Raw genomic sequence first — 72,089 nt, 5'->3', positions numbered from 1 at the left:
CCCTGAAGAATCTCTTAAAACATAGTGATAGAAAGGATATCTACAGTCAAATTCCTTCTCTAAATTGGCTGCAAAAGTCCAGCTGTCCTGTATTCCAGCTGAGTTATTCAAACCAACGGGACATACTGTTTGAGCAGGTGAGTAACAGCCAAGGCTATTTCCACTCTATGTGCCAGAAACCTGCATTGGAGAACTCATCAATAATATTTTCTTTAATCTTTCTCATAAATAGGTCTAAAATTGAGTGGATCAATCTAAGGTTACTATGACCAAGCTCAGTGACAAAAATGTATCACCTATAAAACTCTACCAACAGACATTGGGTATCTAAAAGAAGGGTACCTTTTGGACCAGCACACATGTATTTTGGCATGAGCCTAAATGTGGACTTTTGGTGATGATTTTGGGAATACTAAGCTGAGTGAAATTTTACTTTCTATATCATACACAGGATACTTATTTTAAACTTTCCACAAACAGTGAAAAAGACAAGTCCTCACTGCCCCGGAGTTCTGTATCCAAAATGGAGGGTCTTTTTTTCTTCCTTTTATCAGATGATTTTAAAATATGCCCATTTAAAAAATCAAATCACTTTAACAAAGATCAATTAAGTAATTACCAACTCTATTACTTACTAAAATTATGCCCATTTTTATAAATTCGAAGGACTGAAGAAGATATTTTAAACAAACTTTCCAAAGAGGATTCGCAAAGAAGGAGTTTCTATCATAGCAAAGAACTCCAGAAGTATGGCTTCTCTCTTGAATGATCAGCTTAATGATAAAATCTCTTAATCTCAAATTCCTGAAAATTTATAAAGTTACAGATTTGGTGGAATATTTTTCCTTATGTTGATATTTATAGTTATTTATAATATACCTTTAATATATGCATATATAAACAATTATGAAAACTGACATTGTATAAATAAGAAATCATATTTATCTATAGATATATATAAATTTATATTTCAATGAAATATGTTTCCTATTCTTTTAATAAGAAAATCTTTCACTGGGAAAATGTAAACATTTTTAGAACGTTTGATCCATGTATTGTTATCTGTTGCACTAAGCTGAAATATTTGTTTCATATTACTTGAAGGAAGCTATCCACTTATGGTGGATATGATAGGTGTAGTAAAAGTTAGTACCATTAAGTGAAATTAATTCTCATATTTATTAAGATTTCCAAGGAAGGCCCCACAGGTAAGCCAGCATTTGAAAAGACTAAACAGTACCGTGGTTAAAAATAAAATAGATGTAGCACAGAAGAGGGAGGCAGAGTGGTCAAATCTGTACATCATTACAGTATTGGTTTTTCACCTGCTAGAATTTGGTTGCCTTTAAATGTCCCAATATTGGACTGAGAGACGGCAACCTCTTAGGTTATAGACCTCCTGTGACCTCCAGATGTTCCTGTGTCAGCTAAAGATGAGGATATTGTCCTTCCCATCAACTCTGGCTAGATATTTTTACTACATTAATTGTTTCCATGGCATATGAGAACTTACAAAGAGCTACCACTTAAGATAACTTGAAATTTCTGTTGATACAATATAGCATAATCTTTATATTACTTGTTGTTTGAGGATAAACTATCAGCACTCTCACTTGGTTTTACAGAGGAGGCCTTCTCAGTCCTTCTCTGACTGTGAATCCAGGCAGAAGAGAGAAAGCTGCAGCATGCAAAGAAACATAACTAATTTCCACATCTGTTGGCCAAAACCAGGTACAAGTGGGAACAACAATGAACAGTATACTCTCTTTGCAGTTATCTTCAGGGAGTAACAATTAAAACTAGGTCTTTGCATAACTTTGCAGAGCTGGCAAGTAAAACATTGTAGTGAAATATTTCTATAAAGTAAAATCCAGTGCTTATTTTATCCATGAACTTAGCATGTGGCTTCCACTTAAAAGTCCCATTTCGCAAATATAAACGGCAGTTGCTGTTGCTGCACTACAGTTTGAACAGTGCAAAAGATGTCTCCTGTAACATTAGTCCTTCTATCATATCACATTAGGGACCTTTCCATTAGACTGTGCCAACACACAGCTCCAGAAGATACAACATCAGATGACTGGACAGTTAAACATCAAAGCCAACTACACTGACTAGTTGTGTGCTGCCAGTCTAGTGTTTGAGCTGGCTAGTCTGCAGCTGAAGCCCTGCTAGAGCCAGAGAGAAGACAGCTGGAAGTCTCTTGGCACTTCACTGCCCAGCAATTTCAATATGTCCCCCAGATATTGCAGGAAGCCAGCTAGTGCAGTAACGTTTAGAGAGTATTTATTTAATAAAGGGGACATTTTTTAATATCTGTATCCACAAAACAGAATAAGCTTTTACTTTTTCTTTAAATTGTTGTTTGTGGAGTTTGTGTTTCTTAAAAGGAGACAAATGTCAATCACAGAAATCAAAGGTCTCTAACTCTTCAACAGGCATAGCACAAGAGCAATGTGAGCTTCCTACCTTTAATCCACAATTATACTCCATCGTGATCTAGATAAAATGTTTCTAGAAATGTAAGGGACATAGAGTTTCCTGATAATTGGTTCCAATGCTTTATGTGCAAAGTCTTGGCAGCTCAACAGTTAGTACCCTCCAAACATGCTTTGGTCTCACTTTTGTTGAAATACAGGATAGAAAAGAGCATTTTAGGTCATCATGTTCATTGCCCTGCTGTCACAGGCACCACATCATATAACCGTCACCTTAAATTTGCAACTCTCAGAAGGCAGGTTGGTTTATTTGTCCCTACTGGTCTTATTGGATGTCTGCCCCAAATCCACACATTACTGAAGCTCAGGAGTATTCTCATTCTCAGCCCATTGCTGCCCAGTGTATATCCATTTGTTCCTATGCCATTCTGGCCTATCTGTTGTTTATCTTCTGTGAACTTTACATGAGGCAGTCACATCCCCATACATCCTTTGCTAGACTAACCAAATCAAGATTATCAGTTCTCTCTAGTAAAATAAGTTTTTTTCTGATCATCTTATACTTTATTCTGTTCAAGGCTTGAATAATCTTTCATGTGGCTTCTGAGAAATTGTTAGCAATGGCAACTCATCAGGTACTTTTGTTATTGTTATGTCAATATCTATCTAAAAATCTATTCAAAGGGAAAAGCAGAACCCTGTCCTATTTTAAGAGCATGAAGAAGGCCATAACTCCTATGAGAATCTGCCAGGCCTGAAGACATTGGCATATGCTCTACACATTATTATTGGAAGGACAATGAATTTGGATCAAGATTCCTGAATAGATCGGTTGGATGATTTGTTGTCTGTGTTTGAAGAAGTCTGTGTTTGCACTTCTTTCATAATGACTTGGAATAGATCTTCCCTAACAGCATCTAAAGTTTAATAAGTTTCATAAATACTGTGGAGAAAAACAACCAAACAACAAAAAAGGTAACCAAAAATAAAAAAGAGTTATTGAGCCTTTCTGACTCTATTTTTTTTTTAATCAAACTATCCTGAGCATTTTGATTTTGCCTTTTCCCAAAGAGTCACTTGACAGAAAGAAAATGTTTTACAGCAAGGATTGTCTACTAAACAACCTAATCAAAATATTATTAAACAATTACACTGCAGTAGGCTGTTTAATGAAGTGTTCTCAGTGCAGTTTGAATGTTAATAGCAACAGTGTTAAGCTGCTTTGTGCTCTGTGTATCAAACAGCCTGGAGTAATGTGAGCTGACTAACAGCCAAATAAAATCTTGAAGTGCCTTTGACAGACAATATACTTGTGCCAGTCTAAATCTTGTCATGCATTATTATTGAGCATGGAAATGACAAAAAGGAATGTCAAGAGCTTCTATGTAGTGTATATCATAGTTAGCTCCATGATAACGGGGGGCCTCCTGCATTCTTCTTTGTGGCTGTCCCATGCTCTAACAGGGATTTGAATCTGAGCAGGAATTTGAAGCTGTATATTCTGTAGCTGTGTGGAAAGAAAGTTTAGATTTCTATTCAGATTCAGAAACTCTCCTGGGCTGCAGCTAAGGGTGCTGCGTCAGCATGTAATTTACAGATAGTCACCGGATCCCAAAGGTTCAATTGGCTTTAAAAGAAGAGAGGAATACTCAAGAGAATGAGGAAATGGCCTGTCTGAATCTTTGCTGACTAAAACTTTTCCAAAGCTTAGTATCTCTGAGATTTTTTACTTGTTTTAGCAAGATGCTGACAATAGGATATCCAGCCAATCATGAATGGAGAAATAGGCAGAGTATTTCAAGAGTTTGTCCCCAAAGCAATAATCTAAATTTCATTAAGAAGATCCGTTGTTACTGAATATCAACAATGAAGGAAATTGATAGAGTGTGAAAACACAGAGCCAAATCTGGATTTAAATCTGGACTTCCTAGGGATGGGTTGCATTACCATTAACATAGAGGGGGGGAAAAAAAAAGGTGATAACATGAAAATTTGTAACATTCCAATAATCTTTCACAGAGCTATGGTGAATCATCTTTAAAGGTGATTTTAAGTTACTGTCAGCTCTAACTCTTTGCCACCCTAAAGCAGAGTTCTCCTGAAAAAAACAATGTGTGTACTTCAGCTTACCTCTGTCAAAAATGCTCATCTTATCAAACTGCCAGTAGAGGTGGCTTTAGTCCAGGATGCTGGACTTTGTGCTGAAGCATCTGAGCTGAGGGCATACTTTCTCATCCAGTAACAATGCTGCCTATGGTAGGTGAAGAAACATAACTTTTCACTGGTTGACAGAATAAATAGCTAGGGACTACCACTACCACCATGAAGTGGCTGGGACATTGCCTTCAAATTGTGCCTGTGTCTATATGCGTGCCTTGGTGAAGTCTGCACGCTGGATATTTTACAGTGGCATAGCCCAGAAGCCTTGCAGTAGTGAGCAACTCTCACCATCTGCCTCTCCTCATGTTTAAGGGGAGGCTGACCTCCAATGTTCATTTCTTTTAGTCCCAACCTGTTCTGCCCCTGCCTACATGCCCTTCGACAGAAATGAGTGTAGGCTTTCATAATTTTATCACACTGCCACAGCATGACTGTAACTGTTGATGTTAAGATGTGGGTAACAAGCACCGTTACTATGGTAAAGTATAATGTCATCTTACGGCAGTAAATGTTGCATAGTACAGAACCTACTGTACTGTGGAGAGAGGAGCAAGTTGCATCACAGTTGTAGCAGGGTGAGAGTGCAGGAAAAGTTGGTGAGCTCTAAATCAGTTACACAGCTTACTTTGTGAACTTAGCCTACAGCAGCTTGTTCAGTTTCTTACAACACCTAATAATTTTTAGTCTTCTACAAGAAAATTAATCTGAATTCTCCTGAAATGTTGGAGAAATTGCTAGGCTGAAGCATTTTTTTTTTTTTAACAGTTAACGAAGCCAACAAAGTTGGAACAATGTTTTGTCTCTCTTTTCCAGCTTAGCAACACAATGCACTGATTACAGTAATTCTGTCTTCTAAACAACTTCTTCCTCCACTTCCAAAAATATCTTTTTCTACCCATCATCAAAGTGTTTCCTAGTAGAGAGAGAGCCCTAGAGGGGTGGTTGCCATGAGATAATTGGATAACATACTCCTGAGATCTGAAGTGTCGGAGGCATGGCTTAGCTGTGCTTTGCCTCACAACACCCCAGGGATGTGATATAGGCAATTGAAGTTTCTGTTTCCACTAATGCCTCATTGACTCAGCATGCCAGATCACTCTCGTGCAAACCTTGATGGTACTTCTGTGTCTAATATAGTCTACGTTTATGGGTTCTGCAACACAACAATTTCAACAGCAGTAGCTATAGCATGACACAACAATATTAGATCTGGCCAAAAGAAATCCAGAAACATGGGTTTTCATTAGCAGATATGGATTTCTGAAAAACAAAGCATTTTATGGGCACATAGTATCCATGAAGGAAATTACCAAGCTATTTATTTGCTCTTCTGATCATGCCTGTTGGAGGTATTCCACTGTCATATAAATATTTAAATTCTGATTAGGGCTGGGAAAAAGTGTGACTGGATTTGGGAATTCCAGGTTCAAACTCTTGCTTCACAGTCTTTCTCTTTCTGAGTGTCTCTTCCTCTGTAACCAAGGAACTGTGAAAGAGGTAGCCCGAATCCACTGCAAGGTCAGATTGGGACTTTAGGCCTGACCACAGTTTTGGGCTTTTATGAACTAAAGGGAAAATCATCACTACTGTAGGCACTTGCCAGCTCTGCCAGCAATTCTTCTTGACAGGAAATGCCCAAAGCCTCAGCACAAATCACAGGATATTGTTGTGAAAATATTTTCTTATCATAAATCGTGTAAGAGAAGTATCATGAAGGCAGCATTTGAGTCACATTTGCGAAAAACAATTAAGACTGATACAGAGAATTTAACTAAAAAAGATGAAAATAAAGTTTTGCATGAGGACCAAAAAGCCATAATACCTGGATCCACACAGCTTAACATTTGGTGAAGAAGATACTGAAGAGGAAGAAATGGGAGATCCAGATTTTCCTTTCTTTTCGGTTATAAGACACTTAGTTGAGTTAAAAAAAAATAGGAAGAAAACAGCTCCCTGTCTCTATTACTGCAGTTTTTCAACCTTTAGGGCATGAGCAGTCAAATATTTACTTCCACTAAGGTGATTGAATTAAAATTAAATTAAATTAAATTAAACTAAAAAAAAAAGAAAAAAAGAAAAAGAAAAAAAAAGATACTATTTTACAGAAGAACCTGAAAAGACCTTGTAAAAATATTCAGTGTTGATATTTCCCTACAAACTTCATGTAATGACCTGTAATAGGAAAGTTCCCAGCTGATAATGTTTTTCATAGTCTTTTATTTTTCTCCCTTTTTTTTTTTCCTTTACGGCTGATCTGCTCAGTGTTTTTTTGTTTTCCTCACTGAAATTGTGATAATAGACTAAGCACTGCCTTCCAGAGTGCCATTGGCAATGTCTTTAAATTACTAGGCATGGAAGCACAGAGCTCTTTAAAAAGCCTGAAATCTGAGACCACTCAAACTAATTGATTTTTCATCCTCAAGTACTGGTATTACTGAAATTGGATGGTCCCCACTATGGCACAGTTTATCCTAGCACCTGCACTTTGGTGGCATTTCACTATGTAAGAAGGGTTTTTCTTCTTTTGTTAATTGTGTTGATTTCTTAGTGTACACTCTTAGGAGAAAAAACAAGGGTGGCTCCATGAATTGATGTAGTTAGAAAGTTTCTTAAACAATGCCTGCCTTGCTGTTGCTAGCTAATTAAAATATAAAAGCAGATACATCCCAAAACATTCTTGGCACTGTTAAAAAAAAAAAAAAAACACAATGTGAAGTAAAATTGTGACTAGATAATACGTTACATAATGTCAGGATCATATCACATCTTTTCCTTAAGACCAGTGTCTTAGGTTTTTGCTGTTTTGTTTTGTTTTTTTCAGACAGAAACAAAACTCAGCATAGCTTTGTGTCTAGTTAAAAGAATTAAGTCCCTCTAGTAATGAGAGGTGTGAATTATAGCACTTATGCAACTATTTATTTTTACATTTTAAAAATATTTATTTGTGGAAATATTTACATATCAGAGTTGTTCGGGTGTGTAGGATGTACTCACATTTATCTATCTACTCAATACCTACATACCTACCCACCTATCCAACACAGCTATGGCACAGGCTCTACCATTTAAAGACTTGTGGTAACAGCCCTCTAACTACAGATGAAGCTTTACTCCTCTATCAATTACAGCCTCAATCTGGGTAATCTGTGCATTTCTTCACCTGACATTTCTATTCGTTTGGGTGGTTGTCAGGTAACAAAAGCTGTATTGAGGTTTGTGTGTTACATATTGGCTGCTGTCACACTTCATTATTTACTAACGTGTTGTAAATGAGTAAAGGGTGAGGACCTAAAATAGGATATTTTCTTTCAGACAGGGTACATTTTGAAGACCACATCATACATCAGCAAGAAATCAGGTTGGCACTAATATTACTGATACAAGTATCATACAACCTAATTCTTAACACATTTAAAGTGCCTGTGATGCTATCTTCATGTTCTAGAAGTGGAGTCTTCACTTGAATGGTTTATGTTGCCTTTTCTTATGGTAAATAAATATTCAAGATTAGGTGCTTGGCCTCTTTTTTCACACACGCCTAGAAATTATGCTGCTGTGACATGATTCAATGATTGGTCAAGAACAGAAGTTTTTCTGTGGATGTGAAATAACAAATCTCTGAGTAACTGTTCTAATCCCTGTTTGTATGACACCCAACAGTCAAGTTCTAGGATGAATCATTAAAAAGAAATATTTCCAGCCTCAGAAGAGGGATTGTTCCACTGATGCGAATGACTTAACTGGCAGTGTCAGAACTAGAAGGTCAGCAAATGACTTGGTTTCTGCTCTGTTTTAGTTAGGGGTATTAAAATACTGTTAGGACCCCAAGAAAATTCAAACGTAAATATCTGGTAGAGCTAAGTCCTCCTCTAAGTCCAACCTCAGAGCAGAGAGTTATAACCAGAGCATTCTGAAATACTCACACAGACTTTCATAACTCTGCATTTTCTTACATTTGCCTCTTCTGCTAGGTTCTGACTCAGAAATGCACCTGTATACTACAGCATGTTTAAGCAGGTATTTGAATTACACTCCATCACAGGGCTTAAAGCTTATCTTGACTGCTTGAATTAAAGCTAGATTCATTATACTATTAGTGCTTTAATACTTGGCAGAATCTAAAATCTACGTCATAAGCCAACATCAAGTTTGCCTGCACTGGAGTTGCACACATCGTGCATTCAGTTTATGAAAGGGTGAAGTAGGTGTGGTACTGAAGACCCTTCCATTCTTCCTGAAGAATGAACAAGTCACCAGCCTTGTGTATCTTCCATCTTTTTTTATTCACATATTACTTTTGTAACCTTCACAATGAATTTATAGACTTCCAAGAGCGAACACAAGTTCCTTAATGAATTTATGGATTTTCCTTCTTAGTTGGCTCTGGAATCCCTGAGACTATTAATCTTATATGATTTCAATGTCCATGCTGACAATGTAGAAGATATGTTTTCTTTCACTCTCATCCTCCGCTTTATAGGCAAAATCATGTATTTCTTAGGTTTGTCTATTATCCCTCTGATATCTCATGACTGCAAGATTTACTTGTCTTCTCGCCATTCTCATCATTGGAATGAATGGCAGTTCTCTCTCACCAGTTATATGGTAGCATTTGCAATAATTCTGTCTAGTTTAATATTGCCAGTTACGAAACCATTCTAGCTTTTTCTAATTAATTTCTGCCATCCTCCATTTTTTATATCTGTTTTTGCTCCGTAAATGCAACAAATAGTCTTGACAGTGTCTTTCATGTCAAAGCATACAATATTTCTTGCCTTTAAAATAATTTTTCAGATGTTTTTATTAGCTTTCCATTTTCTATTTTTCTATTTTTTTTAGGATTTCTGTAATATTTATCAGCTAATTCTATTCCATTAACCTTCTTTTTCTTCATATCTTATGTCATTAATATTGTCTGTACTTGGATTGCTTTTAGTCTCTGTTCTCCAGTATGTTTTAATTTATGAGATTATTTTCTTCGTATCTTAATATTCACATTTTCAATTCATTTATCCACACAGTTATTTATTTTAAATTTCCTGGTTTTAATTTCCTTAACATGCACATTCTTTTTTATGTCTCTTCTGATCTCCAGAAATGACCAATTTCTAATAATGCTGTGCCTGTGTTATCATGAACTTCCTTTGCCCCTACTAGCCCTAAGCAATATTACTTGGATTTACCACAGCCTTGGAGGAGGGAGGAATTACATTCAGTTACCAGCAAAATGAACAGGACACAAAGTGGAAGCTGCAAAATCTGGTGTGAAATTAAAATGCAGGTTCAGACTCGTTTTTTAAAATCTAAACAATTTGGCTAACATTCATTCCTCAAGTTCATCTTCAGAAACTAAGGTAAAAAGTATCTTATAAATGCTCCTTAGAAAAAATCCCAGACACATCTCTAGATCTAAGCACACGATTTGGGAGCTAGTCACATTTCACAAAAAACACTGAAATAAGAAACTTTCCTAGCAACCTTCCCCTGCATGCACATTTTATGCAGCTGGAAAAGAATACCCCTGGATCTGGAGTTTCATTTTCCTTTGGTGCTACACAGCAGTAACCAAGGGAGGAAGGACACCTACTGAGGAAGCTTTTCAAGCTCCTGCTTCTTGAAATTCTTTGGCAAGATCCTTGTCAGTGTGACAAGATGATCTCCTTTTACCCACTCTCTGAACTCCTATTTGTTTGAAAGGAATATTTTCTCTCCATTTCTTACAAGCTGGCAAGTTTTCTATTGTTGTTCTCCTCTCTCAATAAGGGTTTAATTTTCTTCTGATGATGTCCCTGCATTGGCACATGCATTTTGTTTTTTCTAAAGCAGGGCTTTTTCCCTTCCTTAGGAACTGAGAAGATATCATTAAAAGATCTTGTTGAAAAATCATTGCAAATAATATTATTGTTGTTGTTGTTTATTTATGTAATGATAAAAATAAAACTGTTACAGAAATAAAGGATTTCTGGGGCTGGTTGTTGGCATCTCACAAATGTTTAACTTTTGTATCCCTGTTGGCATCTTTGAGAGTTTTATCATTCAGTGTTGTGAGAGTTGCATAGGGCCTAAAACTAAAGAGCAGAAGTAATAACTGAATTTTACAGGTGGGGAAACTGAAGTATGGAGTCATGAAGTGGCTTCTTCAAAGTTGATGACAAAACTGAGAAATGAACAAAGAATTTCTGATTCCTAACCTGAGAATCTTAGCCTCTTCCTCTGAAGTGCTTCATTTCACAAGTTGACCTTGATGACCATTGTTAACAACATTAATTCACACACAAAACACTTATCCTCTATTCTTTCTTTCTGACTGACATAAGTAAACAATTTTCAGAAACAACTAAAAAAAAAAATTCATTTGACTGTATCTATGTAAATAAACTAATGCTAAACAGAACCCTCAAAATCAGTTTTAGGACAGGCCTTTTTTTCTTTCTTTTTTTTTCCTTTCTCCTAGAACTGTAGGTGGTGATTTTAGGGATGTTGGGCTAAGTAGCATTCCCAAAGAGTTTTCAAGTTCTGTTTAGGCACAGCCCAGACAGATCACAGAGCAGGAATCTTTCACAACATGCCATCTATTTGGGGCCACCCTGTGTTAAATATTGAGAAAGTTTAACATTACAGAGGTAGTCAGACTGCTATTGGTTCCAGGGCTAGGGAATAGATCTCATTTAGTATATTAGTATAGATTTAGTTCTTGTGCACTAATCATTTTATTTATGTTTCAAGGTAAAGAACCATATTATTTTTCACTGGCTAGAGCTACCATACAATAAAAATAAAAATATGAAAATAAACCATTTTGAAACACACAGGGAATTTACTTAATGTTTGGCTTTATGAAAAACAATAAAACAAAACAACAAAAAGCCAATGGAGGAAAACTCTTTTCAGAAGTGGCAAATAACATAGCAAGGAGCAACAGACACAAATAACAGCTTGAAAGGTTCAGACTGAACATTAGAGGAGTCTTGGGGCAGATGGGGGGAGAGAAGATGCAGCACTGGAAAAGGTTGTCCAAATAAGTTGAAGAATATCCATTCTTGGAGTTTTTCAAGACTCAGGTAAACGAGGTCATGGCTGACCTGATCTACTGTTATTGTTAGTCCCCCTTTTGTTGTACTAGATGACCATCCATCTATTTGATGGTAAATCAGGAAAAAACTTATCCCAAAATATGGAGGACAACACGAGGTACTTTGGGAAAGACTGCATTCATTAAGTCCATGCACTTCTATTTATGTGTATCCTGTCATGGATTTTAAGGTTGTCTTTCATGGTGGAAACATGCAGGGATATAATTTGGATTCATTATAGCCACAACAGCCGCTATGATAATTATAGCGGTGTGCGGTGTGACCAGGTGGATGATCTGCTCGGCCTGGTGGCAGAGCTGAAGGAGGAAGTGGAAAGGTTAAGGAGTATCAGGGAGTGTGAGAGGGAGATAGATTGGTGGAGCCGCACCCTACCGTCCCTGAGGCAAAGGCAGCAGATGGAGGCTCCGCAAGAAGCAGAGGATCCCCTGCCCTCTTGCCACCAGGCAGAAGGAGTGGACCTAAGTGATGGGGGGGAATGGAAACAGGTCCCTGCTTGGCGTGCGAGGCGAACCCCCGCCCGGCCTCCCTCACCTTCCCAGTTGTCCTTACACAACAGATAAGCGATCAAAAGGGACTTCAGGGCACTGGGGCGACTGGTTGAAGGATCGGGAGCACAGGTAGTGTTTTCCCCAATCCCTACAGTGGCGGGGAAGAATACTGAAAGGAACAGGAAAACACACCTGATCAACACGTGGCTCAGGGGCTGGTGCCATCAGAGGAATTTTGGCTTTTTTGATCACAGGGAGGTTTACACAGCACCGGGCCTGCTGGTGACAGACGGAGTTCAGCTGTCTCACAGGGGGAAAAGGATCATTGCTTATGAATTAGCGGGGCTCATCGAGAGGGCTTTAGACTAGGTTCGAAGGGGGAAGGGGATAAAACCAGGCTCACTAGAGATGAGCCTAGGGGTGGTGTGCCGATGCCGGGGGCGAAATCGATAGCCCAGCTCAAGTGCATCTACACCAATGCACGCAGCATGGGCGGCAAGCAGGAGGAGCTGGAAGCCATTGTGCAGCGGCATAGATATGACTTAATCGCTATCACAGAAACATGGTGGGGTGACTCTCACGATTGGATTACTGCAATGGATGGCTATAAACTCTTCGGAAGGGACAGGCAAGGAAGGAGAGGCGGTGGGGTGGCTCTGTATGTTAGGGAGTGTTTCGATTGTCTAGAGCTCAACGATTGTGATGATGGTACGGTTGAGTGTTTATGGGTAAGGATGAGGGGGAAGGCCAACGAGGCAGATATCCTGCTGGGAGTCGGTTATAGACCACCCAACCAGGATGAAGAGGCAGATGAAGCATTCTACAAGCAGCTGGCAGAAGTCTCTCAATCGCTAGCCCTTGTTCTCGTGGGGGACTTCAACTTCCCGGACATCTGCTGGAAATACAACACAGTAGAGACGAAGCAGTCTAGGAGGTTCCTGGAGTGTGTGGAAGACAACTTCCTGACACAGCTGGTAAGTGAGCCTACCAGGGGAGGTGCCTTGCTCGACCTGCTGTTTATTAACAGAGAAGGACTGGTGGGAGATGTGGTGGTCGGAGGCCGTCTTGGGCTTAGCGACCATGAAATGATAGAATTCTCCATTCTTGGTGAAGTAAGGAGGGGGGGCAGCAAAACCGCAACCATGGACTTCCGGAGGGCGGACTTTGGCCTGTTCAGGACGCTGGTTGAGAGAGTCCCTTGGGAGACAGTCCTGGAGGGCAAAGGGGTCCAGGAAGGCTGGATGTTCTCCAAGAAGGAAGTCTTAAAGGCGCAGGAGCAGGCTGCCCCTGTATGCTGTAAGAAGAACGGGCGGGGAAGGCGAACGGACTGGCTGAACGGGGAACTCTTGCTGGAACTCAGGAAAAAAAGGAGAGTTTACCGCTTGTGGAAGAAGGGGCAGGCGACTCCAGAAGAGTACAGGGATCTCGTTAGGTCGTGCAGAGAGGAAATGAGAAAGGCAAAAGCCCAGCTAGAATGCAATCTGGCCGCTGTCGTTAGAGACAACAAAAAAAGTTTTTACAAATATATGAATGACAAGAAGAGAACCAAGGAGAATCTCTATCTTTTATTGGATGCGGGGGGGGGAACATTGTCACCGAGGATGAGGAAAAGGCTGAGGTACTTAATGCCTTCTTTGCCTCAGTCTTTAACAGGCAGACCAGTTCTCCTCAGGGTACTCAGCCCCCCAAGCTGGAAGACAGGGATGGCGAGCAGGATGAACCCCCCATAATCCAAGAGGAAGCAGTTAACAACCTGCTACGCCACCTGGATGCTCACAAGTCTATGGGGCCGGATGGGATCCACCCGAGAGTGCTGAGGGAGCTGGCGGAGGAACTCGCCAAGCCACTCTCCATCATCTATCAGCAGTCCTGGCTAACCGGGGAGGTCCCGGATGACTGGAGGCTTGCCAATGTGACGCCCATCTACAAGAAGGGCTGGAAGGAGGATCCGGAGAACTACAGGCTTGTCAGCCTGACCTCGGTGCTGGGGAAGATTATGGAGCGGTTCATCTTGAGGGTGCTCACAAGGCAAGTGCGGGACAACCAGGGCATCAGGCCCAGCCAGCACGGGTTCATGAGAGGCAGGTCCTGCTTGACCAACCTGATCTCCTTCTATGACCAGGTGACCCGCCTACTGGATGAGGGAAAGGCTGTGGCTGTGGTCTACCTGGACTTCAGCAAGGCCTTTGACACCGTCTCCCACAGCATTCTCCTAGAGAAGCTGGCGCCTCACGGCTTAGACAGGTGGACTCTGTGCTGGGTCAAAAACTGGCTGGATGGCCGGGCCCAGAGAGCTGTGGTGAATGGAGTTACATCCAGTTGGCAGCCAGTCACGAGCGGTGTTCCCCAGGGCTCAGTTTTGGGGCCGGTCTTGTTCAATATCTTTATCAATGATCTGGATGAGGGGATCGAGTGCACCCTCAGTAAGTTTGCAGACGACACCAAGTTGGGTGGGAGTGTTGATCTGCTCAAGGGTAGGAAGGCTCTGCAGAGGGACCTGGACAGGCTGGATCGATGGGCCAAGGCCAACTGTATGAGGTTCAACAAGGCCAAGTGCCGGGTCCTGCACTTCGGCCACAACAACCCCATGCAGCGCTACAGGCTTGGGGAAGAGTGGCTGGAAAGCTGCCTGTTGGAAAAGGACCTGGGGGTTCTGGTTGACAGCCGGCTGAACATGAGCCGGCAGTGTGCCCAGGTGGCCAAGAAGGCCAATGGCATCCTGGCCTGTATCAGCAATAGTGTGGCCAGCAGGAGGAGGGAAGTGATCGTGCCCCTGTCCTCGGCCCTGGTGAGGCCGCACCTCGAATACTGTGTTCAGTTTTGGGCCCCTCACTACGAGAAGGACAGTGAGGTGCTGGAGCGTGTCCAGAGAAGGGCAACGAAGCTGCTGAGGGGTCTGGAGCGGCTGAGGGAACTGGGACTGTTCAGCCTGGAGAAAAGGAGGCTGAGGGGAGACCTCATCGCTCTCTACAACTACCTGAAAGGAGGTGGTAGCGAGGTGGGTGTCGGTCTCTTCTCCCAAGTAACTAGCAATAGGACAAGAGGAAATGGCCTCAAGTTGCGCCAGGGGAGGTTTAGATTGGATGTGAGGAAAAATTTCTTTACTGAAAGAGTGGTGAAACATTGGAAGAGGCTGCCCAGGGAAGTGGTGGAGTCCCCATCCCTGGAGGTATTTAAAAGACGAGTAGATGAGGCGCTTAAGGACATGGTTTAGTGGACATGGTGGTGTTGGTTTGACGGTTGGACTCGATGATCTTAGAGGTCTCTTCCAACCTTAATGATTCTATGATTCTATGATTCTATTCTGCTACTAATGAAATCCTGGAAGGTTGATCATCTTCACCAGACTGCTTCTATTCCAGCAGTTCATTCTTGTGATTTCCTCTGCCATTTTTTCCATTCTATTAAATTTTTCTCTTAACTATGTACTTTTAATAGGGCTTTAAAAGCTCACATTAAAGAATAAAACTTGTAAATGTCCGGAAACATACAAACTTTTGGGAGCTTGTTACTCTATTTTAAAATGCTGCCAAGAAACTATATAGGTATAGACATACCCGTGCATAGTCTCCTAAAGGTAGGAATAACTGCTTTTCATTCAGCACAGGAAATATCTTCTGTCTGTGATTTTCCTGTGATTGCTGTAAATGAAAGAAGTAATCCATATTCTTTTGCACTAAATTTAACAAAACAGTGATTATCATTGCACTGCTAACATACCTGTGTAATCATCTGAATAACAGCATGATGCACAGTCGTTTCCTCTGAATGCACTTTGTAGGCATCTACCTTTGGATTAAAAAGTCTTATTAATGACTCACTGCAAAATAAGGATCCTTAGAACTTTACTTGCCTCATCCTAGTTATCAATCTCATCCCCACAAAGTTTCAATAGCCCAGAATTTGCCAACATCCATAATACACTTTTCAGTCAACAGCATACAGACTATTGCTGCCACTTTTTCCATAATAAGACAGTCAGTTCTAGAAATACAGCACTAGAAAGAAGCAAGCCTTTAAGTAATGTGAAGTCTGCCCTTACACAGGTCAAGTATTAGTGAGGGCTGGTAGTTTTTTGCACTCTAGCATTTCCACAGTTACTGACATAACTGAAAGTGAAGCAGTACTAATAACAGTGAGAAATTTCATAACATCCATAAAAGCCTTAGAGCACATTCCTAGAAACAGATGAGTCCCTGACCCAAAACAAAGACCTTGTGGGGGACTTACATGAAATATAGATACCTTTGTATAAAAATACAGTTCTCAAATTGTGCCTGTTAGCTGCTACCTATCTTTGGAAGTACCAGAACCCTTTAACTGTCTCAAATGTTAGCTTTTTCACCTAAGAAAATGAAGTTTATAGAGTCATGCAGTCTACTTCTGTCTATCAGTTTTTCTCATAAATCTTTTGTTCCAATGTTCCAGTGTCTGTGACAGCCCTGCACAGGGAACACAAATGCAGCCTCACATATCTAGAGCTGCAGAGTCTCAGAATGCCTGAGCCCATTCAGCTCATCAGCAATGAGGGTACAATGTCCAGTAATGACATATAACACAAGCCAAAACTAAAGTTGTCTCTTTATTCACTGCAAAGATAGATAGTTTATACACATAGAAGCTAGGAATATTGGGAAAATTGACAAAAGGTATTGGAGGAGATGGAAGAATTGCAGTGAGAAGAGGCTGCAGAAAATATGAGTTCACAGTAAAGTTTGTTTCTGTTAAGAAGCCAATCAACCACTAATCTCTGTGGAAATTAGGCTTTCTGATTTGCTGCAGTCAAAGATTCCCATGTGTCTAATCTTCTGCAGTTAATAAGTCTAACTAGCTCTATGACTAGATTATATTTAAACCCTGTCCACAATATACAGTAGAAAGTCTTTCTTGCAGTGACTTTCTTGCAGAAGGACTCAATCTTGAGGATATTTGCCATGTTTGTTTAATAAAGCATGCTTCTGTTACAATTTGAAAACAGTTTCTTTTAAAATTCAGTAAAAAGACAAAACTTGCTTAAAAAGCTCCATGTTTAGAGCTCTCCAAAAGTATGAAAGACTCAGAGCTTTTTTTTTCCTCTGTGAACATACACTTTTCAGTGGAGTGTATTTCTTGATTTGGAAAAGGATGAGAGTGCAACGTTCAACTCATTCTTTTGAAGTAGTTCAAGTTTGGTTTAAAAGATTGGTGATGTTGTTAAGGAGGGAATGGAGGGAGTGTATATTCTATCTTCTTCTTTCAAAATGCTTAAGCTGTTTAACCACTGATGGTTTAATGTAAATATATAAAGAACTGTTATGAAAAACTTGTAAAAGTGATGATCTTTTACAGCATAGGATGAGACAAAATGTTATACATCTACAGAAGTTTAAAGGATTAAAATATGTACTACTTAAAAATATTGGTTATGATCTATACCAACTTTTTTTTTTTTTAAATGCAAGTATTAATATGTCAATCAGATAAAACACTGAGCATTGAAAAGGCTGCTTCTGGAAACTATTATGTGACTAGTCTGAGATTTCTTTCACTCTTCCTGACATCCTTTGCATAGTCATGTTATGTTAGCCATGTGTCCTGGTTTCGGCAGGGATAGAGTTAATTTCCTTTCTAGTAGCTGGTACAGTGTTTTGGATTTAGGATGAGAACAAAGTTGATAACTCACCGATGTTTTAGTCGTTGCTAGGTAATGCTTACACTAGCCAAGGACTTTTCAGCTTCCCATGCTCTACTGACTGAGAAGGCTGGAGGTGCACAAGAAGCTGGGAGGGGGCCCAGCCAAACTGGCCAAAGGGACATTCCATACCATGTGACGTCATGCTCAGTACATAAACTGGGAAAAGCTGGCCGGGAGGGCCGCTGCTCGGGGACTGTCTGGGCATCGGTCGGTGGGTGGTGAGCAATTATACTGTGCATCACTTGTTTTGTGTATTATTATTATTATAATATTATTATTATCATTTTATTTCAATTATTAAACTGTTTTTATCTCAACCCACGAGTTTTTTCTAACTTGTGCTCTTCCGATTCTCTCCCCCATCCCACCGGGTGGGGGTGGAGTGAGCGAGCGGCTGTGTGGTGCTTAGTTGCCGACTGAAATTAAACCACGACAGTCCTTTTTGGTGCCCAACATGGGGCACGAAGGGTTTGAGATAATAACAGGTTAACCGGAGTGTATTAAGGAACTTATATCTGTTAGTAGTTGTGGGTCACAATGTTGGTTTCTCTGTTCTCGATATTGATTTGTATAATCTGCATCGTGCTCTTTTTCCTGCTGTACATGTTAAAGATTGGTGTTGGGTTTTGCAGTTTGCTGTGGTCTGCAGTGAATAGTGATGTCTCGCTTGTGAGGTTTGTTTTTAGAACATTGACCTTGACGTTAGTGTGGTATGTAAACTTCGCAATGAAGCCGTTACTGTACCACGGAGACCATTTCGTGGAGACAACTAGCAATTGCAGTAACTTTTCTGAGAGGTTTTTATAGAGGAAATAAAGAATGGCAATGTCACTACCTTCTTCTATGATGTTTCCTCCTTCATTCAGTATTTTGAACATCCTTGGGCAGTTAAGATACTTCTATTAATACTTCTTGGGAATATTGTTTCGGTTTTGTCTAAAGTTGGTAAGCAATTTAAGAATATCATCCAGAGATCTGCCCCAAGGCTGAATAATTATGAGTGGCAGGGTGTGTGGGACAAGATGGGCAAGTACCTAGGCCAATGGGCACCCCCAGTGTTTTGGAACTTCACCCCTGAGCAAGTGCAGAATCCTGAAAAGTTAGTAGAATATTTGGACAAAGTATGCCGTCACCCTGGCAACTCCAGAGAGATGCAGCTCATTGCAACGTGCTGGGGCCTGGCCCATGCCTACCGAGCCCTGTTCAACACCATTCAGTGCCCTCAAAGGGAAGGGAAGGTCTCTGGCTCTGACAGTAAAACGACACGCACTGCGGCCACTCAGACCCGGGCAACGTGCCCTGTGGCCACTCTGACCCCAGCGACATGCCGTGCAGCCACTCAGACCCCGGCAACATGCACTGCAGCTACTCAGACGCCGGCAACAGGCCCTGCGGCCCCTCAGACCCGGGCAACACGCACTACGGCCACTCCAACCCCGGCGACATGCACTGCAGCCACTCCGACCCCAGTGACAGGCCCTGCGGCCACTCCAACCCCGGCAACAGGCCCTGCGGCCACTCAGACTCCGGTGACATGCACTTGCACTGCGGCCACTCCAACCCCAGTGACACGCCCCGCGGCTGAACCAAAGAACCAGCCTGTGCCGGTATCAGTCGCCCCTGTACACAAGAAGAAATCTTGGAAGCGGAAGTCGGCTCATTTAGTAAGGGAGGAAGAAGCTTCTTCTAAAAGGGAACCGGAGGAAGAACTGTACGAATACCCTGGAGAAGGGCCATCACGAGAAGGGGAGGAGGAAAGCCGGCTGCTGGTTGGGGAGGAGGAAGAAGAAGAACTCAAACGAGGCAGTGACCACCCGATCTCTATCCCTGAGTGAGCTGCGAGATATGCAAAAAGATTTCAGCCGTCGTCCAGGTGAGCATATTGTCACCTGGCTGCTCCGATGCTGGGATAATGGGGCCAGTAGCCTGGAATTAGAGGGTAGGGAAGCCAAGCAGCTGGGATCCCTTTCTAGGGAAGGGGGCATTGATAAAGCAATTGGAAAAGGGACACGAGTCCTCAGCCTTTGGAGGCGACTCTTGTCAAGCGTGAAGGAAAGGTACCCCTTCAAGGAAGATGTCATATGTCGCCCAAGCAAGTGGGCCACCATGGAGAAGGGTATCCAGTTTCTGAGAGAATTAGCTGTGCTGGAGGTGATTTATGATGACCTGAACAATGAACAACTATCCAAAGATCCAGACGAAGTCAAGTGCACACGACCCATGTGGCGGAAGTTTATAAGGAGCTCACCATCGTCATACGCCAATTCATTGGCAGTGATAACCTGGAAAGATGGAGAGGAACAAACAGTGGATGAATTGGCTAGTCAACTCCGGCAATACGAGGAAAGTCTTTCTTCCTCCCTCGTCTCGGCTGTGGAGAAACTGTCCGAAAAACTGTCCCGGGAGATCCAGCAACTCAGAGAGGATAGGTCCTACTCCTCACCTGTACGGACCAGTATCTCGGCTATTAGAAGTAAGCGTTCTTTTGCTCAAGAGAGAGAATATAAAGGGTACACACCACGGGGCACCTTATGGTTTTATCTGCGTGACCATGGAGAGGACATGAGGAAGTGGGATGGGAAACCTACTGCAGCCCTAGGGGCATGGGTACGTGAATTGCAAGGGAAAACAATCACAGAAAGAGGTTCTTCCAGGAAAATTGCTGCTCCAGTTTCCAGCGGGCAGTTCCCCAGAGAGAGTAGAAGGGCTGATCTTACTCTTGATCTTAATGAAGAAACTTCTGACTCGTACGTACAAGAAATGAGAAATGAGTACTGTGATGAGGATTAGAGGGGCCCTGCCTCCAGCCAGGGGGAGGAAAGGGACAACCGGGTTTACTGGACTGTGTGGATTCGGTGGCCTGGCACATCAGACCCACAGAAGTACAAGGCCCTAGTAGACACCGGTGCACAGTGTACCCTAATGCCATCAAGCTATACAGGGGCAGAACCCACCTGTATTTCTGGGGTGACGGGGGGATCCCAACAGCTAACTGTATTGGAAGCTGAAGTAAGTCTAACTGGGAATGAGTGGCAGAAGCACCCCATTGTGGCTGGCCCAGATGCTCCGTGCATCCTTGGCATAGACTACCTCAGGAGAGGGTATTTCAAGGACCCAAAAGGGTACCGGTGGGCTTTTGGTATAGCTGCCTTGGAGATGGAGGAAATTAAACAGCTGTCCACCTTGCCTGGTCTTTCGGAGGACCCCTCTGTTGTGGGGTTGCTGAAGGTTGAAGACCAACAAGTGCCAATTGCTACCACCACAGTGCACCGGCGGCAATATCGCACCAACCGAGACTCCCTGATTCCCATTCATGAGCTGATTCGTCGACTGGAGAGCCAAGGAGTGATCAGCAAGAACTCGCTCACCCTTTAACAGTCCCATATGGCCAGTGTGAAAGTCTAATGGAGAGTGGAGATTAACAGTAGACTATCGTGGCCTAAATGAAGTCACGCCACCGCTGATTGCTGCTGTGCCAGACATGCTAGAACTTCAATACGAACTGGAGTCAAAGGCAGCCAAGTGGTATGCCACAGTTGATATTGCTAATGCGTTTTTCTCAATCCCTTTGGCAGCAGAGTGCAGGCCACAGTTTGCTTTCACTTGGAGGGGCATTCAGTACACCTGGAAGCGACTGCCCCAGGGGTGGAAACACAGCCCCTCCATTTGCCATGGACTGATCCAGACTGCACTGGAACAGGGTGGAGCTCCAGAACACCTGCAATACATTGATGATATCATCGTGTGGGGCAACACAGCAGAAGAAGTTTTTGAAAAAGGGAAGGAAATAGTCCAAATCCTGCTGAAGGCCGGTTTTGCCATAAAACAAAGTAAGGTCAAGGGACCTGCACAGAAGATCCAGTTTTTAGGAATCAAATGGCAAGATGGACGTCGTCAGATCCCAATGGATGTGATCAACAAAATAACAGCCATGTCTCCACCAACTAGCAAAAAGGAAACACAAGCTTTCTTAGGTGTTGTGGGTTTTTGGAGAATGCATATTCCAAATTACAGTCTGATTGTAAACCCTCTCCATCAAGTGACCTGAAAGAAGAACAATTTCAAATGGGGCCCTGAGCAACGACAAGCTTTTGAACAAATTAAATGGGAGATAGTTCATGCTGTAGCCCTGGGGCCAGTCCGGGCAGGACAAGATGTAAAAAATGTGCTCTATACCGCAGCCGGGGAGAATGGCCCAACCTGGAGCCTCTGCCAGAAAGCACCAGGGGAGACTCGAGGTCGACCCCTAGGGTTTTGGAGTCGGGGATACAGAGTATCCGAGGCCCGCTATACTCCAACTGAAAAAGAGATATTAGCAGCATATGAAGGGGTTTGAGCTGCTTTGGAAGTGATCGGCACTGAAGCACAGCTCCTCCTGGCACCCCGACTGCTGGTGCTGGGCTGGATGTTCAGAGGGAGGGTCCCCTGTACACATCATGCAACTGATGCTACGTGGAATAAGTGGGTGGCACTGATCACACAACGGGCTCGAATAGGAAACCCCAGTCGCCCAGGAATCCTGGAAGTGATCATGGATTGGCCAGAGGGCAAAGATTTTGGAATATTGCCAGAGGAGGAGGTAACGCATGCTGAAGAGGCCCCAATGTATAATGAACTACCAGAAAATGAGAAGCAATATGCCCTGTTCACTGATGGGTCCTGTCGTCTTGTGGGAAAACATCGGAGGTGGAAAGCTGCTGTATGGAGTCCTATGCGACAAGTTGTAGAAACTGCTGAAGGAGAAGGTGAATCGAGCCAATTTGCAGAAGTAAAGGCCATCCAGCTGGCTTTAGACATTGCTGACCGAGAAAAGTGGCCAGTGCTCTATCTCTATACTGACTCATGGATGGTGGCAAATGCCCTGTGGGGGTGGCTGCAGCGATGGAAGCAGAGCAACTGGCAGCGCAGAGGCAAACCCATCTGGGCTGCCGCATTGTGGCAAGATATTGCTGCCCGGGTGGAGAACCTGGTTGTAAAAGTCCATCACGTAGATGCTCACGTACCCAAGAGTCGGGCCACTGAAGAACATCAAAATAACCAGCAGGTGGATCAGGCTGCTAAGATTGAAGTGGCTCAGGTGGATAAGGGTGAATTATTTCTAGCTCGGTGGGCCCATGACACCTCAGGCCGTCAAGGAAGAGATGCAACATATAGATGGGCTCGTGATCGAGGGGTGGACTTGACCATGGACACTATAGCACAGGTTATCCATGAATGTGAAACATGCGCTGCAATCAAGCAAGCCAAGCGGTTAAAGCCTCTTTGGTATGGAGGACGATGGTTAAAATATAAATCTGGGGAGGCCTGGCAGATCGATTGTATCACACTCCCACAAACCCGCCAAGGCAAGCGCCACGTGCTTACAATGGTGGAGGCAACCACCGGATGGCTGGAAACATATCCCGTGCCCCATGCCACCGCCCGGAACACTGTCCTGGGCCTTGAGAAGCAAGTCCTATGGCGACATGGCACCCCAGAAAGAATTGAGTCAGACAATGGGACTCATTTCCGAAACAACCTCATAGACACCTGGGCCAAAGAGCACGGCATTGAGTGGGTGTATCACATCCCCTATCATGCACCAGACTCCAGGAACATTGAACAATACAATGGACTGTTAAAGACTACGCTGAGAGCAATGGGTGGCGGGACGTTCAAACATTGGGATACACATTTAGCAAAGGCCACCTGGTTAGTCAACACTCGGGGATCTGCCAATCGAGCAGGCCCTGCCCAGTCAGAAATTTTCCGTACTGTAGAAGGGGATAAAGTCCCTGTAGTGCACATAAATTTATGCTGGGGAAGACAGTCTGGGTTATTCCTGCCTCGGGCAGAGGCAAACCCATCCGTGGGATTGCTTTTGCTCAAGGACCTGGGTGCACTTGGTGGATAATGCGGGAGGATGGGGAAGTCCGATGTGTACCTCAAGGGGATTTGATTTTGGGTGAGAATAGCCAATGATCTGAATTATGTGATGTTAAGTACTAATTATAGTTATAATAGTTATACTAATAATACACAGATATACTAATCATACTAATAATATTATATGCCATACTAATGTTATTACAATAAGAATCACCCAGACTAATGAAGAATAACTTCAGTGAAACCAAGCAAAGCACAGTGATGATGGTACCAGAACTGACTTCAACATGAAACAATGCAACACCACATACCATCTCCATTTTTCCTGCCCTGAAAGATTATTATGACAGATGGAGCCCGAAGTCATGGACTAAATGAACTCACCGAACATTTTAGAGGGATGGCCCACAGACGAAGGGAATGATATCTCTGTGTGTGTGTGTGTATATATATATATATATATATATATAAAAGGAGATGGTGATTAATGAAAATGTACTGGAAAATACGAGACTTGAGCATGACGCAGATGGTATAGAATAAGGGGTGGATATTGTCCTGGTTTCAGCAGGGATAGAGTTAATTTCCTTTCTAGTAGCTGGTACAGTGTTTTGGATTTAGGATGAGAACAAAGTTGATAACGCACCGATGTTTTAGTTGTTGCTAGGTAATGCTTACACTAGCCAAGGACTTTTCAGCTTCCCATGCTCTACTGACTGAGAAGGCTGGAGGTGCACAAGAAGCTGGGAAGGGGGCACAGCCAAACTGGCCAAAGGGACATTCCATACCATGGGACGTCATGCTCAGTACATAAACTGGGGAAAGCTGGCCGGGGGGGCCGCTGCTCGGGGACTGTCTGGGCATCGGTCGGCGGGTGGTGAGCAATTATACTGTGCATCACTTGTTTTGTGTATTATTATTATTATAATATTATTATTATCATTTTATTTCAATTATTAAACTGTTTTTATCTCAACCCACGAGTTTTTTCTCCCTTGTGCTCTTCCAATTCTCTCCCCCATCCCACCGGGTGGGGGGGAGTGAGCGAGCGGCTGTGTGGTGCTTAGTTGCCGACTGAAATTAAACCACGACACCATGTCACAACCAGTCCATACAGGCCCAAAGGTTTATTACCTTATATTTCTTTGCATGGGCAAACACCTTGAAAAAGCAAATGTGTAAAAGTACAATTTATCTGAGAATAGGTGGATTTGATGATTTTGACTTACAGGTCTTGAAAAAGGCTCAGATTAAATTGTTTCCCGTAGTTTGGCTTGTCAAACAGAAATAACTGAGATTATTCTCTCACATAAATGGGGCAATGCCATGTTATGAATTGTTAGTTGATATTTATTTAGCATTACTTGACTATGGTATATAATAGCAAAAACCCTATGAAAATGCCCTATACATTTTTATTGACAAAAATTAGCTGTTTATAATTTTAAAAAGTTACAATTAAAAGTCTGAAGGGAGGTTTAAAAATTCTCACACAAAAAGAATATCATAATAAATTTTGTAGACTGTAAGAGTCATTTATCTATGTAAAAACCTCTTCATTTTATCCCTATTCAATTCTGTAGGACATTCCACTAACTCTAGATGTACTTTGCATTGTACAATGAATTGTTAAAGAATACCTTTTAAATGTCTAATCTGTATTCATTTACTATGCAACTGGCTCACTAAAGTTAATTAATTAACTGCATTGAATCTGAAGCATTGAGAAGTGTGGTCTCATAAGGTCAAAACCAGGATATAATTTTTATAAAAGGTTCTAATAGTCCATTAGATATGTTCACAGTAAGTAAAATAGTTTTCTGAGTTCTGCAGCATTTGCTTCTTTTCTTCTGCCCCTAGTACATTGGTGGTGGTTACTGGTAGAGCCACAACTTGATTTGATTTTGATTAAGAAAAATTGATGCTCGTCTGCCATCACACTGTCCTGCTGAGATGTTTTCTTTCACTGGTCCAACTATTTCTCATACTCTTGATTGTATAGCTTCCATCGCTTTTTAAATTGTTTTGCTTAGTGCAGTTGTAAGATCATTAATAATTAAAAGAGAAAGATTAATGAATAAATAGCATGGGATACAATTTAGCTGAGTTGGACATTCCATCAGCTGTGAGTCAATATTTACTGCTATCAAAAAATATTCATGACTTTGATGGAAAAAGACCAGCAACTGAATTTGGTCCCAGAGGATAGGTATCTTAGTAGGGAAAGAAAGGGAAAGAAAAAGAAATTTAGGGCTTCCTGAGCACATGCAGTTTTGGCTAAAAACAAACAAAAACCCCTCATGTTCCTACGTTTTAAAACAAAAGGGTAGTGTGCCCCACATACTCGTACCTCAAGGTTACAGCCAGACCTGTAGACCTTCAGTCTTCTCAACTGTGAATCAAATAATGTAAAAATGACATTTTTTCACTCATAAACGTAATATGTTTCAGCTGCAGTTATCTTGTGGGTTAAAAATCTTTCTGTTAACAAAACATGTTGCATGCATTGCACAGGCTTATCCCAGCAAGTAAAAATAAATGGGATATAACCCATCTTAATCCTTAAATGAAGACTTTTCCTTTTTTGCTCAGCAAACAATATATTCTTCAGTCTTCAGCGGGTGATAAATCAACTTCAATTTCCACAAAGGACATTTATCAGTATGAACCACATGAATGACACTTATAAAGCCTTTGGTTTGTAACTATTTAGATTATCACAAAACATATCATAAAAAATTGTCTCTGAGGGACCAATGATTAAAGGCATGCAAACACTGTTTTGTTTTGCCCTGGTGGATAGATAAGCATTTCCTTACATTTCATTTATTAAGTTGGCTGTGAGTTGAATAAATTGCAACTCATTCAAAAGTCTGAACCTCACAGACACTCAGTTTTCTAGGACAGAGAATGTGTCTGTCATTATTTTTCACATCATATCTAACATAACCATTTCTGGTGTGGGTCCCGAATACTATTAGCAATCATGATCATTCCATACAATGCCATACACAGCAAGGAGGATACATTACCCTGATCTACCATAACAGAAAAAGAAAAATCATAACACTGAAGATCTTTCAACTAAATATGAATCAAATCCTCCTGATCTGTAAGAACATTACTGCCTTGTTAATTTGAAGTGAGTTTAGATTTCAGGTTTTAAGGCCAGGAGACCTACTTTTATCAAAACTGACTTCCTGCGTAGTACCGGGCACAGAGTTTCACCAAGCAATGTTAGTATCAAGTTCAGTAACTTGTCACTGGAATAGAACAAGCTTGAATTGAAGTCCCCAGGTGATAGAGTATGTGTCATATTCCTTTCAAAGCTGTTACAATCCTGAATGGCAAAAATATGTCAATTTTTTGACATTTGCACTCATTTCCTTTTTTATTTGTCTAGCTTCTCTTTTAGCCATTGAATTCTCTTATGCCTTTTCTGGATTAAAGAGTGCTCTATCTTCTCACTGTCTATGTATCATGTAAAAATCACTAATCTAGGTCAGCCATCTCATAATCTTTGCTGATGCAAGTAGGTGGAGCTTCTCAGTTTCTCACAACAAGATGTGTCGTCCAAGGACAATGATCACTCTTGGAGCTGTCATATATATTATCTCCAGAGATAAAGACAGTTTCCCTGTGACGGTCTCACTTATGCTAAATGACGACACCACCTTCCAAGCAAAGGTAATAAAAAATATTTTGAATTCTGTTGTGGTTTAACCTGGCAGGCAGCTAAACACCTGGAAATTCACTGGAAATTCACTGGGAAAAAAAGAGTTTGATTGTCTCAGAACGATTTACCTACAAGATTTGAACATGCCAAAGATTTTAAATAAAAAAAAAAATCATCCTTATTAGGGGTTAGGCTAACAGTACAGGATGTGACATTCTATTTTTAGCTATGTGTTAGGAACAAAAATTCTCAGCTAACCACAGTGTCACTTCTGCCTGAGGAAACATGAAACTACAACTCCCACTTATGAGAAGTTATGAGGTACACAGTCTGCACATGTAAGAGACGTTCTATGTCTTCTCTGTAGACACTGTTCTACAGTTTATGAATATTTAAACATTCATTGCAGTAGTGTGGAAATGCAGATAAACTCTCTCTCAGTTCAGTGTCCGACAGCCTTAGAGGCTTTGGTCATTTGTGCTCTGTCTCAGAAATAATTTAATTCCAATAACAAAGATTCAAGGAGACTTGTTTTAGAATAACATGTGGTTAGAAAACTCATTTAAGATGTGGGAGACCCATTTTCTAATCTGCTTTCTGGCTGATTTAGAGTTAGCTCTTTCATGTAATGCAGCCTAGGAATGGCATTTACTGTTTTCACTGCCACATTAAACTGAGAGATTTGCCGTGAGCTTTTCATCTTCCAGTATCCCTAACTCCATTTTAAACTTACCTCTTTCCAAACTATATTATCATTCACACTGGAAGACTGACCTTACAGCATTCATTGCTCCTAGAGATATACCTTGACTTGATTTTGATTAACAAAATACTGTACAGTCCCCAGGTTAAGCAGTAAAATTGCAAACATCCCCTTTAAACAGTGCTGTAATAATTCATCATAGAAATCTACTTTGAGCTGTTTAAAATAATGATTTTTGACAACTCAAAGTTTTTTATGTATTAATTATACTATTGTAATAAAAGTTTTGTCAGAAGTTGCCAGATCTGGAAGGCCAATAGAGGTGAGCCTGCCACAGATCCACATTTGCAGGTGTAGCAAATATTTAGGTTGGATATAGTGGGTGCCCATAGGCACTTGCAATCTGTACGGTGTCTGGCTGACACCCTCCTCGGACGCCCTGGGAAGAGTCAGGTCAAGGGCCCATTTCTCTAAGTTGTTGGTGTTGCTCTGCCCGCAGCCGTGCCTCTGTGTATCCCTGTGTATATGGATTTTAGCTTTTAATCACATAGACTGACCCAGTGGATCGGGACTGGTTTGTCCACACTGTGGGTGTGATTCATTACAAGTTTCAGTTTGCACAAAGATCAATAACAGCTGCAGTACTTAATAGCTCACAACATGCAACACATCACTTATTTGACTCAGGTATAACACAGAAGAGTAGGGAAGATGTTTTACAATCACCTTAAGTTGTGTGTTTACACTGCTGTGCAAATGGTGGGGGATGCATGCAGTGGGATGTAGTGTGAGAGTATGTCAGTGTGTAGCTGGAGAGAAGGGTCCAGAAGTAAAACAGCCAGCCAGTTGAGGGGGAGATTTTTCCTAACCCCGATGTATTATTTCAACTTGTTAAAAACTTTATTGGGCAACCTTTAGGCTTAAGTTAGTATTCTGAAGAAAACTGAATGTAATCCTAGGCAGTATGTCTTTTAAAATCACAAGTGAAACTAACATCAAGGTTTCCTTAACATGTTCAAGTGAATCCACTTGCTTAACTTCATTTTACTGTTATTAAAAAGGAGTCAACTCTTGTTGAGTGAACTTATTACCTATTCAAGGAGCAAGCAGTTTTCACTGCTATTATGCACATTCTTTTAAATGCATTTTATCAAAGCTTAGGTTTTCCATGTAAAAAGATTGACTTTGTCAGAATATAAAGAAAACCAAGAAGTAACATTTTCTATTGGACCAGCCAGAATTTAAAATTCTGTTTTGATTTGTCAGCATGACACACTGTTGGACTTGATTTATTACCAACTGTTTTATCAACTTCAGAAGCTGCCATGTTGAGTGAGCTAATTTAATCAATGTGGTGTCCGTATCACGAAAAATATAGACTACTCAGAAAATACACACACAGACTCTGTGTGTGTGTGTGTACACACACACATATATTTATATATATACATATAGTTCGCAGACTGCATACACAGGGCAGAGTAAAGTGGAGTTACAGCTGATACCTGAGATGCTACATTGCCAGGCTGCACTCAAATGTGTGTTTTGACTGGAACATTTTAGCTGATTTTAAATTACATATTTTGCCATTTCCCAATTTTTAGTTCAATATGAGATGCAAACATGTTGAAATATCAACATTTAATGCAGTTTTTCAGATCAAAAGTGCACTTCTGAAGCAAATTTCCACTATCCATACTTTGATTCACTTTATGGAGTGCATAAACTGGATTCCTTTTGGAGGAAACTAGACTAAAGGGCCTGGTCTAGTCTATGGGACCAGACTGGACTTAATCTGAAGTAAACATTTTTAAAGTGTATACAGTGTACAGACTAGGTCTTCAGCAAAAACCCTTCCCTCTTCAGATGTTAGGCCATAATTCCTGTTAATTTAGATGCAGACTCCATCACTAAGACAGCTAAGAGCTTGAACCATGGGCTTGAACTACCCACAGAAGGCAGCGATTCAGCAACATTATGCAGAGTATGAACACAGAAGAAAATAAAAATAGTTTACAGGTGTATGTATGATGGATAAAGGTGTCAGGACAACAAACACGTAATCTTTTTCAGGTTTCAAAGGAATAGAAATTTCTGAGTAAATGTTGTGGTTGTGGACATACTGGAATTGTACAGGGGTTCAGCAGTGAATCAGCCTTTCCTCCACACCAAATAAACCAGTTTGGCATGTGCTAGAATAGGACCAAAGCATACAGGAACATGTGAGCAGACTTTACACCTGGCTACAAGTCAAGTATGAAGTCAAAACACACCTAAATAGCTGTGTAGCTGCACTGTTTCTGATCATGTACTTTGGCTTTGGTACCAAGTTCCACCAATGGTGGGATATAGCCTACAATCCAAGCCATTAATTTAAAATTCTTTTACACAATAAGACCTCATTTGGAGAAAATAAGGAACACTAATAAAGAAAAAATTTTCTTCTTTCTTTGGAATTGTGTTCTACAAAGAGATGTCGTAAAGCACAATGAACCATTATAACTTACCTTCACGGAAGCATTTTTGTAGCTGCAGCTATTTCAACATTTCATTGTTAAAGAATGACATTTTGAAGTAGTATCTTGCGTCTCACCATAGATATATGCCCTAATTCCCTAACAATATATTTTATGGTATGTGGTCTACTCGGTTCATTTTATTCTCTCTCTTTTACCACATTAAGGCAATGAAGATTACAGTGCACAACAATCACTTGTTTAATACATTTCAATAAAATGAATATATTTTAATTTTAAATTATAATATTAACTACAGTGGAGGTTAAGCAGAATGAAAATTTGGCTTCTGTGGTGGCACCTTTGCCATTCAAAGTTCTGGACTGCATAAGATATTGCTTATGTTGGAAGTTTTGCTTCAAACTAGGTCTAGCCTGGTCCCATTAACTATATTTCTGTTGGTTTTCATATTGATTAACAAAGAGAGCTGTCATTATTATCATTTAACTCTATGAACTGTTGATATTTTTAATGAAGACCTACTTCCTGTTTTGCATTGCTCTGAAGATGTGTGATATCTCTGTATAAATCAAAGAAAAATTTTGCTAGAGTATGTCTGTGTAAATTATTTTCATATAGTTAATATTTATAATATTATTGAATAAAAAAACCTGTAGGAAATTGGCACATATCTGATTTGAATTATATGCAGATAGTTTGAACTATTTCTTTCTACATGTTTACCTCCATTGTAACTGCACTACTATTTCATGATATTTAAGCTAAATAAAAGTTTAAAATAGATCATGTATTATATCTATTTTGGTGGGAAATATTTAGGCAAGTAGGTAACTCAGGCAAACAGATTTCTAATTTGATATTTCTTCAATGCCTTCTCTTTTTTACTTGATTAAATGTTATATATTATTCCAACTAGATTCTCCTTATTGCTTCCATTTCTACTAATTTAAGGTACCTTTATTAAAGATTAAAAAAAAAAAGTATAACTACCATCAGGAGTACAAAATAATTATACTTTTAGAGGTTGAAAGGTGGAGAAATTTTTGTCACACAGTCATGAAGAAACCAAATTTAATAATCCATAGATAGCTATAGAGAAAAATGTCATGGTATAAATTGAAATTACAGAGATGAATCATTTACAAAAAAAAATGGAGACCAGGGTTTTGTTGTTGATCCTTTTAATCTTCTCGAGTTTTTGGATCCTTGCACTCACTGGGACATACTGAAATAAGATAAATTGTTATGTTGTCTTTGTATTTATTGTCTGTATTAACTTTGACTAATCTATGTCACAGATAAGCATTTTCACACACACAAAAAAAAGTGCCAATGTTGTCAAATGTTGTTAAGTATTTATTTATTTGTTTGCTTGTTTGTTTGTTTGTCTTTCCAGAAGATGAAGGATCAAACATACCTTCTGATATTCTCAAGTTTTACGAATGGAATGTCTTTCATTAACTTAATTTCATTCATTCATTGCACTGGTGACTCTAGTGGTAGGTTGAGGAAAGATGTGATATCTCCCCATAACCTCAGAATTTTTGGACTTACCGACTACCAACACATACTTTTGTTTCCAGGACAATGTGCTTTTGGTTTAATGGACAGACTTGACGTTATGCATGTAATTAGTTCTTTTTCACAATGAAGCTGGGATATATCTCTTGAGAAAGGAAAACTCCCTCTAACTTCTTCAATTGCTGAATGGGCTTAGTTTACCAGGGTATGATTAGTTTTCATTTTTCTAAAGTTTAGCTACTTTGCTTTTAAATCTTTTAATGCACATTTTTAGCATGTAAGAATAATAATGGTCTTTTCTTCAAGACTCAGTGGTGCCCAGGTTACCTATCCGACAATAAGCATAATATAATTTCTATCCTATGGCTCATCTGTTCCAATAATTGTCTTCAATTAAATTTTCCTGAATGGTGTGAACTCTGACAGCACATTACAAAGAAAGAAATTTAGTACTCTACATAGATAATCCACCCATTGGTATTATTCTAAGATTTTAACACATTTTGTGCTGGTGCTTTTGCTGTGCTATTTACATTACCCTTCCACTGGAGAGAGCAAAATGTGTCATGCTCGGAGAGAATGGAGCAGCCTGATGGAGGATTGAGGAAAAGGCTACATTTTAAAATTAATGTATAATCACACTATTTACGTGTCTTTTAGCTAATAAAGGGACCATTAAAGGCTAGATACTAAGCACTTCAATTTGTATTACTTTTAGGTAGTAGCAACTAGAAATAAAGGTTTAGGACATAAAGGGAATGCACCAGAGTATACATATGATAAATGGAATGAAACAGATGTACCTTTGTTTTCATAAAGCCTTACTTGAAGACTTGCCAAACTTTAATGTAAGTTTGTATTAAGTCATAGTGCATATTTCTTGAGGTAGTGGAGGGGTGAAAAACATTCTACTAGCTAAATGTGTGATCTGTTATCATCCAGTTGTTTTGGTTTTACCAGGGTAAAAAAGAGAACTTTTACAACCATGAAGCTAGACAGATTTCAAAACAATGCAAAGTGGTTCTTCATTCTCAATACAGACTTGAGTATGTGTCACCAACACAGAGACGGTGACAGGGAGTCCTGTAGAAAAAGATTAATGATGCTAGAATTTACCAGCTTGGTGCTTACACTGCACTTTCAGTGTGCAGGGATAAACTGTTTGTTTTCCCCTTTAGATTGCTTACCACTGCTTGATTTACTGGCCAGCAGAGTGAAGACAAGTTTTTAAATAACTGTGGCATGACTACCATTCTTCTCAGCAAGCAACTGAATTTCTTTTAGAGACTGAAAAAGATTACTTGTTCTGGGAAAATAATGTAATACTTCTTGCTACCAGGATTTTCTTCATGAAATGTGACCTTAGAGGATACTTCAGTTGCAACTCGCTTCTGATTTTTTATATCTTTGAGATCTTTTGGCCATCAGGAAAAAAATCTGTGAGCAATGAAAGGATCTGTGAGCGGATCCCTGAAAAATTATATAGGTAGTAATGCCTTTCATCTATACAAGAATATACATGCAAAAATCAAAATGGTCAATACTGTTTTTCAGTGATTTTAACAAGTTACAAAGACCTCACAAATTTCTAAGTGGCTATGGTACAAGATGACATTGGATGAAAATCTGCTACTTGGTTATTCCATTGAAACCTCATTGATTTTAATTCAGATACAATTAGGGAAATGTATACAACTTGTGTAAAGGAAAAGCAAACTGCTTTCTTCATATAATATTATTACAGGCGTAACTCCACTGATATTGAAGGAGTCACACCAAAACGAATTTAATTTATTATGTTCCACTTATAGACCATAATTCTTTTCAAAACGCTACAGCTACTGGTTGCATTCCATCTTAGCAACCCCAGTCCCACTTAGTCTCATATTTGTACTTATAATGGATTTTGTGAGGGAACTGTCACTCCATCTGGATAAATTGAGCGCCTTGATAAAACACTGCAAACTTGTCACTGGAGAACAAGTTTAAAAACTGACATGATTTCAGACATTTTAACAGGCAGAGGGTTGTCTGAGACATGCTTCATAATATAAATTAATCTTCCTGATTAGTCAGAAATTGTATTTACTCAATATCAACTCTTCTTTTCGAGTGTGCTTAATGACAATGTCAAGTTTGTATTGCTCTAGGTATAAAACAAACCTTTCAGAAAGACTTTCTCCATATGGACAAAGGTGGGTGGTCCCCTGGGGGAGGAGTAGAGCTCATGGCCTCTTTGTGATTCCGCTAATGAATCACCCAGAGAAGGTGAGACTTGGCACTTAAGCTGAGGTTATCCAAGGTTTGACTTCAACATCATTTGCATAACACTGAAAACAGGAATCTTACTTTTTAAACACTTTTGCTTAGACTTTACAGAGTGGGTGAGCAAAGCTAAAATGAAGCAGCAGCAAGCGCCCCAGGCAAGCAAGAAAAAAGCAAAAGGAGGTGCCGTCAGCCTCTAGAGGACAGGCAAGAAGACAGTAATTTTAAAACGTCCCTACATGTACCAAGCTCAGCTATGCAGAATGATAATCGTAGTGGTTTGCATACTATAAAGAAATATATAAAGGATATAGCATGGCTTTTCTTAAACCTCTGCAATTTATTTACACAGTTGTAGGCTAGTTCCATTAGTCATGAGTGGTGGAGTGAAACAAAAACGTACTGTATAAAGATGAAAGTATCCCAGTCAAATTAGCGTAAACATATCTAATGTTTGAAAAGTCATTAGGGTATTCTGAAATGACACCACATTTCACGATGAGAAAGTGTTGGATTGTCACATGATTTCCATTTTGGCCTTTTGTCTCAGCAAGAGGATATCACACTACTGGCAAAGGCAATTCTTTTATCTTATAGTATCATTTTCATAAAAATAGAGACTCATAGAAATAGTTTGATAAGAGCACTGTTTTCACTGCATCTGTCTACATCAGGCTTTCATTCTATCATTCAACAACATATTAGCTGAGTAATCAGGGCCTGCATATAATTGTGTCACAGCAATGATATGACTGATTCTCCATCTGTTCCTCCTATTGGGGAGGAACAATTTTGTGGACTTTCCACCTAGACAGCTTCTTCCAGCTGGTGGCCCAAACTGAGAAGTCTAGGGCCAAGGTTGGCAAGCTACTCAACTTCCATTAGGATGAATACATATCCCCTCAGAATCAAAATTGGACAAATAGGCCTCAGGTCAACTTCAACTGTATCAGGATTATACAGCTTCCCTGGAAAGTATACTTCTGTGATGCTGGATGTTGTTTACTTGCTCCTAGTCTTGCGCAGACATATAATTTAAGATGATGGTCCAGGTGTAGCCTCAGAAAAATCTTTAATTACAGACTCCTGACAGCTGATGTCCTACGCCAAGAGTAGACTTGCTAAACCTCTGCCTTGAAGAGGACTCTCTGTTCACCACATCATTGGCCTGACTCAAACTGGAACTTCTGTTCTGTTTTCCCTCCCCTGTGTTTACCCCTCTATATTTATAAATAGCAACAATAGCACACCAGGCCTTTCATTTTGCCAAGTTAAGTAGAGTTCTTTAAACTAGATTCTCAAAATTGCTCATTGACCTAGCAATTTTTTTCCCTGTACCTGTGCCTCTGTGTGTTCCTTTTATTTGCATGTGACTATGCAAGTACTTCATTTGCATTCTTTGGCCATGTCTACACCAGCAAGGAACTAATTGCTAGTTTCCACTGCTAAGAAACTGCCTTGTAAAGAAGCTTGTGGGGCTGTTCCCCTAAAATGAAGAGGATAAATATGTCATTCTAGGTGAATCCTCTACACCTCACTATTTAAAAAAAATATGAGAAACACCACAATGTAATAGTCTAGTTTAAACTGTGTGAATCCTTCTCGTGTTCATTAAAAAATGGAGAGTTTGGTGCTTTCCTGCAGGAAAGGATTTCTGATTTTAGATCCTGATTAGCCTAAGGGGCAGGAGTGCTAACATTGAGTATGCTTAGCACTGCATATCAGCTTTTTCTAGGCTGTTAGACAGTGAACATTCAGGATTTCTGCATAACATTCTGAGGGACACACTTTCAAAATAGTTTGTAGTCAACGTGTCACAACATATTATTTAAATGAGCATACAGTAGTAAATTTTAGGGGTGGGATTTAAATGCCTCGAATGTACCTGAACTTTAGGTTTGTAGTATAAAGATCTTCTTAAAAGTTCCCTGTGTTTTCATGAAGAGAATTCAAGTTAAATCTTGTTGAAAGCCTCCAGAAAAAGATTGGTGATTTATTAAGCTTCAGCACCTTAATGATGGAATTCATGTCACAACACAGGATTCAAGAAAACATCTCCAGATAATAATTCTTTATTTCTTGGGTGGATTCAATTGCCTTCTAGAGATACCTATTCCCCTTTATTTTACAATAAAACATTTTTAAACAATTTTTACAATAATACATTTTTAAACAAATGTATGATCTATTGATCCAACAGCCTGTATGCTCCTCCTACATTGACATAAGCCCTCTTACATATACCTTTGATGTAAAGCCATTCAGTCTACACTGCAAATGTTCAAATTGAAATAAACAAGTCTGTACAGTCTTCTGCACTAATTTAACTAAGCAGACATTTAGATAAACTAGTTCAATGTCCTCATTCAGATAAGGTCTTAAGACACATCCTAGTATGTTCATCATCACCCTTGGTTCTGTCAGAACTTAGTGACAAGCAAACAAATGACACTGTTTAGAATTGTTGAAGCTGAACTGGATGTGGGAAGCAGCTATCTCTGTAGTTATACTTTCAGATGGTGCAGATGTCAATCTACAGCAGGCAGCATGTGTGCGGGATGATAATGAGGAGCTATCAGTAGGCTGTGGTCAGCTCTTAACCTAGATCAGCACCAGCTGGAACAACACATCCAACTCTACCCATAATCTTCTATTTTATTTAGGAACTTTTGAAAATTTAGCCCAGAAGCTAAAATGTATTCTACATAAATTAGAAGTTACTGCAATTACATTTCCTCATGTCAGCGATTTCATTTACTATTAATTATGGTTCAAGTATAGCCATGGGCTAAGTTTGACATGGTGTCATAAGTTCAGTGCTGCTGTACATGTGTAAGAAAGATACTTTTCTTCTCTCTTTTTACCATTTTGATTCTCTGAAATAACTTGGTATGTTTCCCTGTATTGCAAAAATCCAAGTGCAAGGTAAATCAATAACAATGAGATATAAAGCGCGTAAAAACAAGATTATAGAATCATAGAATCATAGAATCATTTACGTTGAAAAAGACCTCTAAGATCATCGAGTCCAACCATTAACCTAGCACTCCCAAGTCCACCACTAAACCATGTCCCTAAGCACCACATCTACATATCTTTTAAATACCTCCAGGGATGGTGACTCAACCACTTCCCTGGGCAGCTTCTTCCAATGTTTAACCACTCTTCCAGTAAAGAAGTTTTTCCTAATACCCAATCCAAACCTCCCCTGGCGCAACTTGAGGCCATTTCCTCTCGTCCTATCGCTAGTTACTTGGGAGAAGAGACCAACACCCACCTCGCTACAACCTCCTTTCAGGTAGTTGTAGAGAGCGATGAGGTCTCCCCTCAGCCTCCTTTTCTCCAGGCTGAACAACCCCAGTTCCCTCAGCCGCTACTCAGAAGACTTGTTCTCCAGACCCCTCACCAGCCTCCTTGCCCTTCTCTGGACACGCTCCAGCACCTCAACGTCCTTCTTGTAGTAAGCGGTCCAAAACTGAACACAGTATTCGAGGTGCGGCCTCACCAGGGCCGAGTACAGGGGCACGATCACTTCCCTACTCCTGCTGGCCACACTATTGCTGATACAGGCCAGGATGCCATTGGCCTTCTTGGCCACCTGGGCACACTGCCGGCTCATGTTCAGCCGGCTGTCAACCAGCACCCCCAGGTCCTTTTCTGACAGGCAGCTTTCCAGCCACTCTTCCCCAAGCCTGTAGCGCTTCATGGGGTTGTTGTGGCTGAAGTGCAGGACCCGGCACTTGGCCTTGTTGAACCTCACACAGTTGGCCTCGGCCCATCGGTCCAGCCTGTCCAGGTCCCTCTGCAGAGCCTTCCTACCCTCGAGCAGATCAACACTCCCGCCCAACTTGGTGTCGTCTGCAAACTTACTGAGGGTGCACTCGATCCCCTCATCCAGATCATTGATAAAGATATTAAACAGAACTGGCCCCAAAACTGAGCCCGGGAGAACACCGCTCGTGACCGGCCGCCAACTAGATTTAACTCCATTCACCACCACTCTTTGGGCCCGGCCATCCAGCCAGTTTTTACTCAGCAAATAGTACACCCGTCCAGGCCATGAGCAGCCAGTTTCTCTAGGAGAATGCTGTGGGAAATGGTGTCAAAGGCCTTGCTGAAGTCCAGGTAGACCACATCCACAGCCTTTCCCTCATCCACTAAGTGGTCTCCTTGTCATAGAAGGAGATCAGGTTAGTCAAGCAGGACCTGCCTTTCATGAACCCATGCTGGCTGGGCCTGATCCCCTGGTTGTTCCACACATGCCTTGTGAGCGCCCTCAAGATGAACCGCTCTATAATCTTCCCCGGCACCGAGGTCAGGCTGACAGGCCTGTAGTTCCCCGGAGCCTCCTTCTGGCCCTTCTTGTAGATGGTCATCACATTTGCTAACCTCCAGTCAACTGGGACCTCCCCGCTTAGCCAGGGCTGCTGATAAAGGATTGAAAGTGGCTTGGTGAGCACTTCTGCCAGCTCCCTCAGTACCCTCAGGTGGATCCCATCTGGCCCCATAGACTTGTGTGTGTCTAAGTGGTGTAGCAGGTCACTAACCATTTCCCCCTGGATTATGGGAGCTTCATTCTGCTCCCCATCCCTGTCTTCCAGCTCAGGGGGTTGGGTACCCGGAGAACAACTGGTCTTACTATTGAAGACTGAGGCAAAGAAGGCATTGAGTACCTCAGCCTTTTCCTCATCCTTTGTCACTATGTTTCCCCCCCCGCCCGCATCCAATAAAGGATGGAGATTCTCCTTAGCCCTCCTTTTGTTGCTAATGTATTTATAGAAACATTTGTTATTGTCTTTTATGGCAGTAGCCAGATTAAGTTCTAGCTGGGCTTTGGCCCTTCTAATTTTCTCCCTGCATAACCTCACGATGTCCTTGTAGTCCTCCTGAGTTGCCTGCCCCTTCTTCCAAAGGTCATAAACTCGCCTTTTTTTCCTGAGTTCCAGCCAAAGCTCTCTGTTCAACCAGGCCAGTCTTCTTCCCCACCGGCTTGTCTTTCAGCACATGTGGACGGCCTGCTTCTGTGCCTTCAGGTTTTCCTTCTTGAAGAATGTCCAGCCTTCCTGGACCCCTTTGCCCTTCAGGACTGCCTCCCAAGGGACTCTGTCAACCAGGCTCCTAAACAGGCCAGAGTCTGCCCTCTGGAAGTCCAAGGTAGCAGTTCTGCCGGCCTCCCTCCTTACTTCCCCAAGAATTGAAAACTCTAGCATTTCATGATCGCTATGCCCAAGACAGCCTCCAACCATCACATCACCTACAAGTCCTTCTCTGTTCATAAACAAGAGGTCCAGCAGGGCGCCTTCCCTAGTTGGCTCCCTCACCAGCTGTGTCAGGAAGTTATCTTCCACGCACTCCAGGAACCTGCTAGACTGTTTCTGCTGTATTGTATTTCCAGCAGACATCTGGTAAGTTGAAGTCCCCCATGAGAACAAGGGCTAGTGATTGTGAGACATCTCCCAGCTGCTTCTAGAATATTTCGTCTGCCTCTTCATCCTGGTTGGGTGGTCTGTAACAGATTCCTACCATGATATCTGCCTTGTTGGCCTGCCCCCTGATTCTTACCCATAAACATAAGATGGGAATTCAGTTTTACTGGATAAAAAAAAGGGACAAGATTACATCTACCCTTATGAAATAAGTGTCAAAAAAAAGCTGTATCAAGAGAATACACAGCACTAAAATGGAGCAAGGAGAGAGGGTAAAAGCAGCACCAAAAATGATGTCTAATGATATAACTTATCCGTGTGTTTTTAAAAGCCCACTAAAATCAGTAGAAACTTTCCCACTCTATCACAACCCATTTGTACAATCAGTTTGTTTCAAAAAGCTAAATACCCTGCTTTATTACAGTAACAACATTCCTTAACATTCCTTAGAACAATTTTCATTTATACCTGGATCCAAAAAACTTGACAAATATTTATGGAAGAAAATGTTTTAGAAATAAAGAAGTTTAATCATAGAAGTATAGAGTTTTCAGATTGGGTCAGTATCTGGTCTCCAGGGGAAAACTACATGGGAAATTCTGGAAGTAAACCAACAGTAAAATTTCATGTACTTAATTCTGTATCCCAAAGGACCAATTCTGAAGAAAAATTGAGAGATGTTTCTGCCACCATATTTCTTATGAATGGGTCTCCAGTGAAGGGGGCAATAAATTCATTGCTTCTTGGGGTTTGAGGCAGCGAGTGGATACAATATTTTAAAAACAGTACAATTATATTTTCAAATATATTCTTCCAGAAGTTCTTACCTTAGCTCCAAATAAATTTACCCTGCCATATATGTAGTCATCCACCTGACTCCACTTGTCATGTATTCTAAGACAGCTATTCATTACAAGTTAAAGACAGGAGACCTCTTTTGTTTTACATCTCTAGAATGGCTGTTACCGAAAGGAAAATCTCTAAAATGAACATTTCTTTCCTTACCCTTACTCCCATTTCCATTTTTTACAGTGAATTTATCTGTTAAAACAAAACATTTTGTTTGTTGCTTGTTTCAATTCAATAATATTACACAAAGCATTCTGCTTACAGAAAATATATATATTTTAAATGTGTGCATTTCGAACTCCTTCCTCACATGGTCAGGGTCATCTTCTGGTTAAAGCAGAGATATGAGTCAGGAAACCTATGTTCTAATTATCACTCTGTTACAGATTTACTGTGAGATTTTGGACAAATTCTTTTCTCTTCTGTGCCTCCAGTTCCCGTATACAGAGGATGAGAATATTATTTATTGGCGTTTTAAGATTCTTTTGGAATCTCCCAAAGATGTTCAATATTATGATTAATTATTACTGTCCATATATGTATAGAGTAATAAACACTGACCACATTTAAATAGCAAGGCTGTCTCTGGTAATTGTTAAGTATTCAGATATGAGAAAAAGAGAAAGAACTATTTCAAATGTTAGTCTAATGGTATTTGAAATTTGAGACAAAACAGAGAATTAAAAAAATGATTATGTTTTGGTTTTGGGTTTTTTTTTTTCTGTAGATAACTGCAGCTTTTAAAAAACACAATCCAACCAACCAAAAACTAGTCTGGTTAGTTTTATCTTTTGATTAATATCCCCCTTTGTTTTAAAGTACAGCTGAACTAAACTTACAGATACTTAACTAAATATAGATTACTAGGAAAGTGGATAGTTGCTCTCTGAAGATACATATTACCAAAGATGGTGCGGTTATGGTTTTGGTATATTTATTTTTTTAATAATTCTGATTTCAATATCCATTGCAATGTACTTAAAATAAAAAACTTTATAATTTAAAAATTGTTTATCAGATTTAATGGTAATACAGTATAAATAGCATATTAATTGCTAGCTTAAGTTTTCTTATGTCTTATATACCTTGCCTATTAAAGGGTCTCCAAAATTGGACCTCTTCATACAGAGTACTACTGACAGTTAAAAAACCCACCACCAAGAACAAAACCACCTTCATGGTAGTCCTAGTGTCAGTTTGAATGAGATGTTGGGATGCTATCATAATTTTTTTTCTATCCATGTTTAAAATATGTTTTGCCGTTACAGCATTGATTAACAATGACTAGAAAAAGAAGGATTTTTTCTTATAAACATTTCTATTCTAAGTGCAGAATGAAACGCAAACATAAATGCAATTTATGTAATAAATATGTGACCAGTTCTTTAACACGTTTGTTTTATAATTACAGGAAATTATTCAAGTTGCAAGAAAAGAATTATAATGGCCAGGCTGTGACCTTGTCTTGTTCATTGATACAGGGGAGGTAAGATTCCCACCAGTTCCATTACAGAGCTCACATGAGTTTGACTTGGGCCGGGAACACAACCCTTGTTTTCAACAGACTCCTCACCATGAATGACAACCCAGGACAAGCTCTTGTCCTGGGTTGATCTTAAAGTGTCAGCCTAATGGTGCAGCAAAGTAAAAATGGGCCTCAGTCATTATGCAGATTCATGTTAAACTGGTTTCCCACTCCCAAAAAGTTGGAGTAAGAAAATTGCAAAATAAGCATTGTCTCATAAGATTAACAGAGTCAGGAAAATATCCATTATATAAAACTGATGTTGCATAAGACAAGATAAACATTGGGCCATATGTTTCAGTAGCACTTAATGCTAAAATTGCTTCAAAATCTTGTACATAAGCTAAAATTACCTTTGTTGTTAAAGGAGGACAGTAAGATTGTGCTGAACCTAAAAGAACCACTTGTCGTGGTTTAACCTCAGCCGGCAACTAAGCACCATGCAGCCGCTCGCTCACTCCCCCCCTGGTGGGATGGGGGAGAGAATTGGAAGGGTAAAAGTGAGAAAACTCATGGGTTGAGATAAAGACAGTTTAATAGGTAAAGCAAGAGCCACACACGCAAGCAAAGCAAAACAAGGAATTCATTCACTACTTCCCATGGGCAGGCAGGTGTTCAGCCATCTCCAGGAAAGCAGGGCTCCATCACGCGTAACGGTTACTTGGGAAGACAAACGCCATCACTCCAAACGTCCCCCCCTTCCTTCTTCTTCCCCCAGCTTTATATACTGAGCATGACGTCACATGGTATGGAATATCCCTTTGGCCAGTTTCGGTCAGCTGTCCTGGCTGTGCCCCCTCCCAGCTTCTTGTGCACCTCCAGCCTTCTCAGTTGGTAGAGCATGGGAAGCTGAAAAGTCCTTGACTAGTGTAAACACTACCTAGCAACAACTAAAACATTGGTGTGTTATCAACATTGTTCTCACCCTAAATCCAAAACACAGCACTGTACCAGCTACTAGGAAGGAAATTAACTCTATCCCTGCTGAAACCGGGACACCACTGTAAAGGAAAAATGAATATTTTTAATGGAAATATGGAAAATATCTGGGTAAAGTCAACCATCATGTAAGTGTATTGGAAAAATTATGCAATTTACTATAGAGAAAATAATTATTGCTCAATGCAGTCAAATATTTAATATCATCAGCCCTTCATTATGGAGCCCAGCATAAAACAACATCTGTGTGTGCATGTGTTTGGTTTCCATCTCACATAACAAAGGGCTTCACGAAATTTGCATCACAGTTTATGAGTCTCTTCTCTTAGAATGAATTTGTCAGTATTAGCTATTAATAGAGTATTAAATATTAAATAACATTAAAATATTAATTAATATTAAATAATAAACATTAACTAAATCAATAATTAAAGACATACCAATTAAACAATTGGTTCACTGTAGTTCCTAGATTTAAATTATGGTTTGCTAACTTTTCATACACTTCGGTATGAAGCATATTCAAGGATGCGAGTGAGGTTCATTCTCTTAGTATCTCACGTGAACTTTTAATTTCATCAGAAATAGCCTAAAGTCAAGGTAAAGGACTGAAATTCAGTGAAGAAACCATCACCCGATTTCTTGTAAACATGCATTAGCAGGAATTGTATTTTTACACTTTTGATAGGATTTGACATTAGATATATTGGCTTTTAATATTCTGTATATAATGGAGTTTAGAGAACCTACAGAATGATTCAACAAACTAACTAGTATGGTTGCAATTCAGTTGCCTAGATAAAGGTGTTTGCTGCCATGTGAAACACCCCAGAGCATCTGAACTGTCTGCGTGGATCTGGCAGATATGACATAGGATCCACAAGTGACTCCCAGGCATTTCTGGAGAGGAAGGCAGAGGCCAGGCAGGGTAGCCTAGATCTTTCAAAATACTAGACATATGTGTGTGCTGGGAGCTTAGACAGATAATATAAAGTCACCAAATTTTAGAAACCCTAAATGGTGCCTGGTGCCAGAATCTGGATCTCTTTGTGGCCTATGATGCAGGAGGTAAATAACATCAACAGGTCTGGATGTAGTGCTGTCCTGGTTTCGGCAGGGATAGAGTTAATTTCCTTTCTAGTAGCTGGTACAGTGCTGTGTTTTGGATTTGGGATGAGAACAAAGTTGATAACACACCGATGTTTTAGTTGTTGCTAAGTAATGCTTACACTAGTCAAGGACTTTTAGGTTTCCCATGCTCTACTGACTGAGAAGGCTGCAGGTGCACAAGAAGCTGGGAGGGGGCACAGCCAGGACAGCTGTCCCAAACTGTCCAAAGGGATATTCCATACCATATGACGTCATGCTCAGTATATAAACTGGGGAAAGCTGGCCGGGGGGGCCGCTGCTCGGGGCCTGTCTGGGCATCGGTCAGTGGGTGGTGCGCAATTGCATTGTGCAATTGAGTGAGCGAGCGGCTGTGTGGTGCTCAGTTGCTGACTGAGGTTAAACCACGACAAGTGCAATCAGTGTCCAGAAAGTTTGGAAAGTTATTTGAACTTCCATGATTTAAAAATTTAAATAATGAGGTTGAACCTTCAGGGTATTATGTATTTCAGGTGCCTGGAAATACAAATTTAAAGCACAGATTCAAGGTTATCCAGCACTTTGGGAAGATACACGGGTAGCCTGGGAAGAATACAGAGAAATTGTCCAAGCAGCCAGGGATCAGGTTAGGAAAGCTAAAGCCCTGATAGAATTAAATCTGGCCAGGGATGTCAAGGGCAACAAGAAAAGATTCTATAGGTACATCGGGGATAAAAGGAAGATGAAGGAAAATGTGGGCCCTCTCCAGAAGGAAACGGGAGACCTGGTTACCCAGGATATGGAGATGGCTGAGGTACTCAATGACTTTTTTGCCTCGATCTTTACTGGCAAGTGCTCAAACCTCACCGCCCAAGCTGCAGAAGGCAAAGGCAGGGACTGGGAGAATGAAGAGCCGTCCACTGTGGGAGAAGGTCAGGTTTGAGACCATCTAAGGAACCTGAAGACGTACAAGTCCATGGGACCTGATGAGATCCATCCACACATCCTGAGGGAACTGTTAGATGACCTTTAAAGGTCACTTCCAACCCAAACTATTCTATGATTCTATGATTCTATGAATTTGCTAAGCCACTATCCATTGTATTTGAGAAGTCATGGCAGTCTGGTGAAGTTCCCACTGACTGAAAAAGGGGAAACATAACCCCCATTTTTAAAAAGGGAAAAAAGGAAGACCTGGGGAACTACAGGCCAGTTAGTCTCACGTCTGTGCCTGGGAAGATCATGGAACAGATCCTCCTGGAAGCTATGCTAAGGCACATGGAAAATAAGGAGGTGATTGGTGACAGTCAACATGGCTTCACTAAGGGCAAATCATGCCTGACAAATTTGGTGGCCTTCTATGACAGGGTTACAGTGTTAGTGGATAAGGGAAGAGCAACAGATGTCATCTACCTGGACTTGTGCAAAACATTTGACACTGTCCTGCATGAGATCCATGTCTCTAAATTGGAGAGATGGATTTGACAGATGGACTACTTGGTGGATAAGGAATTGGCTGGATGGTCACACTCAAAGAGTTTCAATCAATGTCCAAGTAGAGACCAGGGACAAGTGGCGTTCCTCAGGGGCCAGTATTGGGACCGGTGCTGTTTAACATCTTTGTTGGTGGCATGGACAATGGGATCGAGTGCACCCTCAGCAAGTTTGCCAATGACACCAAGCTGTGTGGTGCGGTTGACACTCTGGAGGGAAGGGCTGCCATTCAGAGGGACCTTGATAGGCTTGAGAGGTGGGCCCATGCAAACCTCATAAAGTTCAACAAGGCCGAGTGCAAGGTCCTGCACCTGGGTCGGGGCAATCCCAAGCACAAACACAGGCTGAGGGGAGAATGGATTGAGAGCAGCCCTGAGGAGAAGGACTTGGGGATGTCGGTTGATGAGAAACTCAGCATGACCTGGCAATGTGTGCTTGCAGCCCAGAAGGCCAATCGTATCCTGGGATGCATCAAAAGAAGTGTGGACAGCAGGTCGAGGGAGGTGATTCTGCTTCTTTACTCCACTCTCGTGAGACCCCACCTGGAGTACTGCGTTCAGCTCTGGGGTCCCCAACATAAGAAAGACACGGACCTGTTGGAGCGAGTCCAGAGGAAGGCCATGAAGATGATCAGGGGGATGGAGCACCTCTCCTATGAAGAAAGGCTGAGAGAGTTGGGGTTGTTCAGCCTGGAGAAGAGAATGCTCCAGGGAGACGTTATAGCAGCCTTCCAGTACCTGAAGGAGGGCCTCCAAGAAAGCTGGAGAGGGACTTTTTACAAGGGCATGTAGTGATAGGACAAGGGGTAATGGTTTTAAACTGAAAGAGGGTAGATTTAGATTTGGTATAAGGAAGAAATTCTTCACTATGAGGGTGGTGAGGCACTGGACCAGGTTGCCAGAGAAGTTGTGGATGCCCCATCACTGCAAGTGATCAAAGCCAGGTTGGGTGGGGCTTTGAGCAACCTGGTCTAGTGTAAGGTGTCCCTGCCCATGGCAGGTGGGTTGGAACTAGATGATCTTTTAAGGTCCTTTCCAACTCAAACCATTCTATGATTCTACAAAAATCCTGAGGGAAAAATGTGTTTGTTTTATTTCATGATAGGTTTGGACCAGGAAGGGAATAGAGGAGAGGTCAATTCAGATCCAGTTGAATATCTAGAAATTTTAAATGTCTGACAATAATATGTGTTACAAAAGGGAATGGAGAACTGAGTTCAACCAGAATAGAAAACTAGGTGTTAAATAGAGAAAAGACTTGAATTGTTGCTTGCTCAGCCAAAAAAAGTAGCTTAAACCTCTGCCCCAAGCAAATTCACAATCAATTAAACACTGATCATTTCTGTAATTCCAAAAATGTATGGTCAACTTTTCTTTTAAAAATTAAGAAGTGAAAAGTTCATGTCAGTAAGTGAACTGGGATGTAGGATAAAACATGAAATAATATTAAAAAATTCATACATTTGAGAACTGTAAATAGACAGAAAGTATCCAAAATTAAAGCACAATTGGAGATCTGTCAAGACAATTGACCACACAGATTAAGAAGAATAATTTTGTGAATCCTGATATTCTGAAGTCCATTCAACATGTCCAGTATTAGAAAGATATTATTTACTTCTTTCTAGCTTCTTTCACTCTTGCATTGAATACTAGGTCTTACGCCACCAAAAAATCCATTCAGAATCTATGGGAGTCACTACAAAACAAGTCGGTGAGCAACACTGGATGATTTACAGAGTATGGACCAGATAAAAAAAAAAATAAAAATCAGAAGAAGCAGCTTTTTTTGGCCTGCTGTAATAGCTGGACCTTATTTCAGGGTAGTCTGTTTTACATGACAATGCACGTAACGGAGGGTTGTATTTATCAGTGAATGTGACCTAAGAAATAGTCCAGTGCATAAATAATTGCTTGTTTCCAGAAAGTCAGAGTAAGTCTTGTACATGTGAAGAAATATGAGCATGTTGCTTCTAAAATTTTCTTGTTTTTATTTTATTTCTCTATGGGGACACCTTTGAGCTGTAGTGTTTTCAATATACCAGATGAGTTTACTGCAGGTTCCAAGTAGAGTTGTTTTTATTGCTCTTCTGTCAATATAATAACAGAGAAATTAGAATTAAACTCATGTTTCAAAATTGTGATTGCCTCCTAGACTACTGGGGGTAATACTGAGGACTTGGAAGAACAATGAGGGATGTTGTCAGATGGTGTGTTTGTTTGATGATTGCAAGAAAGTATTTCACATTTCTCAGAAGCAGAAAAAGTTACTGACTGAAAGCTTTTTGCTAAATATTGTTCTTGAGTGGCAAACACAATATTTCCCAGGTATTACTTTTTGGAGAGGGACTTTTTAATTTAATTTTTTTTTTTTTTTTTAATCTAACAGCACCTATCAGAATTTAAAGTGATACAAGAATGAAATAATTTTTGCCCTGGAAATTTTTTAGCTTTTTTAAATCCTACATTTTTTTTTAATACTTGTTTAGTCCAGATGAACTACAGTTTAGCTAGAGAAAAAATGTATTGACAGTTGAACAAATAACTGCAAAACCATATTGGACATGTTGAAAATTAGCTCAGAAGAAAGATATGGGCTTCAGCTTGCTTTCGTTAGCTGTTGCAAAATTTACCTCTGACTTGACCATATGTGTCGAAAGATTAAGGATTAAGAACTGTGTTATTATGTTCAAGATTCATTGGGTAGCTTTCACTTTTGTTTATTAAAGAAAAGAAAGGGAAAAAAAAAGGAAAAAAAGAATGAGAGAAATATGTAGAGAGGAAAGAAAACTCAGACTATTAGATTTAAGTTTCCAGTTTGGTTTGATGGACTCCAGAGGAGGCAGAAGCAGAAAGTCAGGTGTCATATTTTATCCCCTTAGGAATCCTTGCTAATGAGGAAGTCTCTAAGGTAGGTAAGGTATGCTCTCATTCCAGCATATGTCGCTCCCTCCACCAAAATCACTCTAAAGTTTTTGAAAACTTTCAATCAGTGGTTTGGAGAGGATCATAATAATGAAGTATTTTGCACAAGCTCAAACTCGCAGTAATGACTGTAGCTCAAAACTCTGGACTGTGGACCAAGGTGCTGAGGCCATGGTCCTCTGCCCCTTAGCTTAATGGCAGAGAGAGGGATATTTTTATAAATGCTGATTATATCTAACAATTTGAAAGAGTACTTTTCCACTGTTATCAATACAACAAAGGGGAACTGGGGAATAATGGAAAAAGGTGAGACAGTGCATATCAGAGATGGAAAAGGCACAGAATGTGAATGGTAGCAGAGAGAGATGTAGTTAGAATGTTGCTACATTTATTTCTGCTGCAGTAGGTGCTCCATTTGTGGAAGTATGAAGAAGACTGGGGCCTTGTGAAAACATGCTATTAGCTTCTTTTTTCCCTGGATGATTTTCATTTTCCTTGAAACTTCTTGTGCTATGCAACAGAAGCTCATCTGTTTGGTAATGTAACATGACCTTTTCACAAGTTCTCACTAGTGTGTGCTATGTTTTTCAAATTAATATATGAAGAAAGAAAAATATGTCATACAGTCTCCTTGTGTTGAATTTTATAGGCACATAAAAAGAAGTACGGTAAGAGAAATATAGGCTAGCACATACTGGGTGTTAGGTGAATTGCTGGAAGTGTTGTTAGTGCCTACATCAAACTCCCAAGTGAAGTGCCTTATTTTGTCTGTTTGCAGGGGTTATTTCCAGAGAAGCACCTCATGTTCATGTCATGTCATGGTAAACTTTAGAAAACATCACATTTGTTTTAAAGCAATTGAATGGCTAATAAGTTAATTCTGTTATATTATATTATCAAGAAAAAATATGGAAGCTGAGTAATTGCTTTTGGTTCTTCTAATGTGATTTGTTGTGTATAATCAATGCTGTCCAATACATTGAACAAAGACAGCAGATTTGACTTAACATTTGTTTCTTGATACTGGATGAACTATGTTTTTTTTTTTATTTATTTATTTAGTTTGCATCATCAAAGTTATTAAGATCAGTAGATCTTGTTAAGGAGGTTTAAAATAGGACTTGAAAGGAAAGAAGATGGATATTGGTTCCCTTCTATAAAAAAAGAAGTATGCAAGAAGAAGATTCCAGACATTTTTTAAGTGTAGGATTGTTGGTTTTCTTTTTCTTGCTGTGGTGGTACCTTTTCTGTCTTATGTATTTTCAGTCATTCCATAATTTAATGTCAAGCTTTGAGTCTTTAAATAAAATTGTTATTTCATAACCCTCTCAGTAAATAGTCTTGAGGTTGTGACAATAGTAAAATTATGTCTAGATACACAACATGTTGTAGTTGTGCAGACAGATTTTTTTTTTTCCCTACAGCTATCTAAACAGAATTTGGAAGGGGAAAGTGCATATAAATATATCAGTCTAGAAGTGACAAGGACAGCTTTGCAAAACACATTTTAAATCAGTGAAATGTACATTTAACCACTATGAAAATATACACTTCTCATTCCTGAGGTAGACAGACAAGATTTGAGATCCTAACATAAGCTTTAGAAGTCTTAAGAAGAGTTATAGCAACATATTTATGGTCCTGATCCTATTTCCAGTGTAATCAGACAGACTTTTTTGCCGATTATTTAAAAAAGACAGGAACTGAGACCCAAGCTTTCTTGTAAAGTAATTCCTCTCACACATCTCTCAATCTATGTAGTCCTACTGTTAGTGTCTACATATTGATGCCTTTTCCTCATAAAAATTGTAATTTGCCATTTAACTTCTTCCTGTAAAATCATTCCTTTAAGAAATTGAATTTGCTTGTAATGGTTCAGGATCAGGCATAGAGAAGGAAGATTTTGTTACACGGGTTGTAGCAGTTGGAAAAACACCAATGTAAAATATTTGGAGGCTGAGAGGGCACAGCATGTAGTAGGGAGAGGGGCTTGCTGTATTTTACTTCGCAGACCTGTTAACGATGACTTAGGTAGACCTAATTGGTACTCAGGGGGACTCTGCATTTCTTCTCTGGATTGGAACAGAAAGATTGGGCATTCGAATCTGCCTATGTGAGAAGGTCATACATCTGTTTCCTAAAAACCACCAATATATGATTTCTTTAGACTTTACATACTCCTTCCTTAAAGAATACTTGTGCAGCATAATAGAAGACTACATATACATAGATGTGGTTTTAATATGCTATTTGGATGACTGCTTTTGCTTGTCTAAAGAGTATATTATTTTAAAAAATACAAACAAGCAAATATGTTAAAATGTTATTACTGTTCTTGGATTTGGTGTGATCCAAATCTTACTAAGTAATCCGTGTCTGTAAATCAGATACGCTAGTCTTTAGCAAAAGCATAAGAGAATACAACTCAATATTTTTCCAAAATGTAAGGACCTTGTTTATATTTAAAAGTGGAAAGATATCCAACCATGCTCATAATTCACAAATATAAAGATTTATCTATCCCTTTCTTCATGATTGTTTCTCAACAAAATCATAGGAAGTAAACATATCAACTTTCTGTAAAAACTTAAGCTTCATCTGAAGGTTCCTTACAGGAAAGAGGAAAGATCATGCTGCCTTTTAAACTACTACATTTTTTATCTGGATGGCAATGTTTCAATAATCTTTCAAAATCAAGCAGGCTGGACGGACTTTCAAAGGAGGCACAACTCCCAAAAATGCTTTAAAGTCTGTCATGGGATATGGGTATGCAATATCATGCCATGATGTCTTTTTATATAGGGGTAAACCAGGCAATTTTTAAGATGCTGCAACTTGTTGATGCTGTTTCAAGGTCAGTGCTTTATAGTGCATAACAAATAACTTATATTGTTTTGGGAACCCATCTGGAAGCCAAAGATGGAATCTCACCAGTGTCAACCACAAAATCATAGGAACAGTGGTTGGAAGAGGCCTCTGGGGGTCACTTAGCCTCTTCTCCCACTAGAAGGGGGACTATTGCCAAAAACAGATCTTGCTCTATGTTAGAGTTTCATTCTACTATGATTTAAGCTTCTGAATGTCCTTAGCACATATCTGCAGCCTGATGCAAAGTCAGTCAATGAGTACACTTTTCATACGGCCTTAACCAATTATTGCACCTAATCTAAACATTTCTGTATTATAGTTTTGTTGGTGATGGGAAGAAGAACAAGATCCCATCTATTTGTACATGGTGGTCTTCATGTCCAGAATGTTGTCCAAGAACCAATGTATACCAGAGAGCAATTGGTCTTCTAATTCCTAAGGTCTGTCTTGGAAATGCATCTTTAAGCCTCTTAGAAAAAGCTTTACTAAACAGTGATCTGAGTTTCCTGAGGTGGAGTCGGAAGCTGACATTTATTCCGTTCTGAAAAGGAAAAGAAAAAAAAGACAGCAGAAAAAGGACAGGAAAAGAAAAAGAAACCTCCAAGAGGTACTGGTTGCTTCTTGAAACCTAAACAGATGTGAACTTATATCTATCAAAACCCATCAGTTCTTTCCCTCATGTTTCTGCAATCTGTTTGTAAGGATAAGAAATAATTTAGTGTCACACAACTCCCTCTCAATTGACTGGTTTAAAGGTGATTTCAGTATCTGCTATGTAATCTAAAGAAAGTAAGGTAGGTTACATTTTGCAGAGACCTGAAGGATTATTTCCTAGTTAGATAACACGCAGAGGAATGCATTTTAGCAAAGTTTTCCTCTGAAGTCATTGCTAAATTGATAAATTGTTCATGTTAGATTTACAATGCTGTTAATGTCAGAATTCAGTGTCTTTGATGTTGTGAAACTCCTTACAACCTTTTCACTGCCTCAATGAATTCCAGCTCAAACTCTTCAGTGCAGAAAGACTAAAATATGCAGACATATTAAAGAGCAACAGAATATTAAGCTGATTAAATGTTTATATATTTACTCAAACTGCATAGCTACATACTATAGGTGTGAAAACAGTAACCTATGTGAAAAAAATCTCAGTTAATCTCTCTATGGTATATGCTTTCACTTAAGAATATAATTGTTATCTATGCATCAACCCTAGTGAAGTTATGAAATTTCATTTCACAAGAGGCCTTGACATTGTATTCCTCACTGTTTGTCCTCGTTGCCAGCACTTTATGTCATTAATAGACAGGCACTTAGGTCCAAAATCCCATTTTTTAAAAAAATGAGATAATTTTCATGTTCAATGACCTACTCATATAGTCCATAATACATTTGCAAGTATAAAATCAAGGTAGAGGGGTCTGTTGAGTTTGACTTGGGGAGTGGTGTTAGCAGCTTGAAGCTATTGTGTTTAGATTTTACTTCATCAATGCCTGATTTTAAAACTCCTAAAAGTTATCATCTGAAATACTGTTGAAGAAGCAGTGACTATTAATTCCTTTTATGTAGAGGAGCAAATTGTGTGGCAAAATTTATTTGATTTCATCTGAAATAGTATCATTATTTTTAGTTAATTTAGGCATGGACTAAATCTGTCATACAGAAACAGTCAGGGGACAGGCTCAAGTCGACCTATAGCAAAGAATAAGCAGATTTACCCAGTAAAGTGTGCCTGAAAATCATCTTATGGCCAGTTTTAGAGAAAGGTGACAGATGAGCCTTGTACAAGACAGTGGAATAAAAGAAATATGACATGTATTTGGCTATGTGGATTAGTTCAGATGAGATTAGGTTTTGTCAAAGGGAGGACTTCCTCTAAGGAGTCACACAATAAGGAAGCTCTTCTACAGACTAGCAAATAAGTGGCTTGGAATATCCAGAGTGGTTCCTGACATCTACTCTTTGAGCCATATGCCAGAATAGAAATATGTCATTGCATGGTAAGAGGAACCTTTGGGGATCTGAAATTATCTCCAAGCCAACTTCAGGTTGCTTAGTTTGGCCCCACAGACTATTGCTAGAGTTACAAACAAAAGCAAGAAACAATTCTTTGCTGCATCACCTTTTCAATAATCTCTGAGTATGGGGATATCAGAATTGAAAAATAGCTCAGCACAATCCAGCTATAGTTTTGAGAATACAAGTTGAAGCTTTCTACAGTTCATGCAGCAGCTCCAGTCACCACGGGCTTGGAGAACTTCTAAATATAAACCGTTCCTAAGGATAATGGGTGAAGTCTTGGCTCGCACAAAATCAGTGGCTCCACACACACTGGAGCCAAGATTTAATTCGGTGCCCTTTGAGTGCTCACAGTGATGTTATATGACCATATGGACTCTGAAATAAATCTGTTCCTAATGGAACTGTTTGGCAAAAAAATGAGATAAGAAAATAAAGTGATAGATCATATTGGTTCAAAAGGCTGTTGTGCTGTCTTTTCCACATTAAGAAAGGGAAAGATAAAAAACTGTGCATAGGATGAGAACCCTTCCCCCGCACCCAGTTACAAACATAGAATATGTAAGAGAAAAGAAACAGAAGGTGAAAAAGATTGAGAAATAAGAATACATATATTCTTTTATTTCCGCAAAAACACAGGTTTTTGCAAAAATGGTGTCTCTTACCCAGGATCATCACTTTCTGGATGTAGTGGAGCTATGTATGAATTTATTTTTAACCATTTATTCTTTTCTTCATTATCTTTTAGCTTTCAGATCTTTCTAGCCCCCAACTGGGAACTAATATTCCCACTTCCACAATGAAGCAAGCAAATGAAAAAACACACCCCCCCAAATTAAAAAACAAAAAACAAACAAAAAAAAAAAAAAACCCAACCAACAAAAAAAAAGAAAAATGAAAAAGAAGACAAGCTGAAGAAGTAACAGTGTTTTGCTCTTAGGCTCTCTAATTTGGTAGTCATCAAAACTGCCTGAGAATACACTTGCTTCTGTGATGTGCAATCTCAGCATCCACTTCCAGTCATTCCACTGTTTCAAAGTAAGAATAAGTTACTTGGTTTCCTGGCAGCACTGGTCACTTCACACCTGCAAACTTTAAAATAGTCTGATCCTGGCCTGAGTCTGCAGAGAGGCTGAAATAATATCTCCAAGAGATATGAACTGCCCTTGCCACCTGCCTCAGGACTCAGTGGATGGTGTAATTGTGCAGCTGATTAATTAGGCTTTTTCCCCCAGGTTTCAAAAATAATTCAGTAAATATTATGCTGAGAAAGATAATTCTGATCTGTCTCATCTGGGAACATATGAAAAAAATTCACCCTCAAATCTAATTACTATAACTGATCAGGCTACCTGAATGCTTGCAACTGCAAGCAGTAATTTTGACTGCATTTCAGAGGAAGAGAAAACAAGCCAAAACAAAACAAGATTAGTAGTAGTACCAAAAATTAGTGTTTCTGGAAACTGAAGGAACTTGTGGTGCTAAATGCGCTACTGCTGGCTGCACAACTTGATTTTGTTTTGCCACAGTGTAGACAGGGCACCCAGGCACCATCGTACTGCAAATGTTGGGAGGACAATGAACTTTATCCAGATTCAGGATTATCTCATTACTGAAAGCAGTTTGCTTTATGTTAGGCATACCATTGATCTATTGAGCCACTCGCAGGGAGACAGCAGTAAGACACAGGTTGACATCTGTATTCCCCTGAGGGTAGCAAGAAAAAGGTCTCCTGGGAGAATTTACAATATGTTAAAAGACCCAGGTTCATAATCTGAGCATGAATAACTTGCATTAAAGGCTGAACAAGCAATAAAAATGGGGAATTTCAAAGGAAGCTGGGGGGAAAGAGACCGTTCAAAGAGGCTCTGCTTCCATTGTAAAAACAGCTATGGAATATTAGAGGAATAGCAGGTAATCTCAAGAAAGCACGTGCTTAAAAGTGAAAGCTATTTGGTGATTGTCCTAAACAATAACAGTATGAGAAGAAAGCTTATCTATGTGCTGGAAAATATGCTTTCAAGGAAGTGGTTCCTGGAACTGAGTCAAAATTGGAGAATAGTTTCAGCCACAGTTAAAAATCCCACACCAAAACCACAGCAAAAACAAACAAGCAAGCCTCCATCCACAAATAACTATAATATTTCAGACTTCAGTTTGTTTGTGCACACATAGTAGTAACACATTTTTCTCACACATCTTAAATCTCAGTTTGACATTCATGTAACTGTTCATATGATTGAATCTATATTGTATTTATTTTGGGATTTTTTGAGCAGCTAGACCTAATGATGTGTGTTTATGATGGTCATCTCAACAAGCATTGTTCTTTTTAAGTCTTACACTTATATGAATAGTGGTAAATTTTCTAGTACTTAAAAATCTAAATGAGCCTAATATTCTTAGTACTTTTATTTTTTTTAATAACTAAACCATTAAGAAATTATAGTGCATTGTGGTAGCAAACATAAGTGTATTGTTTTATTAGCCTTTTATTATCCTTTGTTTTAGTATAAATGATCATTTAAAATTGCTTCATTCACACAGTTTGGAATCTGACTTACTGTATATATTTATTCATAAGAATTATATTTGTGAATGAAAATATAGTTTGGGGGTTTTAATTTGAGAAATGGGAGAGTCAAATCTTTCCATATAATTAATATCATTCCATCTGGAACAGTAAGTTGTGTTTTCTTCAGCTGCAACAAAGCAGGGGAAGGGAAGGGAAGGGAAGGGACGGGAAGGGAAGGGAAGGGAAGGGAAGGGAAGGGAAGGGAAGGGAAGGTGAAGGGAAGGGAAGGGAAGGGAAGGTGAAGGGAAGGGAAGGGAAGGGAAGGGAAGGGAAGGGAAGGGAAGGGAAGGGAAGGGAAGGGAAGGGAAGGGAAGGGAAGGGAAGGGAAGGGAAGGGAAGGGAAGGGAAGGGAAGGGAAGGGAAGGGAAGGGAAGGGAAGGGAAGGGAAGGGAAGGGAAGGGAAGGGAAGGGAAGGGAAGGGAAGGGAAGGGAAGGGAAGGGAAGGGAATGTTTGAGCGTTTTCGTGGCCCTCCTCTGGACCCACTCCAACAGGTCTGTGTCTTTCTTATGCTGAGGGCTCCAGAGTTGGGCACAGTACTCCAGGTGGGGTCCCTCTGGATGGCATCCCATCCCTCTGGCGTGTCAACCGCACCACCGTATTAACGATGTCTTTTTAAAAATTTAAGGAGCATTACTGGAAAAGGGAGTACAAACCCTCATAACTATCTTTTTCTGTTTTTATTGACATCATTTAACATTCCTGCTTAAAATATTATTAATGTTATTTCTAACATTTTTATATTGAAGTTCTGAGTTACAACAAACAGTATTTAACAGGCTTCATACAGTTAACAAAGCATCTCAGAATAGTTTTCTATTTGTTAGAAATGACTGCATCGCTCACTTCAAGTATAAATTTGTTCCTTTCTGTTAAATTACTGCTTTGAAAATTAGATTGGCTTAGTTGTGTTTCTACACAAGAACGATCTGCCTTTCATAAGAAAAATATATATGTTGTGATGGCTGTTTCCATATAAACTAGCAATAAACAACATATATCCTCTTGGAACAACCCTAACCAGTAGCTATAAGGTACAATTCAGGCCTGTATAAAACCCTACATTTAGATGACAGCGATAAAGGAGAAAATTAAATTTCAACAGACATTTTATAAAGTATCTGCCTAAGACTGCTACAAGAGGAGTCTGAGAATAAAAGGCACTTCCAATCAAAAAGAGGTAAAAATCAGAACCTGTGGGAGCTTGCAGACAGCTGTAACTTGATCTCATCACACACCAGCAGTTGTTAGAACTTCCCTGAGACATGAGGAAATCCCTTGAAGATCCTTTTTGTAAATACCTCTGTCACATGGAGATAAAAAATGCAGCATGAATCCCACATATTTGCCATTAATACATTACTAAAAATCTTCTCTTTACAGAAAAGATTGCAGTTTGCCAATTTCATAGCCTTTCTGACTGCATGCTTGGGAAAGAAAATAAATTAAGAAGAGATTCAAGTATTCCTAAGAAAACCTCACCTGACAAAGATTTCACATGCCAATAAGAATATTAATATTTTATGTTCAGCAATTTGCCATATTTAATAACCCATTCTTCAAAGAGCCTTAAGAGTGTTACTACTTAAACAAGAAGGAAAAGAAAATCAAGATAAAGCATTAGTGAAGCTTAACTTTACCTTCTCTAGGGAGTTAATTGAAATTCTTAAAATTAGAAGTCATCCTTATTCTTCAGTATTCTCCATTTCTCACTGAAGGGTGTCCTGGACAATCTCTTGGTCACTTGGAAGAATTAAGAACATTTCTGCTTTCTATGAGAAAGAAGACTGTAAGGCATGCCAGCCAAACTAGCCACTGAAAAACAGGCTTCTACAATGTCTTTTTGTGGGCTTAATCTCACTTTTAGATAACATCAAGATGAAATTCCTATTGCATTAATGTTATACCCTTGCTAATATCAAATGAGGTTAGCTAAGTAATTCAACAATCCTGCATGAGCTCAAGGGATTAATAAGGTGCCATGATTTATTTTGAAGTGTTGCCAAATTGTCATCTGCTCCATCTTTTTTTGTGTTGTTCTGATTACATTAATAACAACACACCAGTTTGAGTCTAATCTCCAAAATCCTGAACTTTACAAAACAAACAGTTTGCTGATCCATCAGCATTTATTAATCACACCAATTACTCTGAGGCCAAATACCGTGATTACAGTGTGTGGTGCTTACACCATAAAGGCAGAGAATTGATTTGTGTAACCCTTCAAAGAACAAGAGGCTCTTTTGAAAGAGCACCTATGCCTGGAAGCACGGGTTTGGAAATAGCAGGTTTTTAAAATAATCTAAAATGTCTTATACTAGAAAGACACAAACCAGACCAAATAAGATCTCAAATAATTACAAATTTGTGTGAATTTATCCTCCTCTGTTGTAGCATTATCAGTATATGATAATTACCCAAAAGTTTTAAATTTATCATGGTGCTCCCTTGAAAAAAAAGAAGTAAAGGAAAGCTATTAGAGAAAGGGCTTTGGAATGGAAAAGAATTGGAAGAATAGGAGATTTACTATCTGTCTGTCTATCTATCTACTTACCTGTCTAATCGGCAGTGCATTATCCTTCTGTCTACTTATATTTTTTTTCAAGACCTGTTGAAATCAACAGAGAATTTAGGTCTTCATCTACTCAAAGTATAAATAGCAAACTATGAAAATGCTATGAGCTGTAATGTAACTATTAGTTGAAGGCCCATCCAATTTGGAAGAGTGTTTCTGGGCACTGTCTTTATGAAACATTCTTCCTCATAAAGTCAGACTTTAATGGCTCCAGGCTCAAGGCAGTAGGAAATAAGATTCTGTCTGGTGCCAACCTTAGAAAAGCTTCAGGTTTTTCTAATAAAGCATATACAGTTTCAGTCATGACTTATGAGATTAATATTTTAAGCTTGAATAGATCAGAGAACAGGAAAAAAAGAAATATGCGTATTTATTGAGGTCACAGTTTTGTATCTGTTTGGAAATGGTCCTCTAACTAAGATTTCTTTTTTTAAAGAAGACCCTTTTGCTATCATTAGAACAGGTCACAACATAAAAGTTGGTTATTTAAGTTCTTATTCAACAGATTCTGCTTAAGCAGAGACTTAGTTTTACATGCACACTGCAAAAGGTGGTGTTTGATGGAGTGGGACCCAAGGCAGAGGAAGCAAATTTCCAGATATCACAGAACTGATTGGTAGTAGAAATAAAGATAGAAATATAAGTCTTATATTTTACCCTGATCATGCTACTCCACTGTCTTGGAGAATGCTGGTAATATGTAAGGTATAAACACAAATAACTTTGCTAAGAAAAATATTGTAATGATTGCAACAGACATGTAACACTCTTTATATCTTTTCCAACTACATAAAATGAAATGTTAATATAAAGTAACATACAAGTATGTAAATAGTTGATAAAGACACATTGCACAAATAAAATAAACTGAAAAATATAATCAGAAATGTGATGTTCATCTAATAGAATGGGAAACAAAGGATAATACACTACAGCTCAAAATTTAAATTGAAAACATGCCCCCCCATTTAATTGTTCTAATATTTTTTAAAAATAAGATATTATTAACATTTTACCACTGCAGGTATAATGTATATAGACTTGTGAGAAGGCAATTCTGTGTTGTTGGTTTTTTTAAAATGTTGACTGATATTTAAAATGTGTTATCCTAAATGAGTTTGTAAATAACTCATTTATGTCTCTGCCTTTGCTTGCAAAGAGCTCTCCTGAGGCCTCTCCATGAACTGTGTCTTTCCTTGGTTTATACTGTGTTTGTTCCCTGGTTTTGTTAGGTGCTGACAATTCATTAACTTCTGATCACTCATCAGACATCCTTACTAATGAAGACCAGAACCTTTATGGGCAGTTCACCTCCTGCAGTTCTGAAACATGCTTTCTACTATTAACTGAATGGTTTAATTAAGTGAGAAGGCAATAGCTTTGATTTACCTTTAGATACTGATGAACAGAACTGCCTTACAAGAACTTTTGGGAGAAGCTTTCCTGCAGTTTCATAGATATTCTTGTTTTTCTAATAATGACAAACTCATTTAATTAAAAGAGATAGCTGGGTTATAATTGCATTAACAGGTATTTAATTGTTACTCTGCTTATACTGTAGTTTCTTGAATGCTTATACACCTTCCTAATTAAAATTTATGCAGGCAGCGATAAACATGAAGTATCGGTTAGTTATTCAGCTTGTTAGTATAACTCTTGTAATAATGTCGTATTTGAAAATGGAAATACAATCTGTTTATAACACATGTGGAAGAGTACATCAGACTCCCAGTTGGTATTGTTCAATAAGGGACTTTGAAACACTGCCTTTCTGGTACAAATACAGAAATCATTCCAAGTAATGTGGAATAGAAAGTTATTTAACAGCATAGGGTCAAATTGGTATTGAGCTAATAATAACCAGAATTCATTGTCATAAAATTATATTTTGTATAGGCACAGAAAAATTTTTCTGCCTATCTACTTCTTGTGTTGAAAATAACAGTTCTGTAATGTAGCTATGTTTAATAAAAAGAGTGATAAACACTCAGGGCTGAAGTTCTGACAGCATTATGCCAGACTCTGGAAGTAGTTATGGAAGTGTGCAAAATAAGCATTTCATAATTTCTTTATTATATATTCAAAATTTATATGTAGACTTCTAAAAATACAAAAATAATATGGGACCAGTATCTAAACTAGCCATGGGCTAGGTATGAAAGGACAAATTAAAGCTGATCATTTTAAAAACATGGAGATTAAAATATTTAATTAAGTTCTTGTCTGCAGCAAGAGCTTCAAAAGAAAGCACTGAAAAATTAAGAGCAAAAAACCCATGAAGAATGGTTTAATACGCTAAACATTGAGAAAAATCTCCATTCCACCAGCACTTGCTGAAACAAACCCTTTTCTCCTTTCCTCCATTCTGGGATTGGCCTTAACCACTCCTGCCATACCAATGTAAACCAGGAACCTTTTCTTACTTGTGTCCTTCAACATTTTCCTGAGAGGCAATTTAAAAATCGTGCATCCTTTATGCTGCTAGATTTTCATATTCTGAGGTTTCAAAGTATTTTTGACTGGCTCTGTACATAATTTCATTCTCTTTATCACCTAGAATAAATTTCTTGTGTGTCTTATGGTGCCTATAACAATTTGCTTATTCACCAGTAAGAGGCCAAACACTTTTGCTGTTGTTGAATGGTCTTTGCTGGCATTCTGAATAAATGGCCTTCCTTTCTTGCCCCTCTGTTTCCTCTTCCCCAGGAATGCAGTACTACATTGCAGCCAAATTTTGACAATTTCAAGCTATAAAAGTCCACTTTTGCTTTTTCATCTTTTGTCCAAGGCTAAATCCGTATTAGTATGGATGCATTCTCCCTGGAGTCACTTTACTGCTTCTGCAAAATGAATATTAAAATTTAACTTGTAATATTTCTTCATCAGCCTATGAATAACGTTACTCTTTGTTTCTGTTGTCCCTTTCCCATTAACAGAAAAAAAAGCTTTTCCCAGATACCCCTTTACCTTTCCATGGACATACTATGTGAAAAATTTCATTTCTTTTTTTAATTAACACTCATCAGCTGATGCATTTTTTAATAAGACCTGTTTAATGTAAAGTCTTCTAGGGAGATATTAGACTCCAGACTTTTTCCTAACTGAGTACTTTAGCTTCCAGGTAACAAAGGACAAATAGCATTCTTTTTTTTTTTTTTTTTTTAAATTTAGTTTAGATGGCCAGAGCACAGACATCTGTAGTTAAACTAGTTACCCAAAAATATCCTTATAGTCGATGGAGAGATATTGGCACTTCTGGTGTGCAACATGTCTCATGGTAATGAGTATGTCTAAAACAGAGCAAATGAATCATGCCCTGAAAATGCTTATTTATGAAATTATATCCACTGTCATCATCTGCACTCTCTTTCCCTCTTTATCTTCCCACCACCATGAGGCTAACCTATGACACATCCTTCTGGTCTCATTCTCTCTAACCTAATTTATATTGACTGTTTGTTTGAAATATACAGTGAACACATAGATCTACCTTACTAGACAATCTGCAGCCTCATCTGTAGCCCATAACCTGAAAATTAGGGTATCAGTTACTAGACACTGTGAAAAAATGTTTGCAAGACTGTTGTGGTTTAACCCGGCAGGCAGCTAAACACTACACAACCCCGGCAGTGGGATGGGGGAGAGAATTGGAAAAAAAAAGTAAAATTCAAGAGTTGAGATAAAAACAGTTTAATAGGACAGAAAAGGAAGGGAATAATAATAATAATAATAATAGAATATACAAAATAAGTTATGCACAATGCAATTGCTCACCGCCCACCGACCGATGCCCAGCCAGTTCCGAAGCAGCGGTCACCCTCCCCCGGCCAACTCCCCCCAGTTTATATACTGAGCATGACGTCATATGGTATGGAATATCCCTTTAGCCAGTTTGGGTCAGCTGTCCTGGCTGTGCCCCCTCCCAGCTTCTTGTGCACCTCCAGCCTTCTCAGTTGGTAGAGCATGGGAAACCTAAAAGTCCTTGACTAGTGTAAGCACTGCTCAGCAACAACTAAAACATCGGTGTGTTATCAACGTTATTCTCATCCCAAATCCAAAACACAGCACTGTACCAGCTACTAGGAAGAAAATTAACTCTGTCCCAGCCAAAACCAGGACAGTATCCACCCCTTATTCTATACAATCTACGTCATGCTCAGGTCCCCCACTTTCCAATACATTCCAATTAATCACCACCCCTTTTCCTGTCTTCTGGTATATACACACATTCCCTTAGTCTATGGGCCATCCCTATAAAATGTTTGTTGAGTTCATTTAGTCCATGGCTTTGGGCTCCATCTGTCATAACAGTCCTTCAGGGCAGGAGAGATGGTGTGTGGTGTTGGACTGTTACATGCTGAAGCCAGTTTTGGTTCCATCACTGCTGCACTTGTCCAGTTCTATCATTGCTGCACTTTGCTCGATTTCACTAAAGTTCATTCTTCATTAATCTAGGTGATTCTTACTGTTATACTGTTGATACAGCATATAGCCACCATAGAAGCAAAGATATACAGTATCATATAGCAGTTAACATCATGCAATTTAATTCACTGGCTATTCTCACCCAAAATCAAATCCCCTTGAGGTACACATCGGACTTCCCCATTCTCCCGCATCCCCCACCAAGTGCACCCAGGTCCTTGAGCAAAAGCAATCCCACGGATGGGTTTGCCTTTGCCCAAGGCAGGAATAACCCACAGTGCCTTCCCCAGCATATATTTACGTGCGCTACAGGGACTTTATCCCCTTCTACACTATGGAAAAGTTTTGACTGGGCGGGGCCTGCTCGATTGGCAGATCCCTGAGTGTTCACTAACCAGGTGGCTTTTGCTAAATGTGTGTCCCAATGTTTGAACGTCCCACCACCCATTTCTCTCAGTGTAGTATTTAACAGTCCATTGTATCATTCAATGTTCCCGGAGGCTGGTGCATGATAGGGGATGTGATACACCCACTCAATGCCGTGCTCTTTGGCCCAGGTGTCTATGAGGTTGTTTCGGAAATGAGTCCCGTTGTCTGACTCAATTCTTTCTGGGGTGCCATGTCACCACAGGACTTGCTTTTCAAGGCCCAGGATAGTGTTCCAGGGGGTAGCATGGGGCATGGGATACGTTTGCAGCCATCCAGTGGTTGCTTCCTTGGTGGGTTTGAGGGAGTGTGATATAATCAATCTGCCAGGCCTCCCCATATTTATATTTCAGCCATTGTCCTCCATACCAGAGGGGCTTTAACCGCTTGGCTTGCTTGATTGCAGCGCATGTTTCACATTCATGGATAACCTGTGCTATAGTGTCCATGGTCAAGTCCACCCCTCGATCACGAGCCCATCTATATGTTGCATCTCTTCCTTGGTGACCTGAGGTGTCATGGGCCCACCGAGCTATAAATAATTCACCCTTATGTTGCCAGTCCAGATCCACCTGAGCCACTTCAATCTTAGCAGCCTGATCCACCTGCTGGTTGTTCTGATGTTCTTCAGTGGCCCGACTCTTGGGTACGTGAGCATCTACGTGACGGACTTTTACAACCAGGTTCTCCACCCGGGCAGCAATATCTTGCCACAATGCAGCAGCCCAGATGGGTTTGCCTCTGCGCTGCCAGTTGCTCTGCTTCCATCGCTGCAGCCACCCCCACAGGGCATTTGCCACCATCCATGAGTCAGTATAGAGATAAAGCGCTGGCCACTTTTCTCGGTCAGCAATATCCAAAGCCAGCTGGATGGCTTTCACCTCTGTAAACTGACTCGATTAACTTTCTCCTTCAGCAGTTTCTGCCACTTGTTGTATAGGACTCCACACAGCAGCCTTCCACCTCCGATGCTTTCCCACAAGACGACAGGACCCATCAGTGAACAGGGCATATTGCTTCTCATTTTCTGGTAGTTTATTATACATTGGGGCCTCTTCAGCACGTGTCACCTCCTCCTCTGGTGATACTCCAAAATCTTTGCCTTCTGGCCAATCCATGATCACTTACAAAATTCCTGAGTGACTGGGGTTTCCTATTTGAGCCCATTGTGTGATCAGTGCCACCCACTTACTCCACGTAGCATCAGTTGCATGATGTGTACAGGGGATCCTTCCTTTGAACATCCAGCCCAGCACCGGCAGTCGGGGTGCCAGGAGGAGCTGTGCTTCAGTGCCGATCACTTCTGAAGCAGCTCAAACCCCTTCATAGGCTGCTAATATCTCTTTTTCAGTTGGAGTATAGCGAGCCTTGGATCCTCTGTATCCCTCACTCCAAAACCCTAGGGGTCGACCTTGAGTCTCCCCTGGTGCTTTCTGCCAGAGGCTCCAGGTAGGGCTGTTCTCCCCGGCTGCGGTGTAGAGCACATTTTTTACATCTTGCCCTGCCCGGACTGGCCCCAGGGCTACTGCATGAACTATCTCCCGTTTAATTTGTTCAAAAGCTTGTCGTTGCTCAGGGCCCCATTTGAAATCGTTCTTCTTCCAGGTCACCTGATGGAGAGGGTTTTCGATCAGACTGTAATTTGGAATGTGCATTCTCCAAAACCCCATGACGCCTAAGAAAGCTTGTGTTTCCTTTTTGCTAGTTGGTGGAGACATGGCTGTTATTTTGTTGATCACATCCATTGGGATCTGATGACATCCATCTTGCCATTTGATTCCTAAAAACTGGATCTTCTGTGCAGGTCCCTTGACCGGCCTTTAGAAGGCCTTACCGGCTTTCAGCAGGATTTGGACTATTTTCTTCCCTTTCTCAAAAACCTTCTGCTGTGTTGCCCCATATGATGATGCCATCAAAGTACTGCAGATGTTTCGGAGCCTCACCCTGTTCCAATGCAGTCTGGATCAGTCCATGGCAAATGGTGGGGCTGTTTCCACCCCTGGGGCAGTCGGTTCCAGGTGTACTGGACGCCCCTCCAAGTGAAAGCAAACTGTGGCCTGCACTCTGCTGCCAAAGGGATTGAGAAAAACGCATTAGCAATATCAATTGTGGCATACCACTTGGCTGCCTTTGACTCCAGTTCGTATTGAAGTTCTAGCATGTCCGGCACGGCAGCACTCAGTGGTGGTGTGACTTCATTTAGGCCACGATAGTCTACTGTCAGTCTCCACTCTCCATTAGACTTCCGCACTGGCCATATGGGACTGTTAAAGGGTGAGCGAGTTCTTGCTGATCACTCCTTGGCTCTCCAGTCCATGAATCAGCTTATGGATGGAATCAGGAGGTCTTGGTTGGTGCGATATTGCTGCCGGTGCACTGCTGTGGTAGTGATAGGCACCTTTTTTGTTCTCAGCAACCCCACAACAGAAGGGTCCTTTGAGTGACCGGGCAAGGTGGACAGCTGTTTAATTTCCTTCCTCTCCAAGGCAGCTGTACCAAAAGCCCACCGGTACTCTTTTGGGTCCTTGAAATACCCTCTCCTGAGGTAGTCTATGCCAAGGATGCACGGAGCATCTGGGCCAGTCACAATGGGGTGCTTCTGCCACTCATTCCCAGTTAGACTCACTTCAGCTTCCAATACAGTTAGCTGTTGGGATCCCCCCGTCACCCCAGAAATACAGGTGGGTTCTGCCCCTGTATAGCTTGATGGCATTAGGGTACACTGTGCACCGGTGTCTACTAGGGCCTTGTACTTCTGTGGGTCTGATGTGCCAGGCCACCGAATCCACACAGTCCAGTAAACCCGGTTGTCCCTTTCCTCCCCCTGGCTTGAGGCAGGGCCCCTCTAGTCCTGGTCATAGTATCCATTACTCACTTCTTGTACATGCGAATCCAAAGTCCCTTTATTAAGATCAAGAGTAAGATCAGCCCTTCTGCTTTGTCTGGGGAACTGCTCACTGGAAACTGGAGCAGCAATTTTCCTGGAAGAACTCCCTTTTGTGATTGTTTTCCCTTGCAACTCACGTACCCGTGCCTCTAGGGTCGAGGTGGATTTTTCATCCCACTTCCTCCTGTCCCCTCCGTGGTCATGTAAGTAAAACCACAGGGTGGCCCGTAGTATATATCCACTATATTCTCTCTCTTGAGCAGAGGGACACTTACTCCTAATGGCTGAGATACTGGTCCATACAGATGGGGAGTAGGACATATCCTCTTTTAGTTGCTGGAACTCCCAGGACAGTTTTTTGAACAGTTTTTCCACAGCTTAGATGCAGGCCTGTAGGGAGGAAGAGAGACTTTCTTTGTATTGCTGGAGTTGGCCAGCCAATTCATCCACCGTTTGTCCCTCTCCGTCTTTCCAGGTCGTTACTGCCAATGAGTTGGCACATGATGATGGTGCGCTCCGTACAAATTTCCACCACATGGGTCGTGTGCACTTGACTTCATCTGGACCTTCGGATAACTGCTCATTGTTCAGGTCACCATAAATCACCTCCAGCATGGCGAATTCCCTCAGGTACTGGATACCCCTCTGCATGGTGGTCCACTTGCCTGGGTGACATATAACATCTTCCTTGAAGGGATACTTTTCCTTCACGCTTGACAAGAGTCGCTTCCAAAGGCTGAGGACTTGTGTCCCTTTTCCAATTGCTTTGTCAATGCCCCCTTCCCTAGAAAGGGATGCCAGCTGCTTGGCTTCTTTACCCTCTAATTCCAGGCTACTGGCCCTATTATCCCAGCATCAGAGCAGCCAGGTGACAATGTGCTTGCCTGGATGACAATTGAAATCTTTTTGCATATCTTGCAGCTCACTCAGGGATAGGGATCAAGTGGCTACCATCTCATTTATGGGTTCTGCCTCTTCCTCCTCCTGTTCTCATGGTGGCCATGGTTCACCTTCATCCCTTACTAAATGAGCTGATTTTCTTGTGTATTTCTTCTTATGTATAGGGGCGACTGATACCAGCACTGGTTGGTTCTCTGGTTCAGTGCAGTGCCTGTCGTGGGGGTTTAAGTAGCTGCAGTGCCTGTCGCGGGGTTAGATCTCTGGATGGTATTCTTAAATAGTTGTTTAACCTTAAACAAGACCTGAACCACATTCAGGAGACATAGCAATAGGACCATGCTGGTTTGAACATCCCAAGGATATTAAAAATTCTCAAGAGCTGTTGTAACTCGCCTGAAGGAGAAAGGGAAGGTGAAGAAGCAGGGGAAAGTGTCCCCTCCTGTCTCCCCCATAGATTGGTTCCCTGAAGAGGAAAGGTAAAAGATATAATTTTTAATAGTTTCCGAAAAGTGGCTCCTGAGGAATGGAGAAGACATCAATGCTGAGTACAAATACCAGATTAGTCTCATGACCAATAATTTTACCACATCATAAACCAGTAGTGTTACACAGTGCAGCAAAATTATATCCTTGATCCAGCTCCCAGAGGTGATGGACAGCACAACAGGGAACATATACAGCAAGTAAGGTGTTACATAACACAACTCTGAGAGCAAGCATGACAACTTTGAGAGTAAATTAATCAACTTCGTGACCAGTAACTGTTAAACCAATATGATAAATGCTTATAACAAATTTGCCTTAACACGCTCTGGTCAGATCTGTCGTTACCTCAACGCTTCATGTCCCACGTTGGGCGCCAAAAGGACTGTTGTGGCTTAACCCCAGCCAGCAGCTAAACACCACACAGCCGTTCGCTTAGTCCATGCCCTGCCCCCGCCCCCCCCCCCCCTGCAGTGGGATGGGGGAGAGAATCAGGAAAAAAAAGTAAAATTTGTGGGTTGAGATAAAGACAGTTTAATAGGACAGAAAAGGAAGAGAAAAAAATAATAATAATAATGATGAAAGGATATACAAAATAAGTGATGCACAATGCAATTGGTCACCGATGTCTGCTCATTGCGGACTGATGCCCAGCCAGTTCCAAAGCAGCAGTCACCCTCCCCTGGCCAACTCCCCCCAGTTTATATACTGAGCATGATGTCATATGGTATGGAATATCCCTTTGGCCAGTTTGGGTCAGCTGTCCTGGCTGTGCCCCCTCCCAGCTTCTCGCTGTGGCAGGGCATGAAAAACTGAAAAGTCCTTGACTAATGTAAGCACTACTTAGCAACAACTAAACCATCGGTGTGTTATCAACATTGTTCTCGTCCTAAATCGAAAACACAGCACTGTACCAGCCACTAGGAAGAAAATTAACTCTATTCCAGCCAAAACCAGGACAAATACATGTGACTGAGGACAGAAATAATTCTGTGTCTCTCACTCCCTTGGGAAGTACTAGCTACTTATATAAAACCTGAGTGGTGATGCCATCAACAGCCCTGTATTAATGACGATAGTGAATAGAGCTGTACTTTGCAAGGCAGCACGGTCTTCTCAGCATGTAAGTGCCCTAACCACTACTGTTCAAATCTAACAAGGGGTCACCAATAATTGCTGCCACTGACTTCAGAAGGAATTTGGAAAATGTACTTAAACTGCATACAGAATCAGGTGGCATACGTCGAAAATGTTTGGTGAACTGTTGCCCCTTCACACAGATATGCCAAGGAGATGGTAGATTCACAGACAAGCAGGATTCCAAGCTCCTCAGAACTTTCAAGAGTCAGATGTTTACAGGTGTTCACAGAAGTACAGTTTTAGTACATGAGGAATTTTTTTATGTTGAAATAAGTTGTTCTGTAGAATTCCTCTTTAATAAGGGACTTTTTAAGCCTCCTCCTCCAGCCCAAATGCAGAAATCATTCCAAGCACTGTGGAGTGAAAGGTATTTTGACAATACAGGATCAACTAGTGTTTAACTAATAATAACCAGCTATGTGGTATTCCTGGCATGATGTGTTAAAGACCTCATTTTGTTTGGGTTTTTTTTTTTCCCTCTGGTCATGAAGTCTGCTCATACATCTAATTTTCAACTGTAAAATGAAAACTTATCATAGATGTGTGATTTAATTACAGAATTTTCCATTAAAGATTTTGAGACTATAAGGACTATGGAAATAGAAAGCCTGTAAGTACTTTAGATCTGTAGATAAATAAAGAAAACCTACACAATTTGATCTGTTATGAAATTCAACCATTATGCTACATCTGGAAATTTGATGAAAAGTGTACTCCTCTTTTACTCCCTCTAGTAGTTTTATGACTGAGTCTGAATAAAGATAGCTGAATATACAGTTGCTCTGAGGTCAAGAGAGTACAGGCATAATAGTTCATATAAATTATATGGATTACACTACTACATTCCAAGGATCAGCGCATCTTCGGAAATTCTCATTGCTTAACTTTTGCACTTTCACTGCAGGTATTGCATTGACACTGATATATAGGACTTTGGTTAGAGCTTATCTCCCTTAATTTGATCATTCTGATAACTTCTATTTCATTTTGACAGCTCTGATACAATACAAGGCTAGTGAACCTGATCTTCATTATTTCTTCTCCCATTTTCCTTTGTGCTCCTTTTTAAACTCCAGAGAGCTGATCGTTCCATTCATTTCAAGGCACCACATAGTAAAAAGAGCAGGCAACATCACACACAGCACAGTAAACTGCATCAAATATGCAATCCTAATGTTCTGAAAACAGCTACTCATTTATTTTGTAGAAAACTATGTAAGCCCTGAGTCAACATTTATTCTGTTTAAATCTTTGAATGACAGGTAAGAGAAAGTTGTCACATTTTATGGTGAGTGATATGTCCTGATACTACTTGCCTTTAATATACTGTACAGCCATTTAATTCAATGGGATTGCTGTGAACAAGGAGGATGGTGGGGAGGGTTCAGCCTTTTTTTGTCCTTGGTATATAAATATGTGAAAGCAGTATATATATACATTGTAAGAAAGTTAGGTACTTTGATACTGGTAATAAACACATATTTAGAACTTACACTCCATTAGTGACCAGCCAATTTAAAGGCCCTGATTACTGTTCTCTTTTCCCTTCCCCTTTTTTTTTTTTCCTTTTTTTATTTCTCTCTGTTTGTCCTGTTTAGGCAAATAATAGAAAACAGTGGCTATACAAAAGCAAATATGTTCAAAAATCCCTGCAAAAAGATGTGAGTTACATACTCAAGTTACATGACTGCTAAAACATTTGATATATATAAAGCAGAGAAATGAGCCTTTCTTTGAAAGACAGCTATCTGAAAAGTGCCACTCAGCATTGACATACTGTATATGCAACATCATCCTTCCTAAAACATTAACTTGAAAGGAAAGCTTAATGTTGCACATTAAAAAAGAACAGAGAATCTGTGTTAGACATTTTCCTTCTAGCATTGAATAAAAAAAAAAAAAAAGAAAAAAACCCCACTATGCTGACTTTCTTAAACAGTTTTAATATGATCCAAAGGCATTGCTCAGGCACATTTAAATCTCTTGACAATAATAGCTGTGATTCTTCAACTATATCAATAGGTAATCACTTTTTATGTTTATCCTCCATTTATACCATAGCTTAACACAGTTCCAGAAGGATGAGATGTTAATAGTAAGAGTATAAATTACATGACTGAGAAGAAAGTTTCAAGGACAATCAATTTTCATGGTTTGAAGCAACATTTTTTGACTAGTTAGCTCTATGACTGAATAACTGTCTTTATTTTGTAGCGGTGAATGGCTAGATGAGTACGGTGGATTTTAGGCTATATTTTCCTCCAAAGGATATATGTTTGGGCCTTTTTGAACACTAGTTCCTACACTGGACTGTGGTTACAAAGTTAAATACTTAATACTCTTTGAGGTGAAAAATCCTAATTAGATTAAGTCAGCACAATTGCCACTGATGCCAGTGAAGCCAATATATAATTTCTTTAATGTATTTCTTTATAAAATAATTTAGTTTATGACTATTATGTTATGTCATTACATTTATGAATTAAATTAACTGATGTTGATGCAATCCAACTTTCATAGCATAGAATAATATAAGTCCTAATTTGTGTTTTTCTTGGGATCCCATATTAAAATATTTTACTAGATTGTGATGTTGTAATTAAATTTATTTCTACATCTCTCCTAATTGACCAAAAAATGACAAGAATATCATATATGATTCATTTACGTGCATTTAAAATATTATTAAGAATGACAGGCTTTTTAGCATTAAGGTAAAGTTTAAAAAATAGTTGAGACATCCTGTAAACTACAATGACTGGACTTTGCTGGGCACTCTTCCCTGTATCTTCTCTACTTTAGGTAGCCACAGCTGAATTCATATTTGAGGGGTCAAGCGATCTTGTTTGAACTACAAGTGTCCATGCAACAGACACACACAACAGCCAGACTGTGTCAGTTGCATTTAAATATTTTTTCGCATCTTGGCAAAAATGACAGCCAATCCATGATAAGACACGTGGCACCTATATGTGTCCCCATGTCCACTACATTGTCCTGTGTCCACTTCTCTAGCATCATAGATTAGAATCATAGAATCATAGAATCATTGAGGTTGGAAAAGACCTCTAAGATCATCGAGTCCAACCAGCAACCCAACACCACCATGCCCACTAAACCATGGCCCTAAGTGCCTCATCTACTCGTCTTTTAAATACCTCCAGGGATGGGGACTCAACCACTTCC

Source organism: Aptenodytes patagonicus, chromosome 3 (assembly GCF_965638725.1).
Source record: "Aptenodytes patagonicus chromosome 3, bAptPat1.pri.cur, whole genome shotgun sequence".
In the NCBI taxonomy this organism is placed as follows: Eukaryota; Metazoa; Chordata; class Aves; order Sphenisciformes; family Spheniscidae; genus Aptenodytes; species Aptenodytes patagonicus.
This window is presented reverse-complemented; position numbering follows the sequence as displayed.